Genomic DNA, 72089 nt, shown 5'->3' with positions numbered 1-72089 from the left:
CTGGCCTGGAACTTACTTTGTTAATCAGGCTGGCCTTGAACTCACAAGAGATCCGCCTGCCTCTGCCTCCCAAGTGCTGGGATTAACAACATATGCCACCACACCCAGTTTTGCTTTTTCTTAACAATATATTTACTCATTTGACATACTTGGTGGATAGAAGTTCTTTTGCCTATGAATGTACAGAAACACAATAATATAGTTTTGGTGGAAAATATTAGGGTCATTTGGTAGGAGGAAACCAGTAGTGAGAAATGAGGTCAGAGGTTATGATGGATATTACAGTAAGGTGAGTACAGTTTTTAGAAAGGAGTTCCTTATTTCTACCTAGGATGAGGGAGATGGAGCAGAACACACCAACAGACAACACAATGGCAAGGAAGGAAAAGATGAGCCCTGATGAACAGACTGCAAAATCCACATTAAGACCATAACACGCAGCTACTGCAATTTTTATCCAAAAACATTGCTAATAGCAGGCTGACATTCTTCTGTCTAAATGCGGTAACCTCCCATTTTCTCATCAGGTGAATAGGAATCTGGTCTAAATGCTGCCTAATCACAGGCTAATAATACCACAAACACTAGGATGTCACTATCTAGAGGTCCCCAGAATTTCCTTCTCAGTTATGCTTGTTACAGGTCTCCAGGTTGACATCAATCCCTATGTTGCAGTAATTGTGTCTTTTGGGGTGAGTTCCTCCTCCAGTGTCTGCATTCCCAGCAGTCCCTCCTTTCCCATATCAAGCAACTGGAACAAATCTGCAAAAGAACTTCCCTCCCACCTTTCCTTCCTCCCTCTCTTTCCTCTTCTCCTCTCCCTCTCCCTCCATCTTTCTCTTCCCTCTTCCTCCCTCTCATTGTCTTAACAATAATTGCTACACCCTGAGCCTAAAGCCTTTGGAAATGAGGTTAGTATCGCTACAATGGTTCATTTTAATAGTAAATTAGATACTGTTTTAAACAATATGAAGGTTGTTCCACTGAGCTCATATTCTAGGGAATTCTCTTTCTAGAGAAATACTTTCAAGTCATTTCTACAAACAGATGAAAAATACTTTGTTTTTCAAGACAGATGCCAGTGACAGATACCGGTGGGAACTCTCCCAGCACATCCCCTAAGTCTCAGCACACTCCCCTCTGCAAAGCCACTCTTTCCTGGGTCCTATTCCACATTCTGAGATGTGAATAGTCTCAGATATGATCCATCAGTATAGCAAAACAGATGGCAGGTAACAGAAAATTTTAATGTTAGATCACTTTTTTAACCTCTACCAAGTACTTTAGGTAATTCACTCTTGTTCTCTATTTAAATCTACTAGAGGCACCTTCTGCACATCACCTTGGGAAAATCCTGCCCATAAAATATTGAGGGTATTTTGTTTTGTTTTGTTTTTTATGTGTGGTGCTGATATCGAATATTTTATGTGTAAGGTGTAATTAATTCTAGATGCTAAAGATACAGTAGGACCTTAAATGCCTTCTCTAATGAGCTTACCTTCCAGTAGTAAGATATGTATACACTATAAAAACAGACCAGCTAAATAGACAAGTTATGAAATGCTGATAACTGTTACAGAGGGAAAATGAGCCAGGAAACAGGGGCGGGGTATAATTCTACCCAGGCACAGAGTAAATAAATTGTCTCAGAAAGGCACCTCTGAACAAATACTTGAAACACTCAAATATGTAAGCTATCCCTTCAGGAGGCATTGTAACTTCATTTCCTTTCTATTAATATATTCCTTGTAGGGAGCTTGGAAATTATTATATTTTTATCTATGCATACACGGAGTGGGGGGGCCTCCTTGGGTCCCACTCCTGCCCTCTGCAAAAGCAGTAAGCACTCTTTAGCAGCTGAGGCATCTTTACATGGACCCTACATGGGAATTTGAAGGTGACACTTCAGGGCTGGGAAGATGGCTGGAGGAGGGGAGCGTAAAGATGAGTTTGGAGCCCCAGCACCATCGACAACAGAAAGCCAGGCATGAAGCTTGTAACTTTAGCCACTGAATTGGGACAGACATAGGGGTTTCTCTGGGAATTGCTGGCGCTAGCCTCATCAGAAATTGGTAGCTCCTAGTTCAGTGAAACATTTTATCTCAAAATAAGGCAGAGAGTGATAGAACAAGACATTATCCTATGAGCTCATACATGGCAGCTATAAATAAATGAATACACACACACACACACACACACACACACACACACACACACACACACACACACACACGCTTGAGCACACACACACACACACACACACACACACACACACACACACGGAGAGAAAGAGATGCATATTTCATAGATTTTTTAAATCTCTCTAATTCTGAAGAAAAATATAAGCAATATAAATAGTAAATAGATGAAATTAGGTGTAATAGCAAAAGAGTCAAGTGTGATGACACAGTAGGAAAAGACATTTGCTGCCAAGCCTGATGGCCTACATTCAATTTCCCAGGACACACATGGTGGAAGGAGAGAATGGAAGCCTGCATATTGCCCTCTGACTGCCACATGCACCCCGTGGTACATGCCCATGCACAATGTTAAAATCTGTTAAATAAACAGATATGAGGGAATTTAGGTTATTATTAAAGATGGCACTGCACAACAGTGGAGAAAAATGGATTTCAAAAACATGGTTTTGGAACACTTAGTATATCTACGAGAAGTTTATATGTCATGTCCTTCAGGCCAACACAAATTTCAGTGCATAAAAGCTTTTAAACATTAAAAGCATCAAGTACCCAATACAAAAGAAAATTTCATGAACACAGAAAGACAGGCCTTACTAAGTATGTAACACTAGAAGTGTTTAAAAAACACCAATTCAAGTATATTACATACTACAGAGAGATGAATTAAAAGGTGTTTTTTGTCAGGGAGAAAGGGGACAACCATGGTTGTCCTATTTACAGAGCATCTGCAACTCACAGAGCAACTGAGGCAACAAAGGAAAGCTGTTCATAAATGTGGACAGAATTTTTAATACAGACCTCTGCATCCTTTTCAGAACCTTGCCCTCAGCCTCTTACCCCATCCCCTACCAACGCTCTGTAGTCTCATCGCTCCAGTCCCATTTTCACTTATTCTGACTTGGGTGTTTTCTTTTCTATTTATGAAAGCATTCAGTAATTGCTTTACATTCTAGTTGGAACTTTGGTTGCTTTTTAGCACAATGAGCAACGCCAAGTATCTGCTTCATTATATTGCTAGAAATCAAACTTGCAAGTCAGTAGCTCTAATTCCTTGTTAATCTTTGCAAATGCTAGTCTTCCTCTGTGTGGCTCAGAGTAATGTATAACCTCCCTTTGTGCTGGGGGTGGGCCATGCCACTTACTTTGCCCAATAAAATGCAAAAAATGTTATATGTCATTTTTGGAACAAATATTTCAGAGCCAAAGTATAAGGCACAATAGCCTGTCTTGGGTGAGAAAGGAACCAGTGAGCAGGGGATGAGGGAGTGGTGTGGGCATAAATGAGCAATATGTCATTTTGTATGACTACATTTTGTTGTTGTTGTTGTTGTTTAATACAGAAGAATGGGTAGTGAGATGGCAGGCAAAGGCAGCTTAGTAAACTGACCTGAGTTTGATCCCAGGGCCCATGTGGCAGGAGGAAAGAACTAACTCCCACAAGGTAACCTCTGACCTCCATACACATGCTGTGGTACTCATGCGCCCTGCCCAGCTCCAAAATAAATAAGTAAATGTAATTTTCTAAATGTTAAAAAAATTACAGAAATCCCAAGAAAACCAAGTTAGTGACAAAAATCAACATGATGGCTCTTCTTGGCAATGCATGGTTCCCAGGAAGATCTACTTAGGCACCTTTATGATACTAAAAGTATTATGCTGAGTGAGTGTGTGTGTGTGTGTGTGTGTGTGTGTGTAAAACCTGTTTTAGAGTTTGTTTTCTTTTTTCTGAGACAGGGTTTCACTATGTGGTCCAAGATAACATAAAACTGTAGATCCCTGTGCCTCTGTTTCCAAGTGCTATGATTATGGGCATGCACCACCAATCTCAGCTTAAATTGACAATCTTTCTATAAATTATACCTCAACTTCTAAGAAGCTAGCCTAGGATTTCCTTTAATTCAACCACAACCTACTTGGGCCTACATTATCCACATTCTTCTCTCTTTCTCCCCCACAAACTCACAGAATTCCAATGCCAGACAACACAAATGCAAAGTCACAAGGAAAGCAGAAACACAAATATTTTTAACTGGTGGGAAGATCAAAGAAAAGTCAATAATGAACTGTGGCTTCATCAAACATTTACAGAACACGAAGACTGAGCAAAATAACTGATGACCAAAATGTATGTTAGGATTATATTTGCTTTAGAGCAATTTATTCTTAAATTTTCAATGGGCTCTTAAGCCATTTAAGTCTAAAGTTATGCTAAGAAATTATAATAAAATTTTGGTTAATTGTGGTTTTAGGAAACTGAAATCTGCTGTGAACATATTTTTGAAATTAGAAAAATATGTTCTTTTCTTTTTGTGAGTTGCCTTTTTATTGTCCTGTACACCAGTGATCTTTATGTATTAAAGCAGCTATCAAATATGCTGACGACACTCAGGAAATACATTCATGTTCCTTTTCACACCAAACCTTCTTTTCTCTGCATACATAAGGAATTTCTGTTTTCAAGGGGTCACAGAAAATTTCCTCCTTTAGCTCTAGGGTCTGCTTGTTTTAGTCAAAACCAGACACTGCTCATGGGCCTCACAAGCCAGATCCCTCACCTCTCCACAGACGTGAACAGTAGTGGGAGGGTAAAGAACAAAGGGAAGTCATTTACCAACAGCAGCCTCGGTCCATGCCCTCTGGGGAAAACCTACCCAGCTCCTCCTGCCAGCTGCAGTCCAAGGAGTGTGGGGAAAGCCAGCTCACTACTAAACAAACGGCTTCAGGGAGGGGACCAGTGGCAGCACAGAAGGAGCCTCATCAAATCCACACAATAGTACTTCATCCCACAAGCAGCAGCCTACTGACTGAGTTCAGACAGATATGAAACTACACAATAAACAGACATCAGAGCAGAAAAAATGAAGAACATGATAGTATTAATAGTAATTATTCCCAAGTTTGTTATAAACTTACTTGGAGGAAAAAATGACAAAGAAAACATAGAAATTATTCCAGCCCTGCTGAAACATATTTATCTGGAGTAATTAAAGACTCTTGGGTATTTTAAAACTTTCATCTGTTGTAAAGTGTGAGTCCTCTACAATGAGATAGCTGTGCGATTACAGCACATACTTGCATCTAGGATATCTAATTTTAAAACAATGCCTTTCACGCATTGGATATAAATCAAAGGATGACACCCAGCTTAGAAGTCTATCGTAAAGAATAAAGATGTTTTTCAGCCTGTAGCAACTGAAGATACAAGTTTGAGAGAGGCAGTGTTTCCATGTGGGAAGACAAAGGCTTTCCATCCTGAGATCCCGGTTCAAACAAGTCAAAGCAGTATTGCTCTTACCAAGTTAAGTCCTTTGAACCTCAGCTGCCCCATCCAGATTGTCACAGGGATTAAATATTAACATCTACAAGGGCCCAGTCACTTAACAGACACACAGTAAACGGCAATTATTTTCAGAGTTTTTTTACTTTCTTATAATTCATTTTTCAGCCATGTATTTAACAAACCCTTATTACCAGGCACTGACTTATAGTAAAAACAAAAAGGTGGGTAAATCATATACAACTCCTGTTATCATGGAGTTTCCATCTAGTAGGGAACACACACAAACAAACTATAAAAACACAATAAGCCATTACAGCATGATTTTCTAATGTATGGCACGAAGGAAGTATTTGGCGCTGTGGTAACTCAGTGGATGGACTTCTCATCCAGCCTTAGCTGGTACCACAGGAGTTTCTTGGAGACAGAACACAAGTCAACAAAGAAGTACAGGAGGCCAGGGAATTTTTTCAAAGGCTCAGAACTGAGGAAGATTATGTTTGCCAAAGATTATTTCAAAATATCCACCAAGACGAGTCCTTCTGGGAATACAGCATCAATCCTATAGATCTTTCTGGTGTCTCCCTTGACCATAAGTATAATATCGCACAACCTTTCAACTGACAATAGCAACTGAAAAAACCACCTTCACAGCCAAAATTCTATCATAATCAATTATAAATAGCCTTCATCAGTCACCGGTCTCAAACCCAAAACCCTGGTTATGTGTCCAATAATTCAGAGTATGTACTCTTATTCCCATCCAGTGATCCTCTGAGGACAGCAAAGGACAGGATGATGACAAACACACCCCACACCTCCCATGATCTTACAACCCAACTAAACAGTGTGTCCTTAAATGTCACTGGAATGACAAATGAAATTGCCTTTAATCCCAGCACTCAGGAGGGGGAGGCAGGTGGATATCTGTGAGTTTGAGGCCTGCCTGGTCTACAGAGTTAATTCCAGGACAGCTAAGGCTGTTACGCAGAGAAACCCTGTCTTGAAAAACACAACAACAAAAGGAAATGTAATTGAAGAACAAACTAGGACAGACGATGATAAAAGCAAATATAAAAATGCTACTATGGCTTGAGACTATTACCTTCATGTTAGGCAGCAAGGCATCTGTATTTAGTATAATTACATTAATAAATTCATTTTCTGTCAAACCAATATTTGAAGATCCATTATTATATATTTTACATCAGATATATATGCAGACAAAATAGATCATATATTTTTATTAGCTGAGAAAGAAGTATTTAAGGATTAAATGATAAAATATATAAAGGTGTTTTAAATAAGAAAACACTTCATAAACCATCCCTGTATTTTCTTTACAAGTGAGTTACACCTGAAAATTTATCTTTGTTTTGACATCATCCTAAGTTGTTATTCCTTTATATATTAGTGAATTCATAATAACAAATTTAAATAAAGTAATAATATTTACACCTAATGATTTTACTACACTTAAGACTAAACCTATAAAGTGAGCCTTTCTCAAGCCCTTGAGGAGGAAGAAGAAAATTACCAATTTGGAGAAAGCTATGAAAAAGTCAATTTCTTCTTAAATATACAATTATTAAAGTAATTATACAGATTAAAGGAGGGCTAGCTTTAAATGAACAAACTTGTATACATATTTAAATACCAGATATTGTCAACTATAATAAAAATATTAAGCATTGAGCATTTATTAATTTATGTAATAAAATTCTTCAGTTATAGGAAATGACCATTTATTAACACTGAAAAATTAGTGATAATTTTTCACAGTGAAACAAAATAACATAGGCAAATAGCACCACTGATGGTGCATAAAGTCTGACAATTGAGATTTTGATTTATAACAAATGTTTCAAAGCATTTTTATAAACTAAAAGTAAAAGTGATCAATGGTATAATAGTGCCCTTTATCCAAGAAGATGGGACATTAGATGTCCCTATTTACTTTCTATTTCTTTAGCTTTGTACTAACTTAGTACACTAATCCTAAAATTGGTTCCTCTCTAGGAATTCTTCCCATGGCATTTATGTTGTTTCCCTTTCTATGTATTTGATCATAAAGGACCATAAAAATGCACAAACATTTGAATCTGTAGATGTAAAGTATCTGCACCTTTCTCTAAATTCATTTCTCTTGATAATAGATAAAAATCAAGTTAAGACAAAAGGTTCATGCTGCGAATGTCCACTGCAGTAATTAAAACACCCATGGTTTTACTTACAGTCTATATCTTTCCAATGGTCTGTAGTGGTGCTTTTTCAGCAATAATGCCTGGAAAAGTCAAAGAAATCCACCTTCCCACCTTGTAAGCTCCTGATACCTTCTGAAAGATGCAGGCTCAAGAGTTGCCAAATGAGATGGGCAAAGGCAGCCAAACAGGGACTCCTAGCCAATCTGAAAACAGCAGGTCATGGCCAACAAACATACCATCCCCTCACTTTCTTTCCCCCTTCTTTTTTTAAGAGTTAGGTACCATTCTTGTTCAAAATTAATATAACACAAAGATATTTACATTTCTTCCATATGAAGTGGTCAGTTGGGAAAATTCATAGTTAAGAAAATGCAAAAGTCATGGCAGTTCTTATTTCTACACTTATTTATTTAGACAATTTCAGGAGAGAGAAAGTGTGTGTGTGTGTGTGTGTGTGTGTGTGTGTGTGTGTGTGTGTGTGTGTAGCATGTGGAGGTCATAGGACAATTTTAGGAGTCAGTTCCCCCATTCTGCCTTTACGTGGGTTCTGGGAATTAACTTGGATTGCATCCATACTCCAGGATAACTGGTGCATGGGCTTCCAGGCAATTCTCCTGCCTGCCTGCGTGCCTCCCTCCTCACTGTAGGAATACCAGCATGGCACAATTGGCTTTTTACACAAATTCCGACACTGAACTTGGTCTGTCAGGCTGTGCTTCCACGGTGTTTACGGCTGCGCTATCTCCCAGCCCCACTGTCATTTCTATCTGTTCTGAAGGGAGAACAGACCAATCACAAGTTGGGAATCACAAACCATCTTTACATTTTATTCCTTTTTCCTGGAGTTTCCTGAGTAATAACCATTATCATTTGTATTTATCATAATAAAGAAAGGCCTTTCACAGCTTTTAAGCTATTGGCACTTAAAAACAAGCCTGTGTCTTGGAAAGGTTATAATGCCACAATTTGCACATTAAGGAAAGGCTCACAGAGGCCAAAGCTTGCCCAAGGCATACGCAAGTAAGGAAACTTGTCTTCAGATTCTACATTTGTTATGTGCACACACGTGTGCAACACACACACACACACACACACACACACACACACACACCACCCTAAAGATGTCAAAATAAAATGGTATTTAAAATTTAACATTTTAAAGATTTAATAATTGAAAGGCAATTCCTAAGGTCCTTAATTAGCAATGAATTATGATTTCACTGGAGTACAATTTTTATTCCTGGATTTATGGGAAGAGAGCACAAGTTAGTTTATCAATTGTACTTAAAACTGTCTGTGCATTAATACAGTGTTACCTGCTAGTCATATGAGGCAGGTTTAAGAAATAATGAAGCTGGGTGTGAGGGCACATGCCTGTAACACCCAAGAGCACTCAGGAGCCTAAGGCAGTCTCTTAGTAACTGTTCTATTGCTGTGATGAGACACTATGACTTAGGCAACTTATAAAAGAATGCATTTGGGATGCTCTCTTGGCCGGACACATGGGGGAGGGCCCAGGCCCAGCCCAGAATAATGTGGTGGACTTTGGGGAGCCTCCATGGAGGGCCTTTCCCTCCCTGTATAACAGAAGGGGGATGGGGTGAGGGGGCTGGTGAGGGGGTTTGGGGGAGGGGAGGGAGAGGAAGAAGGGATTGACATATGAAGCAAGTTTGTTCCTAATTTGAACTAATAAAAAAATCCCCATAAAAAAGAAAGCATTTAATTTGAGTTTTGTTTACAGTTTCAGATGATGAGCCCATGACCAGCATATCAGGGAGCATGGCAGCAGGAAGGCAGCCAAAAGGCTGGAGGAGTAGCTGAGAACTTACATCTTATACTCAAGTTAGAGACAGAGAAAGAGAGAGACTGAGCCTGATAGGGAAAAACTCAAAGCCCACCCCTGCAGTGACACACCTCCTAATCTTCCCCGAAACAAATTCCACCAACTAGGGACCAAGCATTCAAATATGTGAGCCTATGGGGGCCATTCTCCTTCAGACCACCACCGGCAGGATTGGGAGTTTGAGGCCAGCCTGGGCTACATACATAGTGAGGCCCTGTATCAATACATTAAAGGTTGGGGTATTTTCTATGGTGGGCCAGCATTTGCCAAGCATGTATAAGTTGGATATAAGCATGAGTTGGATACTGAGCATGGAAGGGAGTGGGGGCAGCTGGACTGAGGGAAGACTGAGGGAAGAGATCCCTTAAATATCCATAATTCAGAAGTGAAAACCTTTAACTTCTCACTGCTGATCAACAAAATGTAAGAAAAATGATAGAAAATAAACATTAGGTTAAATAAAAAATGAAAGGTCAAACTCATGAATGGCTAAGCCACAAATACATCAAGACCGTATGCTGCTGCTCTGATACAAGCAAGCATGCAGAAATGTATCTTATGGAGGAAATGCTACTAAAATTTTTCCTCCACTGGAGACCTTTGCAAATGCATAAACTCTACAAAGTTAAGCATGGCACACACCTGTTGTCCCAACTACTCAAGTACTTGGGCTCACACACGGAGGTTACCTCAGTCCAGGAGTTTAAAACCATCATAAGCAACACAAGGAATTGGGCTCTAAGAAAAAAAAATAAGTTAAAGGTGGGTTAAAGGAAGTCCACAAGCACCAGAATAAAGAATTATCAGATATTTATTTGGGGAGCACTCACACAATGATGGTAAATAACCTCCATGGTCTTCTGCCCCTGGAGGCACAGCATCTTCCCTATAGGATGCTCTGACCACAACCCAAGAGAGCTTGAAAAAGCCCTCCTCTTCCTTATAAGGGGTCACATCTATACACCAAAGCCACACTCTAAGGCCATTACTTCAAGTCTATTGGTGGAAACAAGATGACCCTACATAAGTTCTAGAACTAGGCATGGTGGCTTATGCCTACATCCCTAGGACAGGATAGGGAGAAGTTAATTGAGAGTTAGATGGCACCCTGGGCTATGAAGTTGACAGCCCTTCTCAAAATAAATAATAAATAGAGCACAGTAGTCTCTATAAAATAATCTTAAATTGGTAAAATAGAACAATGTTTCTTTTTTCTTTAATTTTTTACATTTCAAATCCTAGTTCCTCCTCTCTTCTCTCCTCCCACCCCTCCTATCTCCCCCACCTCCCATCTGCTCATCTGAAAGGGTAAAGCCTCCCCTGGAAAGTCTATTAAGTCTGTCCCATCATCTCCTTGAGGCAAAACCAAGGCACCTCTCCACTCCCAACACCTTTGTGTCTAGGCTGAGCAAGGTATCTCTCCATATAGAATGGGCTTCACTAAGTCAGTTTGTTCATTAGAGTTAGATCTTTGAACCACTGCCAGTGGCCTCATATATTGTCCCAGCCACACCATTGTCATTGTCACCTATATTAAGGGAGTCTAGTTCAGTCTTATTCAGGTTCTCCATTTGTCAGACCTGAGTCATCGATCTCTCACTAGCTCGGGTCAGCCAATTCTGTGGATTTCCCCATCATGGTCTTGACTCCTTTGTTCATATTATCGCTCCTCCCTCATTCAGTTGTACTCCAGGAGCTTGGCCCAATGGTTAGTTGTGGATTTCTGCATCTGCTTCCATCTGTTTCTGGAAAAGGGTTCTTGCTTCTCTGGGGTTGTGGATTGTAGACTGGGTATCTTATGCTATATGTCTGGTATCTACTTATGAGTGAATACATATTATGTTTGTCTTTCTGTGTCTGGGTTACCTCACTCAAGATGTTTTTTTTTTTCCAATTCTGTCCATTTGCCTGTGAATTTTAGGATGTCATTGTTTCTTACTGCTGAGTAGTACTCCACTGTATAAATATACCACATTTTCTTTATCCATTTTTCAGTTGAGGGGCATGTAGGTTGTTTCCAAGATCTGGCTATTGTGAATAATGTTACTATGAACATAATTGAGCAAATGTCCTTGTGATGTGAATGTGCCTCCTTTGGGTATATGCCCAAAAATGTTTTTCCTGGGCCTTGAGGTAAGTTGACCCCTAATTTTCTGAGAAATCACCATACTGATTTTCACAGTAGCTATACGAATTTGCACTCCCACAAGCAATGGAGGAGTGTTCCCTTCTCCACATCCCCTCCAACATAAGCTGTCATTGGTGTTTTTTTATCTTATCCATTCTGATTGGTGTAAGATGGAATCTCAGAGTTGTTTTCATTTTCATTTCCCTGATGACTAAGGATGTTGAACATTTCCTTAAGAGTCTTTCCACCATTTAAGATTGCTCTGTTGAAAATTCTCTGTTTAGATCTGTACCCCATTTCTTAATTGAATTATTTGGTATTTTGGTGGCTAGTTTCTTGAGTTCTTTGTATATTTTTTGAGATCAAACCTCTGTCAGATGTGGGGTTGGTGGAGATCTTTTCCCATTCTGTAGGATGCTGTTTTGACTTGTTGACTATGTTCTTTAAAGAAGCTTCTCAATTTCAGGAGGTCCCATTTATTAATTGCTGCTCTCAGTGTCTGTGCTACTGGTGTTCTCTTTAGGAAGTGGTCACCTGTGCCTATGTGTTCAAGTGTATTTCTCACTTTCTCTTCTTTGAGGTTCAGTGTGGATGGATTTATATTGATGTCTTTGATCAATTTTGACTTGAGTTTTGTGCATGGAGATAGATATAAATCTATTTGCATGTTGACAGGCAGCTGCTATACCAGTACAATTTGTTGAATATTTTTCCTTTTTTCCACTTTATAGTTTTAGCTTCTTTGTCAAAAATTAGATGTTCATAGGTATGTGGGTTGATATTAGGGTCTTTGGCTTGATTCCATTGCTCTACCTGTCTGTTTTTATGCCAATACCAAGTTGTTCTCATTACTATAGCTCTATAGTAGAGCTTGAAGTCAGGAATGGTGATGCCCCCAGATATACAAGATTGTTTATTTATTGTACAAGATTTTTTGGCTATCCGGGGTTTTTTGCTTTTTCCATATGAATTTGGTATTGTTCTTTCAAGGTCTGTGAAAAATTGTGCTGGGATTTGTTAAGGATTGTATTGAATCTGTAGATTACTTTCGCTAGTATTGCCATTTTTACTATGTTGGTCCTACATATCCAAGAGCATGGGAGATCTTTCCATTTCCTGATATCTTCTTTAATTTTATTCTTTAAAGACTTGAAGTTCTTGTCATACAGGTCTTTTAGTTGTTTGGTTAGAGTTACTCCCAAGATATTTTATGTTGTTTGTGGCTATTGTAAAGGGTGATGTTTCTCTGATTTCTTTCTCAGTCTGTTTATCATCTGTATATAGGAGGGCTACTGATTTTTTTTTTAGTTAATCTTGTATTCTGCCACTTTGCTGAAGGTGTTTATCAGTTGTAAGAATTCTCTGATAGAATTTTTGGGATCACTTATATATACTATCATATCATCAGCAAATAGTGACAGTTTGACTTCTTTTCCAATTTGTATCCCCTTGGTTTCCTTTTGTTGCCTTATTTCTCTAGCTATAACTTCGAGTACTATGTTGAATAGATATGGAGAGAGTGGACAGCCTTGTCTTGTTCCTGATGTCAGTGGGATTGCTTTGAGTTTCTCTCCATTTAGTTTGATGTTGGCTATTGGGTTACTGTATATTGCCTTTATTATGTTTAGGTATGCTCCTTGTATCCCTATTCTCTCCAAGACCTTTATCATGAAGGGGTATTGAATTTTGTCAAAGGCTTTTTCAGCATCTAGTGAGATAATCATGTGGTTTTTTATGTGGTGGATTACGTTGATGGATTTTTGGATGTTGAACCATCCCTGCATCTCTAGGATGAATCCTACTTGGTCACTGCGGATGATTTTTCTGATGTGTTCTTGAATTCGATTTGCCAGTGTTTTATTGAGTATTTTTGTATCTAAGTTCATGAGGGAAATTGGTCTGTAATTCTTTCTTAGTTGTATCTTTGTGTGGTTTGAGTATCAGGGTAACTATCCTAGTAGAAAGAGTCTGGCACTGTTCCTTCTGTTTCTATTGTATGGAATAATTTGAGGAGTATTGGTATTAGTTCTTCTACATCTGGTAGAATTCTGCATGGAAACCATCTGGGCCTGGGCTTTTTTGGTTGGGAGACTATTGATAACTGTTTCTGTTTCCTTAGGGGTTATAGGTGTCTTTAAGTTGTTTATCTGTTCTCAAATTTATTTTGGTATATGGCACTTATCTAGAAAATTGTTCATCTCCTTAAATTGTTCTAATTTTGTGGAGTACAAGTTTTTGAAGTATGACCTGATGATTCTCTGGATTTCCTTAGTGTCTGTTGTTATGTCCCCCTTTTTTGTTTCTGATTTTGTTAATTTGGATATTCTCTTTCTGTCTTGTGGTTAGTTTGGATAAAGATTTGTCTATTTTGTTGAATTTATCAAAGAAACAACTCTGTCTCATTGATTCTTTGCATTGTTTTCTTTGTTTCTATTTTATTGATTTCAGCCTTCAATTTGACTGTTTCTTGCCATCTCCTCCTTCTGTGTGAGTTTGCTTCTTTTTGTTCTAGCACTTTCAGTTGTTCTGTAATTCACTAGTGTAGGATTTTTTTTCCAGCCTCTTTATGTAGACATTTAATGCTATGAACTTTCCTCTCAGCACTGCTTTCATTGTATCCCATAAGTTTGGGTATGTTGTGTGGTCATTTTCATTAAATTTTAGGAAGTCTTTAATTTCTTTATTTTTTTTCTTGACACAGTGGTGGTTCAGTTGATCATTGTTCAATTTCCATGTGTTTGTGGGCTTTCCGAAATTAATGTTGCTGTTGAATTCTAACTTTAAGCTGTGGTAATCCAATAGGATACAGGGGGTTATTCCATTTTATTTTTTCCGTATCTGTTGAAGTTTGCTTTGTTACCAAGTATGTGTTCTATTTTTGAGAAGGTTCCATGAGGTGCTGAAAAGAAAGTATATTCTTTTGTGTTTGGGTGGAATGTTCTATAGATGTCTGTTAAGTCCATTTGAGTCATAACATCTGTTAGTTCCCTTATTTCTCTATTAAGCTTCTGTCTGGCAGATCTGTCCAGTGGTGAGAGTATGGTGTGTGGGGCTTGATGTATGATTTAAGCTTTAGTAATGTTTCTTTTACAAATGCCAGAGCCCTTGTGTTTGGGACATAGTTATTCAGAATTGAGATTTCCTCTTCATAGATTTTTCCTGTGATGAATATGAAATGCCCTTCTTTGATTGATTTTAGTTTGAAGTCTAATTTGTTAGATATTAGGATTGCTATACCAGCTTGTTTCTTAGGTCCATCTGAATGGGAAATTTTTTCCCAACCCTTTACTCTGAGGTAATGTCAGTCTGTGAGGTTGAGGTATGTTTCTTGTATGCAGCAGAAGGATGGATTCTGTTTCATATCCAATCTGTTGGGCCTCTGTCTTTTTATAAGTGAATTGAGACCATTTATATTAATGAATATTAATGACAGTAATTGCTAGTTCCTGATATTTTTTGTTTTTGTTAATGGTGATAGCATTGTGTGTTTAATTCCCTTCTTTGTGGTTTGCTGCTCATCTATTGCCTATGTAGGTGACTTCCTTGGGTTGGCATTTTCCTTCTAGTTCTTTCTGTAGGGCTAGGTTTGTGGATAGGTATTGTTTAAATTTGGTTTTTATCATGGAATATCTTGTTTTCTCCATCTATGGTTATTGAAAGTTTTGCTGGGTAAAGGAGTCTGGGCTGGTATGCATGGTCCCTTAGTGTCTGCATTATATCTGACCAGGACCTTCTGACTTTCATGTTTCCATTAAGAAGCTAGGTGTAATGGTGCTCAGATAGAATTCCAGATATCATTTCAATTGTTCTACATATGTTGAGACTTATTTTGTGTCCTAATATATGGTTGATTTTTGGAGAATGTTGCATGGGCTGTTGAGAAAAATATATGCTCCTTAGTGTTTGGATAGAACGTTCTGTAGATACATGTTAGATCAATTTGATTTATCATGTCATTTAATTCTAGAGTTTCTCTGCTTAATAATTTTTTTCTATATGACCTGTGTATTTGTAAGAGTAGGGAACGGAAGTCTCCCACTCCTACTTATCTCCTTATCTTCTTTGGATTGTTTGGCCATAATTACACTCATTCTAGTGAATTCTTTGTAAGTTCATTCCTGTCCTTTTCATTAGGGGCCATTACTATAGGATTTGTATTTTGGAGAGAATAAATATTATTTTGGCTTAAAAAAATGAAGTTAGAGCCGGGTGTTGGTGGCACACGCCTTTAATCCTAGTACGTGGGAGGCAGAGGCAGGCAGATCTCTGTGAGTTCAAGGCCAGCCTGGTCTCCAGAGCGAGTGCCAGGATAGGCTCCAAAGCTACACAGAGAAACCCTGTCTCGGGAAAAAAAAAAAAAATGAAGTTAGGTGTAATTCTGATAGGTCTGCCTTTATATGTTACCTGGCCTTTCTCCTTTGCAGCTCTCAATATTCTTTCTTTATTCTGTATGTTTATTGTTTTGATTATTATGTGGTGAGGGGACTTTTTTTTTTGGTCCAGTCTATTGGGAGTTCTGTAAGCCTCCTGTATTTTCATAGACATGTCCTTCTTTAGGTTGGGAACGTTTTCTTCTATGATTTATTTTGTTGAATATATTTTCTGTGCCTTTGAATTGGTTTTCTCCTTTTTCTATCCCTATTATTCTTAGGTTCAGTCTTTTCATGGTGTCCCAGATTTCCTGCATGTTTTGTGCTAAGGAATTGTTGGATTTAAAATTTTCTTGGACTGATGAATCTATTTCCTCTATCGTATCTTCACCACCTGAAATTCTCTCCTCCATCTCTTGTATTCTGTTGTTTATGCTTGCATTTGTGGTTCCTGATCATTTACCCAGATTTTCCATTTCCAGAATTCCCTCAGTTTGTGTTTTCTTTATTGTCTCTATTTCAGTTTTCAAGTCTTAAATCATTTCCTTCACCTGTTTGATTGCTTTTTCTTGGTTTTCTTTAAGGGATTTGTCGATATCTTACAATTTTTTTTGTTTGCCTTTTCCTCCATTTCTTTAAGGGAATTTTTCATTTCCTCTTTAAGAGCCTCAATCATCCTCATAAAGTTATTTTTCAGAACGTTTTCTTCTACTTCATCTGCATTGGGATGTTCAGGTCTTGCTGTTGTAGCACCACTAGTTTCTAGCGGTGCTGTATTGCTCTTTATATTGTTGAGTGTGTTCTTACCTTGTTGTCTACGCATCTCTTTCTCTTTCTCTAATCCGTGTAAGTGGAGCTTGTGCTTCAGGGGTTCTCTCTTTCTCAAATTGGTATAGTTGGGGGCTATGTCTGCATTGACTGCTCCTTCAAGCAGACAGAGCCTCTGGTTAATGTTCCTCCTGGCTTAAGTGGGCCCAAGGCTCAGGTGGTTGCTCCTTGAAGTGCAAATGCGGCTACAGCCCCGGTGGACGCTCCTCCCATTGGAGGTAGGGCCCGGCTCTGGTGATTGCTCCACTACGTGTAGGTGGGGCTGTGGTCGATGTCGCAGCCGGTATCTCCAACTGAGAAATGGCACTGGATGCTGGCTGGAATACAGGTGCTCTTTCCTGGAGGAACTTCTTGTGATAGTTTCTGAAAGCTACTGCTGGAAACCGCTGCTGTCGTCTCACCCAGTGGTTGCTTCTCGCTCCTGGCTCTAGGCTCAGGCCTCCCTCTGACACTGCTGTCAGGTCTGAGGCTCCTGGCTCCCTCTGAGGCTCTGGTCTCCCTCTAATGCTACTTGCAGGCTGGTGGTTTGACCCTACCTCTCATGCTGGTTCCGGACCTGAGACTCAGGCCTCTGCTTCTACTGCTTCCAGGCTGGGCTTCAGGCCTCCCACTTAAGCTGCTCCAGGTCTGAAGCTCAGGCTTCCTTCTGACGATGCTCCCAACCTGAATCTTGGGCCTCTCTAGGAAAGTGTTTCTTAGTAGATACAAGAACATAAAGCTAGGAGAAATAGCTCATCATTATAGTATTATCTCTGTATTTTGTGAGCGGGATGTTATTTTCTTATTATATTTCTTCAATCACTGAATTATTTTAAAGGAACTATATTTTTTGTTTTGTGTGTATGTGTGTGCTGTTTGTGTATGTATGTGCACAGCCAGATGACGACGTTAGGTACCTCTTCTTTTCTTTTTTGAGACAGGGTTGAACTCTTTTTGAATCTGAGCTCACTGACTGGCTAACCTGACTGGCCAGCAAACTGGAGAACCCAAGCACTGGGGTTGAAGACCCTCACACACACAACCAGCTGTGGGTCATAACTCAGGTGCTCAGGTTTGCACAGCAGGTACTGTACCAACTGAGCCCTCTCCCCAGCCCATAGATGTGTTTGCCTGTGTTGTCATTGTCAAGTAAAGAGTAAGTGCTATTTTTTAATCTGAAATTATAAACCAACAGGGAAATACGAAGACACTCAATTTTAACTTACTAAACTTTGAGTTTAAATTAGGCACAAGTATCTTCCATTTAACATAAAATATAAGCTTCAATATTTCTGATAACTAAATTTCAATATAAAAAAACGTTATTGCCTTTCCAATATAGAAATCAGGATTTTAGTTTCTGAATCTAAACCAGATTACCAAAAGATAACAAACACATACAAATGTATACTGTATGTATACACACCAGAATATTTAACACTTAAATACAATGATATAATTGGGTTTATGATAGATTCTACTGTTCTATTTATAATTTTCTAGACTCTGTAACTTTCTTTGTTAAATATTATCTAGGGATCATCAAATTAGGACTGTCTCCCTTCTCTTCTTTATCATAATTATTTTGTTTAGTTTGTTTTCCTTTGCTGTAATAAACACCATGACCAAAATTAACTTGAGGAGGAGAGGGTTTATTTGACTTATGTTTCCAGGTTACGATCCATCACTGAGGCAGGAACTTTGTGGTGCTGCTTCTGGGCTTGCTTACACTTTGGCTCAGGCTTCCTACCAAGGAGTGGTACCACCCATATCAATGGTAATCTAGCAAATGACCCACAGCCATGTCCACAGGCCAATCTGATTAAGGCAAAACCCAACTGAGACTTCCTCAGACGATCCTGGCTGTGTCAAGTTCACAGCTGAAGCTAACTAGGAGAACAATGAAATAAAAGCTACTAGGTATCAAGGACAAAAGGCATATTATCAAAAGGTTTACTTGTCTTTTAGTCCCCATTTCATGAAGTATTACCCAGGTTTCTCTTGCATTGTCCCTTTGATCACTCCAGGAATAGTAGATTCGTTACACTAACAATAATATTCTTTTGCCCAAATAAGAGTAATAGTTTTTCTTTAACAAAAACCAGGCTATTTTTTAAGTATATAAATGTGCAGACATGGGAGTTATTATAATTTAAATTTATCTTCTAAAAAGGGTTATAAAAATCTTTATCCTCCTAGCTTAAAAACAGCAGCACTGTTGGGCACAACAGTGCATGCCTACAATCCTATCAACACTCAGGAGCCAATTCGGAATTGTTTAAGGCCAGCATGAGCTGGCCTGAGCCATTTGTGTTAGTCAGACCTTGATCTTCATACCAAACTACTTGAGAAAAACAACTTGAGATTTTCTTTTGGCCTGTATTTCTAGTCCATTCGCTGGGAGGGAAGGAGGGAGGGAGGGAGGGAAGGAGGGTGGGTGGGCTTGGTAAACACAAGAACTTCATCATGGGAGCCAGGAGCTGAGAGAATTCTGCCTGCATTAGTAGGCTTCCTTCTTCCTTCTTCATTTTCATTCAAGACCCTCAGAAATTAGATGGTACGACCCATTGCCTTTCCAATATAGAAATCAGGATTTTAGTTTCTGAATCTAAACCAGATTACCAAAAGATAACAAACACATACAAATGTGTTTGAGAGAATTCTGAGAGCTGAGAGAATTCTGCCTGCATTAGTAGGCTTCCTTCTTCCTTCTTCATTCAAGACCCTCAGAAATTAGATGGTACGACCCACATGCAAGATGGATCTTTCTCCACTGAAACAACTCTCTCTGGAGGGGCTGGAGAAAAGGTTCATCAGTTAATAACCCTTACTGCTCACACAGAGCACAAGAACACTGGCAAGCCGGTGACTCACATTTACCTGTAACTCCAGCTCCAGTAATCTGATGCCCTCTTCTGGCCTCACCAGGCAACTGCACTCTGGTACACAAAAATACATGCATACACATTTATTTTTAAATAAATCTTTTAATAAAAGAAAATGTTTAATTGGGCTTTCCATTCCAGAGGCTTCGAATCTATGAAGGCAAAGCATGTCATCAGGAATAGCTGAGAGCTCACGTTTCAAACCACAGGCAGAGGGCAGAGAGTGGCTCCACTCTTTGGATACTTGAAGCCTGCCCACAGTGACATATATACTCTAACAAGGTTACGCCTCCTAATCCTTCCCAGACAGTTAATATATGAGGCTATGGAGGCCATTCGCATTCAAAGTACCACAGGCTATTTCATTTTGTAGCTGACAGGACACAGTGAAAACCATCTAATTTGCTGGGCAGACCCTAAGATGTAATCCGGGTGTCAATTCCTTTTTCGACTTTCGAAGTCTTATGTAGGAATGTCCCCTGTGCCAAAATGTTTTGCTTGTGTCTTATTTTGTTTCCAGCATGGTTTTGCTCGTTTCCTTAGCTACTTGGTCTTCTGTGCTCTCATAAATTTGGGGGTGTTTTACCCAGTTATATTAAGTTGTTCTTGGTATTAAAAGTCACCCGCTGTTACCCTGGGGCCTAAATAACCTTTTTATGTCTAGTGGAGGTTTGTTTTTTGTAAAATTAGGTGCTGTTCCAACACTTGGCATATAAATTTACATCTCAGTCTGGTTTTCTTCAAGTAGCTTATTTCTTCCTATGTATCTTGTCAAATTTGATGGTTTACTGTATTTGTGATATTTATTGGCTTTTTTGTTTTGATTTGTTTTTTTACTGAAAATATTTTTTCATACAATATTTTCTGATCATAGGTTTCCCCTTCATCTCCTCCCAGATCCTTTCCACATTCCCACCCATTCAACTCTACTCCTTCTTTCTCTTTCTTTTTAGAAAACAATAGGCAACTAAAAAAAAAATTAAGATAGAATAAAACAGTCAGAGGGGAGTAAAAAAACAAGTAAAAAGCACAAGAAGCACATACACACATAGAGACACATGCACACACAGAAAGCCCATAAAACACAAAACCAGAAACCATAATATATAAGCCAGGTATTTCTTTTTTACCCCTCATTGCATATCTCCTTTTCTAGTGAGATCTATTCACATTCTTAATGGTGGCATTTACTAAATACCCACACTCAAAAATGCATATGCATATATAGTTTAAAGTAAATCTTTAAAAAGTACAATCCTCTCCATAAATATCATCAGAGGCATAGCCAGAAGTGTTCCTTACCATCTCCTATGCATGTCTCAACCCATGCTGACAATAAAGATGAACCATCAAGTTAAGGTCATGGCTCAGTCAGGAAAATGCTTCCCAGCATGTCAGAGGACTTTACTTTGACCCCAAGAACAGGGTTGGGATGGGGGGTGGTCCGACATGACATGTAGTGGCAGCACTGGCAAAGTGAAGACAGGAGTATTCTGGAATATTCCTTTACACTGTGTGAAGATGTTTCATGATTGGTTTAAAAAAAAAAAAAGCCAAATGGCCAATAGCTGGCAGGGGGTATAGGCAGGACTTCTATTGGCCAAGCTTTCATAATTAGTAATAAGTTTGTGTCATTATTGGGGAGCCATCTTTCCAGCCACGATTTACGTATCTCTTGAGAAATTTCTGTTCAATGCATTTATCCATTTAATGATTAAAATATTTGTTCTTTTAGCATTTAATTTTGAAGTCTTTATATATTCTGAATTTTCCTGTCAGATGAATAGCTGGAGAACTATCTCCCATGCGGCAGGCCACATCTTCACTTTGGTGTTGTCTCCTTTCCTGTGCAGCAGCTTTTTAATTTGATTTAACCACTTTTGTCAATCTTGCTATTATGTTCTGGAGCACTGTCCTATTCAGGTCACATAGCCTTCTATGCACAGTGACACTGGCCTCCTGTAATCTAGTTTGACAGTTGGTAAGCTAAAGCAAGAAGATTGTGAGCACCTGGGCTACATAGCAGAATATTGTCTCAAAACACCTTAGTCTGTGTCTGTGCCTTGAGACATTTTGGGTTTCAAGACTTTGTGTAGGGGAGACAGGAATGCATACTTTCTACATGTGAATATCCGCTTTTTCACACATCCTTTACTGAAGAGACTGGCTTCAAAATGTTCTCAGCACTCTGTGGAAAGTCACATGATTGTGGCTTCCATGGTTTATTTCTGGGTCTTCTCTATTCCATTAGTCTATGTGTCTGTTTCTATGCCAATACCACAGTCCCTGCTACTACAGCTATTTATATTCACCAAGAAAACTAGTCAACAGCAATGACTTCCTCATCCTGCCTACTCTGTGTCCTTACCTGGTTTTGGTATCAGGCTTGTACCAGTTTCAATGAGTGAGTTTCATTGTGTTTTATAAAAGTTTTCAGAGTATTAGCATTTGTTAGTTCTTTATCTGTTTGGTAGAATTCACAAGTGAATCCATCTGGCCCTGGGCTTGGCTTTGTTGTCTAATTCTTACTGTTTCATTCTTGTTGCTAGTTTTTGCTTGGGCTTCCCATATTACTTAGCCATAAGCCTTCAGGTTCTAAGGGTGCTATATTTTGGATCTGAAATATTCCCCCCACAAGTTCATGCTTGATCCTAGCAAGGCTTGATAGAACACACCATTAATCCCAGCACTCACCATGTTCCAGGGACAGACAGTGAGATCTTATCTCACTATTTGGTGAAATCCTGTAAACTTTAGAATGTGGGATCTGGCCAAAGGAAGACCTAGGGGAGTGAGCCCTTCAATACTATCTGTAGCCTATAGTAACACCCTCAGGTTCCTGGTTAGCTATGAGTAGCTCTGCTCTGCCACACATCTCTTTCCATGATGCTCTGCCCAGGAACCAAATGATCATGGCCTAGACCCTCTGACACTGAGAAACCAACATTTGGTGAGTTACACCAAAAAAACTAGGACAGCCTGAGTGTGAGTTTACATTACCATCAGTCTCCTGGGTTCACACTGGTTGTTGGGGTGGCCACTCAAAGAAAGCACAAAAAGACAAACGGGAGACTCACACTAGTCCACTCTGAATTACTATACAACTACAATAAACAATCAAAACTGTTGACAACAAAATAGAAAAATACAACAACCTAACAGAATAAAGAAACCAGGAAAAGGCCTGCATAAAGATAGTCAGCTGACCTTTATAGAAAACAGAGCAAAACCAATACAAACAAAGGTGGTGCTGAAGCAGGCATACACATACACACATACGTGCACATACAAGGCATACATATGCACACACATCCACATCCACGGTATACAAAATTCTTAGATGGCCAGATGATTTCTCGTTCAGAAAATTTAAACTCTCCCACTGTAGTTTAAAATTTTTTAATTTATTTATTGACAAACATTTAAGTTGGCAAATTTATTTATATCAAACAAAACTAAAAAGAGGTTCGACATATCATAAGACAATCTATTTTTGGTTATTACAGATTTGAAATTGAGTCCCCCTTTCAAAGATCAGTACCAGTTAACCCACTAAATTATCATCTTTGAAAAGAAACCAAACATAAAAGGTAACATTAGAAAGGAAAATTATAGCTTCAAAATAAATGTGATTCTTCATTTCAAGAAACTATGTTTTTCCTAATGTGAAGTAGAAAGGCTAATTACCTAGTAAAAATGCACATCTTGACTTAAAAAAACTGCACTGGGGAAAAAAAACAATAAAAAATACTTCTTTAATTATATACAGGCCTCAGCTGAATACAAGCAGACTTTTATAGCTAAACATGAAAGTGGTTTAGAGATACATGCATTATTAATGGGAGTTTTAAGCCTCCTGGAATTTGTTAAAGTTATTTCCTAGTTCAACAAAAACTATAACATTTCCATGATACACTATATATAAAACAAAATCGTTTATCAATAATTTTTTTATGAGTACAAGAAATTTAAGGAAAATCCTACAAAGCAAACTGTGAAGCAAAGTGTGATCACAACATTCTCACAGCAGAAATGTGTGACTTAAATCTTAAGCTAACAGACTACCTAAGAACTTCAGACAGAAAAGGAAAATCCTGCAACAGGTGTTGAGAGGTGGCATGAGCAGACTGACTAGCTGAAACATCCCACCTTGGCTCAGTCTAACTCAATGTCTCACCATGTATAAAGGTAGAGAGAGACTACTTATCAACACAGGGCCAATGGAAAACTGGTCATTATGTTCTATCAACATTTTATATAAAAATTAAAAGAAACTGAGGAAAACTATACTTGTATCTCAAATGATTTCAAAAAATTAGAGCCTGGCATGGTGTTGCAAGTCTTTAATCCCAGCCCTGAGAACAGGGAGCAGAGGTGGGTGGATCTCTGTGAGTTCAAGCCCAGTCTGGTCTCTATAGTGAATTCCAGGACAGCCAGAACTGTAGAGAGACCCTGACTCAAAAAAAAAAAAAAAAAGTAACTTAAATTGTAGTAGTCCAAGAAAAGCTAATTCAATAAAGCTTTATACCCATGTAATAAAAGTCTTAGCTACCTTTTAAATACAGAAAGATTTCTTCCATTCTCCAAAATTTATGTTTAAAAAGAAAAGAAAAAGAGTACTCATCACAGATGAAGAAACAGGTAAAGATTAAATGATTTACAAAGTAATTACACCATTACGATGCTGGGAACAGAGCTGAACCTCTTCCTCTGCAAATGCACCACAGACACATTAGTAAACATCAATGAGGTGATGATAACATGGTCTTATCATCGACATTAAGTGGGTGGAAGTCGAGGCACTTGATTAAAAACAACACTTGGTGGGGGGTGGGGGGGACAGTTCGCTGTAGAACACTTCCCAAGCATGAATGAGACCCTGGGTTCAATGTCCAGCACCACCAAAGGGAACAAGAAAAACAAAACAAACACTTCCAACAAATCCTATTCTAGGGATTCCCCAACTTCACTTTTCAGTTTGTAATAGGTACACTAACTTACATAAGACATACATCCGTTATATGAAACATTAAAGTGGCCAGTTAAACCGGTCACCAGTAAATCTCGGTAACAATGAAAATATGTCACCATGCTCAGGATAAACCAAGAAAGCAGACAGCTGAGCCTTTTGTAACAGTTATCCACTCACTTTACTGGTTCTGGGAACATCTACCTCCAGACTTCCTGGTATGAGATAAACACCTTTGATCTAAAACTGTCAAAGTGGGGGATGTAAAGGAGTAAAAAGAGGGACACAAGGCTTTTGATTATTAAATAAAAAAATATATACATAAGGAAATTTTTCCTAAAAAAAAAAAAAAGAAAGAAAGAAAGAAATAAAATAAAAAGGATGGTTTTAAAAACTTGAATCCTGTAAAGACCTTTGTATGAGCATCAAACTACAATGATGTCTGGAGACATTCTGTCACCTGTAGTCTTCCCGTACAATCACAAAGTACTCAAAAATTCTTTGACCTGAAGAAAGGAAAAAAAATTAATACAATTCCTTCGATTAATTTGATATCTAATATTCATCTTTATTTAAGAATACAGAAGAGGCCGGGCGTTGGTGGTGAACACCTTTAATCCCAGCACTCGGGAGGCAAAGGCAGGCGGATTCTGTGAGTTTGAGACCAGCCTGGTCTACAGAGCGAGTTCCAGGACAGTCAGGGTTGTTACACAGAGAAACCCAGTCTTGAACAAACAAGTATAGAAGAGCTGAACACACCAATCACAATGCTACAGCGTTTATTTTCAAAACAAATACTAATTTTCAGCAGTAGGGTGAATATTCTAAAATCATTAATTAATTTATACTTAAGACTTATACAATTAAAAAAAGATTGATACATCCTAAAAGACATGTAACACTAATTTTATGTTCTCTCTCTCTCTCTCTCTCTCTCTCTCTCGCTATATATATATATATATATATATATATATATATATATATATTGCTTGTTTGGGTTTTGTTTTTCAAGATGGGGTTTCTCTGTGCAGTCCTGGGTGTCCTGGCACTCGCTCTGTAAGACCAGGCTGACCTCGAACTCACAGAGATCTTCCTGCCTCTGCCTCCAGAGTGATGGGATTAAAGGCATGTGCCACCACCTCCAGGCTATGGTCTCTATTTTTAAATACACACACACACACACACACACACACACACACACACACACACACACAATAGATCAATGATATGCATAGCTTTAATACTGATAATTATAAGAGATTAATCACCTTTGCAATTCAAACTTACAAATCTGTAATATTAAGGCATAAATTTATCTCAATTTTTATTCTGTGTGAATATTTTGCCTGCATGTATGTCTAGTACCCAGAGAGAACTTTAAAGTAACAAATAAAATTAAAATGGTTTTATAGGTTCAGTTAAATTTGTGCTTGGTGTTATTACAACTGCTGCTAATTTTATTTTAATAGTATCATATGTTAATTCTACCTTATGTTTTAATATCATAAATAATAAGTTATTTAAATTTTCTATATATATATTACTTATGATAGGGCAACCAACCATATATAGCAAAGTGTTTCAAATGTTGAAGGTTTCAATTTTTTGAGATATAGTCAGGTTTTATAGTAAACAGCCAGATATTTCATGAGGAAAAAAACAAACACCAAAAATAGCTCCTAAGTTTCTCTCAAAACTAAACAAATATGTATTTCTCCTTAGACATGAGATCACTAATTAAAGTAGATAAGGATTTATTATACATTCTTCCTATTATTACCTTACCCTCAGTAAGTCTCTCCCGTATATGTATAAATTACACTACTCACTTAAGTAATGATCAATTCTCAATTTTCTAAAAGTTAAATTAACCTTTGTTAATATAATGACTCAATGATTTGGATAAGGCCAATTCATCCTGACATGGTCTCCAACAAAGATCTAACCTAACAATGCTTTATCTCCAAATGTCAGCCAAAAAAACGAATGAGACTATATCCTACAACTTTAAATACTCCCGTACTGAACTCCTTGAAAAAGATAAACTAATTTTATAAGCAGTTCATATTAGAACATGTACATATCGGTGATGTGTGAAGGAAAAAGTGGGACAAGACAGGAGAAAAAGATGAGAAAAAGCATAGTGCTTCAAAGATACACCCCAGCCCTCTTAATGTACTTTTACAGACGCTTTTCTGGAAGCAGCTCTTTTCACAAATTAAAATAATCATCGTAGACAAGACAAACACTAGTCTTTTCCTCAACTGACCTTTTCAACCAGACTTTCATGCTTGTCTTTAAAGTCTTCATTGACATCCAGTGTGAGGATAGGCACCTCTTGAAGATAATCAAAGTTGGTTCTGTTTAAAAGGAAAAATGAACAAAATCAGAAAAGCACTAAATCCAGGAAAAACACTGAAAAACAATTCATATAATTCAAAAGTCAAAATATTGTCAATCTTTCTAGACTAAAGTTTTCCTGTAGTGAAGCGCTGGTGGTCTCTTTACATTCAGACTTACTGCTCTGTATACAATTGTTCCAGTTACAGAATGTATAAAGCTAGGCATTATGATATGTCATTCCTCAAAAGCAAAAGACATGAGAAAGGTTTTATATTTTAGTGATAAGGGTGCTCCTGGTGTTGTATGGTTGTAGGGGGCTTGCCTAACATGTCCAAGGCAGTGGGCTCCATTCCCAACACTGCCAAGAAACAGAGGAAAACTAAGCTCATTCAGAGCCTCAGGTGCTGTGCAGTTACATACTGCCTAAGTGCCGACTGACACAAAGTTTATGCCATTAACCGCTGGGGCCCATAAAAATGTCTCTGCTTCCTCTTGACTTAAGATCAGAAAGTTGAAAACTATCCTTACTCTTCCTAGGTTAATGTTAATAAGACCTAAAGGTCTAAGGCAAAGCGACTGTAGGATGTGGATGTGGATGTGTTACCTAAATAACAAGAGATTTAGTCTAAGGCATGGTTATTAAATGTTTGGAGAATTAAGGAAGAAAGTCTGTTTCTTCCTTGTATCTTGATAAAGAAGTCTTTTGCCATTTTCCCCCTTTTGGCTGGGGTATATAGGAATGTTGAATAAACTTGGCGCGTTCAGTATTCACTGGGTTGCCCTCCTGACTCTATTCTGTGTGCCTATCTTTTCCTTATTATCTTTACCTGCCGTTTTCTCAATCCACACTCCCCCTTCTCAGGTACAAACGGGGCAAGTCAGCTGGACCTGACTGAAGCCCCCCAAGGACGGGTTTCTAAAATTAACTAGGCTACTATCTCCCAAGCCATGACTGAAGACACAAATTTAAACTATAACCCAGTAACTTCTCTTGGCCATTTGGGATACAGTCCAGGATTCCCACTAAGATTGAGATCACAGGTAACATCCACTCCACTCTGTAATGCACTGTTTTTCTTACACATAACATACATATAAAACTGTAATGCTTTCTACCTTAAAACTGCCATTTCCTGTCCCTAAGTTGAGAACTTTCCCTTTTCCATTTAAAGGGCATCATAGCTCTATTCTCTGGCATAAGTTTGCGAGTGTCCCTCACTACTCTAGCACTTCTGAACTATTCATGAGTAAGACAAGGGACACTTGGTTACAGCACTATCACATGTGACGCTCAATCTCAGAACAGTTACTAAATGACTATCAAGCACATCCTGCATATGCCTAGACAGGCTGGACAAAGTGACAACTCATATCCTGGGCACTTCTGGGTGGAACAGGATAGAACTGGACAGCAGTGTTTCAACACTACTCAGAATGGACATTGATGTTGTCTGGTGTGGCCTCAAGCTCCTGGGCTCAGGTAATAGTACAGTCCCAGCCTCCCAGGAGACAGGACTACAGACAGGCACAGCCAACATAGCAAGCAACTTTAAATTCATGAATTCTTTCTGAAATTTCACATTTAATATTTTTGGAGTAAGGCTAGTAATGTGTAACTGAAAATATAAAAATTAAAGCAGAATATAACATCAGACTATAGCTCCTTAAAGCTATTTCTGAGTCTATCTTAATAATATACATAGACATAGCCTTACTTTATCACCTCAAATAAAAATATGATTAGAAGATACTAGTTTCAAAATCTTCAAACAAGTGACTTGAAAATATGAATAAATACATGAATAAAAATAAACATTTGGCCAGACGGTGGTAACACACACCTTTAATCCCAGCACTTAGGAGGCAGAGGCAGGCGGATCTGAGTTCAAGGCCAGCCTGATCTATAGGGTGAGTTCCAGGACAGTTAGATCTACACAGAGAAACCCTGTCTGTCTTGAAAAAAAAAACAAAGAATAAAAAATATATTTGTACATTGTTACTCATATCATCCAGCTTCTAGATTAAAATGTGATAAGGGAACCACAGTGAGCAGCAAACAGTAAGAAAGTCTTACTTCAGTGTCCGATGAAGGAGCCAGCTCTCGTGTTTATAGTGCAGTTTCTCTAAATATTCAAGAGGAATGCCTTGTTCTTCATCTCTTCCCCGTAAATATATTCTATTTAGGCATTTCTAAAAGCAAGCAATAAGAAAAATTCAAGTAACTATAAAGGGTGTATTTCTTGGGGAGCTCTCTTAGCTGAAAACAACAAGATCTCTATGTCTCCTTGCAAGTGTGCCACTATTTATTTGTAACAAGTCACAAGTAACCATAAAACGCTTCTTAAAGTGACCCTCCAACAGTTGTGGTAGTCATATAGCAAGCATCAGTTAAGTTTCCACTATGTCCCAGACCTTCTACTGGGACCTAAAAATCCAATAGTAGCTACAATATTTATCCAAAGGTCCTCATCAGTAAACCTGTATTTTAGAAGTTGCTTTGGCAAGTCTCTTATTCTAACTCTGAGGGGATGAGAAGCTGAGCAAGTTAAGAATTAGGACCAAAAAAGATAGGACTGGTGAAGAACAAAGAAGACCAAACTCACTGCATCTAGATTCCTAGTTTGCTAAGAAAGTCTGCACTGCTCTGAGTTTCTAGGAGATAAACTAGGAGTTGATTTTATTTATTTATTTTTAATTTTATGTTTGTGAGTGTTGGCTGCAATATGTCTGGCCACCTCATGTGTATAGTGCCCAGAGGGGGCCAGAAGAGGACGTCAGTTTCCCAGGAACTGGAGTTACAGATGCTTGTGAGCCACCACGTGGATGTTGAGAATTGGACATGGGCCCTCAGGAAGGTTAGTTCTTTTAACCACTAAGACATCTCTCCAGCTTGGAAGATGGTTTTAAATTGTCACTCTTATATCCATCTTGTAACTTGACATTACTTTAAAATCTCAATGGCACAAGCAATTGTTTATAGGTCTCACCTCTGGAGTAGCTCGAAGATAAATTATTCCATCCAGTTCCAGGCTTTGGCCAAACTGGCTATTCATCCAGTCATGCCAGTCCTGATATATTGTCCACTCTGTTTCATTCATGCAGTCAGATTCATACAAATTAGATGCAAAAATATATCTGAAAGAGAATCTTCATCAGCATATATGCCCTTTCAAACAGATACACAACTCATAAAAGAAGAAACGGGCATAAAACACACTCCTCAATCCTGTAGCAACAAGGGCCTTGGAAAGCATACTCAAAATGTCTTTCCAAGTATAGGAAATGGCTTCTTTGTCAATAGATCTCAAAACACTGGCTAAGGATCCCTGGAGATCCCCAAGCTCCTTCCAGTTACCTCAGACACTACTATACTTCAACCAAAACACACATTCACATATATAAATATTCAAACACGGATAAAAAGTTTTATTAATTCAGACATTAAAGAGCTACACAAATGTAAAGCTATGCTACTCTTATCACTATACTTGTTTTAAAACCTTTTATCAGAAATTTCTACATTAATAGAGTATGTTTCTGACTGATTCATTTTATATTTGTATATTGACTGTATAGACTCTCAACTTTAATTTCTAATAATATAGATATCAAATGACAAAATTTTTTAGACTACTTAACAGTGAAAGGAAAGGAATCCTGAGACCAAAAACTAAGATAACTAAGGAAGTAAAAAGGCAGGGTAATTCTAAATCACCTGTAGAAATTTTTAATTTTTATCTCCTTCTTCTAGTTGAGAATCTAAGGATATAAATCCAGATATAATCAGAACAGATGAGAATTCTAAAGGGTTGGGAGGAAAAAGGGACTCTGTCCTAAAGTCATTAGAGCCTGAATGCTAAAGGTATTTTTTCAGTGTCATTTTCTATCTAAAATCTCCAGGTCAGCCTCTAATTTGACTACCAGGAAATGAGAAAAAAAAATTGTCTAGTTTAAACTCCAAACAGCCAAATATAAGCCATTTGCATACCTGTCACTGTACACAGATCGTTCAAAAAATAATACGGGTTTCTCTGCATCTTTGAGCTTGCCGTTGAGAGAGGCAAGCTGAGCTCGGATCCGGCTGAGGCAGGCATATGATTGGAAGGTAAAAGACCATCGCTCGGGTTTCTGGTACATCATTTGAAGAACATTCCCACCACTTTTCTGAGATGTTGTCAATTCCTATTTTAAATTGGCAAAAGAAACAACAACAACAACAACAAAAAATGATTGCCTATAGAGTTACTTTAACTTTTTTGTGTTTTTTGAGACAAGGTCTCACTATGTAGCTTTGGCTGTCCTGAAACTCAGGATAGAGACCAAGCTGTCCTGGAACTCAGAGACCTCCACCTGCCTCCCCCTCCCAAGTGTTGAAATTAAAGGTGTGTGCCACTATGCCACAGTTATTTTTAAGAGGTTCAAAAGGAGAAATTGGGTAGAAGGGTCCTGGAGAGAAGGCTCTGTGGTTAAGAACACTTGCTCCTCTTAGAGAAGACACAGATTTGGCTCCCAGCATCCACGTAGTGGCTAAAACTGTAATTCCAATTCCAGAAGATCTGACACCATCTTCTGGTCTCATGGCCACTGCACCCATGTGATGCAGACATATATATAGGCAAAACACCATATGAAATAAGTAATTCTTTTTTCTTAAAGAAAGAAAAATTCATAAATACATTATTAGCAAGACAATTAAATTCCTTCTCCTTACTCTTTTCTAGTGTATGTCTTTCATTACTTGAGGTCTAAAATAACCCTTAGCTCTTTCTCACAATTACTAACCTACAGAAAAAAAAAAATACTTAAAAGCTAAACAAAAATATTTGATTCACACATTCTCTTTTAAAAAGGAAAAGATAAACAGTGCTGTTGTACTCATACTGCCTTCTCAGAATAATCAGAATAATCATCTCTGGCAAGATTAAAGGAAGTGCTGGACACCCCAGCCTGATGACACCAGATCCTTGGAACCTATACAAAGGTGGAAGAACACCAGCTCCAAATAGTTGTCATCTGATTTCCACACTACTGTGTCAAATGCATGCCCCCACACCACCACATATACATACAAATTTTAAAGAATCAGCTACATGGAGGCTGGAGCAATGGCTCACTGGTAAAGAGCACTGACTCCTCTTGTAGAAGACTCGGGTTCAGTTCCCCGCACCGAAATGGCATCTCACTATAACTCTTTCTGGGAATCTGACCTCTGCAGGCACCAAGTACATATATGATACACATACATACACATAAAATAAAATAAAAAAATCTATAAAAACTCAGCTACAGCTAAGTCACACATGCGGTCTCTCAGGTAACACACATACACACTCAGTTCAATAGCTCCCAACATTCCCAAATTTTCTGATTTTCTAACAAATCAGACTTAAGGGTGCTCTTCCACTTACAATGGGGTTTTGTCCTTATAAAACATCCTAAACTGAAATTACCAAAGGGTGAAAAATACTTCAAAGCTTAAACAGATATACACTATGTAAACTTCTCATTGCCTGGAGTCACTCTGACTTCACTGCTGGTTTCTAGTAGAAGAGAGTGTCATATCACATTCCTCCAGTCTAGGAAAATTCCAAATACAAAAACCAAAGTACACTGACTATTGTATGTGCATATTTCACAACATCATCAAGTTAAAAAACTATTATAAGCTGGACCATTGTAAATAGAGCTAAATAGAAGACTGGATGTATTCATTTACTGCCTGGGCCTTTTAGGTATGAGTTTGTAACTAACTCCAATCTTATAATATGACAGAACAGAACAGAGCTCCAAACTTGCAATTAAATAGCCATGTTGTTAGTACCATTTTTTCAGCATTGAGAAAAAAACATAAGCATAAAAAATTAGTTTAAAATTATTTCATCTTAAATAGGAATTGCAAATGGCATCTAGAATTAATGTTTTGGCAGCTCAGTCTGCCAAAAAGCTTATGAACAACAACAATCCTGTAGAACAATCAGAAATGCCATCTAGACTATGACGTTTTAATATTTTTCCCGATGAAAGGTGTTCTGTATCAGATTCCAAGTCTGGAAGCTGGACTTCATACACCTTGTTCCAGTAAACAAAGAAACCATCAGAGATCTCCTGGTACTGCACAAAGCAAAAAGCCAACACAAAAAGGGGCTTCTATTTGTTAAAAAAAAATCTGGACATCCAAAAACATGGAAGTTAATAATCTGTGAGTTCACAGTACTTAAAAAAAGAAAAGCCAAAAAACTTGTCATTTTTGGAGATAGTTAAAGCATCCATTATCTATTCTGGAAATCTGTAAGTAAAATGAAAACAAAAAAAAAAAAAAATCAGCCAGGCAGTGGTGGCACATGCCTTTAATCCCAGCACTCAGGAAGCAGAGGTAGGCAGGTCTCTGTGAATGTGAGGCCAGCCTGGTCTACAAAGTGAGTTGCAGGATAGTCAGAGATACACACAGAAACCCTGTCTGGAAAACATATAACCAACAAACAAAAAGGAAGCAATTAAATCAAAGCTTTGGGACTACACCATATAAATCACCGAAGAGAGTAAATTACTGTTGTAAATGAGTCTGTAAAACAGAGACTAATAATAATCATCTGCTGTTCTTCAAACTCATTTTTGCTGTGATTCTGGGGATGAAAAGGAATCCAGGTAATCTGTACTTTACCGTGTCTTATTCTGACAAGACTTCTGGTAGCCCATTAGTACCACAGTAACATTTCAGCCACTAGATGGCAGGTTAAAAAAAAACACTAAATAAACAGCTACAACCAAATAAGCTAAGAATGTGAATAGACAAGTAGTTACTGAGGGAAAAGAGGAAAAGCACTAATGCCAAGTTATTCCTGTTCTACAACCTCCAAGAAAAATAAGCAAAATAAGATCTAAAGGAGGACTGGCCAGTTAGGACAATCCACTCCTCAGTGCTGACAGCATTATGACACAGCTAAGCTGGGCAGTGGTGGTGCATGGCAGAAGCAAGCGGATCTGTAGTTTGAGGCCAGCCTCCTGCTCTACAAAGCAACAGAGAGAAACCCTATCTCAGACCACCCCCTACCCTCCCCTGCCAAAAAAAAACCAAAACAAACAGACACAGCTAAGATTTAGACACTGGGTAATTCAGACTATAACTACAAAGAGCAGATCAAGAATGAGTTGAAAAGGGGCTCCATGAAGAATAAAACCCATTTCATTTGTGTTGCTAAGGGTTAAACCCAGGACCTTGAGCACGCTAGTCAAGCAATCTACCATTGGGCTACATTCTAGCCCTTAAAACCTCATTTTCTGGAATCTAGTAAAACTCTGGGGGTGGAGAGTAGAGACACTATTCAAAAATGCAGAGAAGCCATCTACCTACTTCATGTTTCATGTTTCACATTATCCACAAAATACTGTTTCCCACATTTTCTGAGCCCTACTTAAAGTGCAGAAGACCATAGCCTCCAACTCATACATAAATATTAAGAAAATGAATTCCATATGGGGAGGAAGTCCCTTTAAAGTTTAGTACTTGATATTTAAAGGACTGGGATATATTTAGTTGTGCCCCAGCCTAAAATTAACTATGCTTTGCAAATAAAAGTGTAAGAAATATTTTTAGTTATCAAAACCTTATATCCAAAAGAACACTCCCCCCCCCCCCCGCAAAAAAAAAAGGAAAAAATTCACAAATATCCTATGAGGGCTACTTTTATGTCAATTTGACACAAATTATAGTCATCTGAGAGGAGGGAACCTCAATTTAGAAAATGCCTCCATTAGATCTGGCTGTAGGCAAACCTGTAGGGTATCTTCTTAATTAGTAATTGATGAGGGAAGAGCCCAGTTCATTGTGGATGGGGCCATCCCTGGGCTGGTGGTCATGGGTTCTATAAGAAAGCAGGCTGAGCAAGCCATGGGGAGCAAGCCAGTAAGCAACACTCCTCCATGCCCTCTGCATCAGCTCCCTCTTTCAAGTTCCTGCCCTGCCTTCCTTAGATGATGAATTGTGATGTGAAAGTGTAAGCCAAATAAACCTTTACCTCCCAAAGTTGTCTTGGTCATGGTATTTCATGACAGCAATAGTCACCCTCGCTAAGACAATCTACAAAGGCTATAGGTTCCTGTTATTGATTGTCCTTATATATATATGACTTACATTTTAAATACCCAATAATTCCCAGAAACCCTCACATCAATAACTCTTTTTTTTTTTTTTCAGACTGAACAATTTTCTGGCAGACCTTTCCAATTTCTCTACTTTCAATTTCACTTCTCCAGAAATGAAAACTCTTAGCAATCATTATCACAGACAACTGTAGGGAGACACTGTAGCCCTGCCTCCTAGTAACCCGTACAGGTAAAGCCTGTCCCTCACACCCATGAGGGTGTGGTGAGGGGAAGTCTAAGGTGACGCAGGACGGTTCTTAAGGGACCGAGCACATGTGGAGACTCTCTCTTCTCCCTGCTCCCTTCTCCTTGCTCTGGCCTGGCTGCCTTTGGCTTGCGCTTGGCTGGTATATCTGAATAAAGAAAACCTTGGCCTTGCTGACTGCGGATCGATCGCTCCACAGACAACCATAACTTCCACTATGAAAAAATGAAATTTCCCCTATTCTCTGATTTGCAATGCTGTATTGAAAGGGGCTAGTAAAATGAAACATGTCCAGAATGAAAGTTTGTGAAGAATGATGGTACAATTCAAAGAAATAAGAATATAAATGGATTTTCACATGACAAAGGGCTGAAAAATTCAGACAGGGTTTCTCTGCGCAACAGCTCTGGCTGTTCTGGAACTTGCTTTGTAGACCAGGTTGGCCTCAAACTCACAGAGATCCACCTGCCTGTCTCCCAAGTGCTGGCTGGCTGCCTGGCTGCTGTAAGTTTTTAAACTTTTAAAACCTTTTAAACTTTGCTATAATAGTGCATAAATCTTACATTGAAAGGTGTGGGGGGGTGACTAAGAGACAAAATACACAGCTTCTCTAACCTAAGGTTTTTTTTATTTTATTTAAATGAAAATGGATGTTCAGACAGCCCCTGAATGTATGTCTGTGCACCAAGTTATGTTCTTGGTGCCCATGGAGACCAGAAGAGGGCATCAGAACCCCTGGAACAGGAGTTACAGACAATTCTGAGCTACCACACATGGGTGGTGAGAATCTGTAGAACAGGACCTTCTGAGCCATCCCCAGCCTTAAAGATTTTGTTATTGTACTGACTTAAATTTTACTTGCACACCTCAAATTCATCTTGAGTATTTTGAACATTGCACCACCTGGCAACAGGTTCAGGAACCACTTCCCAATCCTCACAGACTTGTTTCAGGATATTCACAAATGTTGACTTCCCAGCAGCTGTCATAAAAAAAAGAAAAGATAAAATTAAGAAAACCTGTTTAAAATGAAAAACATAACCAATGGTCATCAGCTTTTACAAGATTCACAGTGAATGATGCATACACAGAAACAGTAAGACCTTTTTCTTCATCTTTTTTACAAATTAAAATTTAGAGATGGTCCCTAGCCAACTGTGCTAGACAAATTTGTTATTTTTAGTTTACCAATGGCAAGAAACAGAAGACTTAAAACCCTGGTTAAGCTTAAGAAAGATGTTATGACAGGAAAAAAAAATCTTCCTTTTATCCTAGCTTTCCTTAGCCAAGCACTTAGAAAAAGAATTTTCTGGAGAGTGGTAAAGCCTGTCCTTCCAACCAGGTGTGTGAAGTTGACTAAGTCCTGACCATGGTTCCTCGTAACCCAGGAAGACAAGATTGTGATGATCAGTAAAGTGACAGTCGTTCCTAGTCTTTTGTATTTTCAAAACCTTCCTTTCTACCAACTACTTTCTCAGCCTAAAGAACTCACTGAGTGGCCTGCAAGTCTAACTTCCAATTCAGCAGGCTGAAATAAATGGATTCTGAATTCCACGCCAGCCTGGACTACATAATGAGACAAGTCTTTAAAGAAAAAAAAAAAAAAACTACAGCAGGTGTAACAACACATACACCTATTACTGCAGCACTTGGTAGGCTTAGGCAGGAGGATTGCTCTGAGTTCAAATTCAAACTGGGCTACACAGTGAGTGCTAAGCCAGCCTGCGCTACAGAGTAAGACCATGCCTGCCACCCCAAAAGAGAAAAAAAAAAAAAAAAAAAAAAAAAAAAAAAATTTTTTAAAGGGGAAAAAAAAAAGACTAGAGACCCCAATACAACCAAAATAATTTACCAATAATAAACCAATTAAGAAATAACCACCATAAAAATCATTGTGAAGAGGCATCCAGTGTGTGACTATTATCTGATCTGATCCTAATAAAGCCTATAGCTAACAGAAATTATTTTAAGTCTTGCAATGCATTTCCTATGAGTGACAGCTATAGAAATCTGCCTAAATGTTATGGTTCTGTGTCCTGTCCTCTACTAAAACCTTGAGAGGAAAAAAAAAAAATGATAGCTTTGCTTTTCCCAAAAGTTCACTAGTCTCTGAGAATATCTAGGTTAGAAAAAGACAAAAATAGCTTATTTGTAATCAGGACATATTACAGTCACCATTTTAGTATCAGCGAGTCTGGACCTTATGACTAAAAGGGCGTAGCATTACTTCTAATGACCACCACACCCTTCCTATCGTAAGTCACCAAATGTGTTTATAAATGAGGCATCACTGGCCAGAATTATTCTTTCTCCCTCTTCCTTTTACTACACACGAGCACACACCCCAATATAGCTTCAATATCTTTGCAAGTGTCCTCTTCCTTATAAAACTGACTCAGGATTGAACCTCTGACTCGCAAAAGTATACTCAAACCTCCAACATTATACAAGACAAGAAGGAATCAGCAAGGACATTAGAAACACAGGCATAGATCAAGGAAATGGGGATGAATAAGGTGACAGAGCAGGTGAAGAACAACACATCAAAGTAATAAATCCAAAAAAGAGAAGAAATAAATGCAAAGGTAATCTGGGTGTCTATTTAGTTGTGGGGAGATGGAAAGGATAAGCTTACAGATAGTAATGCATTGAGAGGAATGACTTAAATAGTCATCGTTCATTGCACTAGGCAGAAAAGAGAACACAATATTCAGGGTAGACAGGAAACACACACTGAAGTATCTCAAACTAGTCCAGAATTTAAAAACACTGAAGGCTATCACATTAAGCCTTCTGACATGGATTTCAACCACAAAAAGCACATGGAGTCATACTTTAAAACTGCTAATGTTAAGTTTTACTTCAAGCTGAGTAATCACAGTCAGTTGCAGTTCCTAAATAATCACTAGCTAGTTCCTTCCTTAACTTTCTGGAGGGAGATCAGAAATGGAAAAAAGCTAATAAACTAATATCCTATGAAGGTGAATGGCCACAATGAGCAAGAACACCTATTAATAGTTTTACAAGTCATGGGAAGAGAGGTGGTGGCACAGGACTTGGATGCCAAAAAGCAGGTAGCACGCTCTGAGTCTGAGGCCAGCCAGGTCTACACAGTGAGCTCCAGGGCAGTTAGGGCGGTATAGTGAAACCATTCAAACAAAACACAACAACCAGTCGTGGCAACAAACAATTCCTAACCCAAGCAATCATCACCATACTAAAAGTCATTCTGAACACAGTGAAATGCACCAATAAAGCCTCCATAAATCTAATCTACGGGAATAGCTCAGTAACACATAACAAGGAAAAAGAGGTTACATGACTATGCAACTAAAAATGACCAAGCGGTCTTCAAGTTTAGGAAGAACAGGAGAATTACAAACCAGTCTTCACGGATTGCACAATTTTTACATCAACAGGTTGTTTGAACCTGACAAATACGATGAGGGGGATGTAAACAACCGTACAAGAGCAATAGGCAACCGATGAAGCCTCCTACTGTAGGAAAGGTAAACAAGTGGTGAGAAACATGTTTAATCTAAATGACAGTTCCTCAGCACAGTTGTAGGGCCAGTTGCCAGTTACCATCAGATTTTTTTTTGCTGGTCAAAGATCTAGATGCTCAAAGGAAATGTCAATACTGGTAACTAATTTTTATCCACTAAGAGGCTATGTATGAGGAGTCTTGCTGGTAAGCTTGACATCTCAGAGAACTTTGAAGAAATAAGGATCTCTTCTGATGGCCTGTGTCTTCAGTGTGGAGGAAGTAAAATGAACACTTGTTTGTGTTTCGGCTCTACTCTCTTGAATGTATCTACATCTGCTTGCCTTCCTAAAGAGTCAGTGCTCTGAATGTAGTACAAATAAAAACATCTGCTGCATTCATGAACAATCAGTACTCAACCTGCAGCTCAAAAAATAACAGTTGTATCAAAACAGGAAACACCAGTAGGCTTCCTGTGGTAGGAAATGTAAAAGAACGGGTGATTGATGTTCACCTTGCAAAATGGCATGCACTGTGTAGTTTACCCCCATGAGGGCAGAAACTCTACTGGTCTTTGAGCCGTACTCCAGTGTTTACCTGTTATGTGGGAAAGGGAGTAAAAAATATTCCAAACTGTCAAAATCATTATTGCTACAAACACCAATACAAAATGTTGACAACCGCGGAATAGATGTAGTATATATCATTCAGTGGGATGTTATTTAAAAGTGGGCCAGGTGTGGTGGTGCACTCCTTTAATCCCATCACTTGGGAGGCAGAAGTAGGCAGATCTCTGAGAGTTGAAGGCCAGCCTGGTCTACAAGGTGAGTTCCAAGACAGCCAACATTACATAGAGACCCAGTCTCAAATAAAACAAAAAGAAAAAAAAAAAGCACTACAGAAATAAACAGCATGAGTGAATCTTAAGCATTCTGGTAAACCAAACAAGACACAGAAAACCTGACACTCTGGTTCTGCTTAGGACATTGTGAAAAACAAAACTTGCATGGATTAAAAAAAAAAAAAAAAGCATGTCAGGGCTTGTAAAGGGATGGATGAGAAGGGAGAAAGAGCTGACTACAAAGAAGCACAAAGGGAACTGGAGAGTGCGGTGACGAAAACAGTCTCAATTCTGAGGTTAAATGGCAAGTCTGGGAAACCTACCGGAAGAGCACACTTAATCGGGTGTCGCTTACCCAAGTTACATCTCAAGAAAAGCAGCCCCCAACCCTCGCGTTGGAAGTTCCCAACAAAGAGGATGCAGTGGCCCAGAGCGCGCCTCACAAAGCCCCGGGCTGACTGGCGCAGAGCCAGACGAGCCAGCGCGCCGGCGCGAGCGAGGCGACGCGGAGGGAACGCCGAGGTACCGGCACCGCAGAGAGGTCGCCTTACCAATGTTCCCCTCAATGGAGATCTTCTTGATGCGTGTCCCCTCAGAGCTGGTGGAGGGAGAAGGACAGAACCTCTTGGGTGGGGTGGCCATGCCTGCTGGCGGAGGCTCGGGCGCGGGAGCTGCAGGAGAACGGCGACGGCACCTGGAGCTCCGGGATGTAGCGTCACGCTCGCGCCGGCGGGACCCGCACTTTGACTTTGGCGCGCGGAGGCGCCGACGGCTGGGCGGGCCTGTGGAGCGGCCACGCCCTGGCGTCCCGGACTCCCACCCTCCACGCCTCTCACTCTCCAACCAGCGATGCCTGGTGCGTGGTTCCTCCCGGCGAGCTGGGGACGCGGGACGCGGAGGGCAGGGGGCGGGGCTTGTGCTATGAGCTTCTCGGAGGGCAGAGGGCGGGGATTGCTCGGTGAGCCAAGGGAGGGCAGGGGCGGGGCTTGTGCAATGAGCTGGAGGTCAGGGGGCGGGGCTTTTTCGGTGAGCCGTGGGAGGGCAGGGGCGGGCTTGCTCTCTGCTTTAAGTTTCAAGCTCCCTTGTGCTGTTTATAAAGTTACCTAGCATTAGGTATGTTTCTCGGCAGCATGGCTGTGAATTAACATTGCATGTCCATCGCCTAACACGTGATAATTATCTTTTTTGTTTTTATGAGATGGAACCCATGCCTGACACTGCTAAGGTGGTCTGATACTAGGTAGGCCAGGGACCTAGAGGAAGTCCAAATACTGTTCTGCCAAAGGAACATATAGCAATAAAGCAATGACATTCTGCTGTACCCCTAGGTCAGTGCCTCGGTCGGCCAGCATCAGAGAAGCTTCCCCCTACAGCAGATGGGAACAAATGCAGAGAACCAAAAAGGAACAAAGTGCAGAGTAAGAGACAGAATACTCAGTCCTAAATGGACCATCTCCATCAAAACCCTTCCCTTAGGGAACCTTATGGAAGAGGAGGCAGAAAGTGTAGGAATCGGAGATGATGGAGGACACCAAAGAAACGAGGCCCAGGACCAACACACATGAACTCAGATACTGTGACAGCATGCACATTCCCTGGATGGGTCTAAGCCAGTTGGTGTCCTAGAGCTGAAAGAAGCTAACATATGCCCTGCCCCCACCATCCCTAGACCAGCAGTTATCTCTGATTGATAATCGTTTTCAAAAGAAAAATTCGTTTTCTCCAATGGAACATCACTGGAGATACAAACTACTCTTAAGGACAGACTCCATGCCCAGCAATAAATGTCCAACACAAAACAAACTCAATGACATTTTTGGAGCTTCCTTGACTCATAATGCTTTGTCTGGGCATTAGCTTCATTAGCTTTATTTTGTTTTTTCTCCTTATAGGTCTTTTGAGTATATTTTATGGTTTCCAGTGTTATGTTTTTATATTTCTGTGTGTGTGTCTGAGTCTATATGAGCTTCTTGTACCTTTGGTTTCCTCCTGGTAGTTTGTTTGCTTCATCCTATGCTGACTTTTCTTTATCATATTTTATTACTATTTTTAGATGCCTGCTTATATTCTGATGAGAGAAAAAAAGTGGGTGGGGAGATTTGAGTGGGTGGGGAAACAAAGAGGATCTTGGAGGAGTTGAGGGAAGGGAGACCATAATCAGAATATATTTTATGAAAAGAAAATGTTTTCAATTAAGAGACTGGAGTTAAGTGTACTGGTTGCCCTTGTAAAGGGCCCAGGTTATATTCCCAGCTCCCATATGTCAGCTCAAAACCATCTATAACTCCAGTTCCAAAGAATCCAATGCCTCTCCTGACCTCCACAGGCTCCTGAATGCATATTGGTGCATATATGTACACTCAGGCACACATATACAAATATAAAATTATGTGTATGTGTGTATTGTTCCTTAGCAGCTTTCCACCACATATATATGTGGAATGATTTATAATACTTTTTTTAAGGTATGTTTTTTTTGTTTTGTTTTTGTTTTTTTGAGACAGGGTTTCTCTGTAGCTTTGGAGACCGTCCTGAATTCTCTCTGTAGACAAGGCTGGCCTCCAACTCAGAGAGATCCATCTGTCTCTGCTTCCCGAGTGCTGGGATTAAAGACCTGTGCCACCACCACCCAACAAAATAGATCATTTCTTAATTCAGTAGAAAGGTCCACAAATATTTCATTATGTCGGAGGTTGTTTATTACTCTTTTTGCCTTTTTGGGGGGCCTGCCACGCAGCTCCCAAGCAAATCACACATGGAGGCTTATTCTTAGTTATAAGTGCCCAACCTTAGCTAGGCTTGTTGCTAGCCAGCTTTTCTCAACTTGAATTAACCCATCTACCTTTTCCCTCTGGGCTTCTATCTATCTTACTTCTGTATATCTTACTTTCATTCTTACTCTGTGGCTGACAGGGTGACTGGCCCCTGCTGTCCTCCTTTCTTCCTCCTTCTGTTTATACTGTCTGCCTGCCAGCCCCGTCTATCCTTGCTCCTGCTAGCTACTGGCCAATCAGCTCTTCATTAGGATCACCAGGAGTTTTAGACAGGCACAGTAACAAAGAATTAAAGAGATGCAACATAAAAGTCACACAGCTGAAAATAATATTCTATCACAGTTTTGCTTTGTTTTCACTGAGATAGTAAGTACTAAAGAAAACATTAGTTTTAAATTCAGGCATATATAAGAGCCTTTAAGCCCTAGACCCAATAACATGTACAATTTCTGAACTTTAGTTTTCTGCAATGCAAGGTATATAGATGGTAACTTCCAGTGTTGTGAGAAAGTACTGCCTAACAAATTTTGAAACATTCATAATGTTGTATATACCTTTGCTTTGCTTTGAAATGTGTTCAGGGTAAAAATATCTAGAGTAAAAATAAACAGTAATGTGAAGTCAGGATTCATGGCCAAACATAACTATTTATTAAGGTTTTTTTTCTTATAGACATTTTCTTCCTTTAAAAAAAAGAACCTAGAATTTAAATACCTCCCATTCCACCACATAGAAGACTGTGTACATTATTTACATCTCTCAAATAAAACATATTACAGGTTTTCTATCATTCAGTATTTCCTTTAAAATAACAATAATGAAGCAATTAAACTTTGATCAATAACTACAATTTGCATAATCTTAGTACAATTTACAATATGGCGTCCACTTTGCAGTTCATATTTTAGACCATTTTTTTCCCATCTAACTACCTTACTAGAGAACCTGTTCCGCATGAGAACAGACGCTCATCTCGGTGCGTATCTTAAGCAAGTGCACAATTCGAATGCTGCCCTTCCGCCTCCATCAATTGTTACTGACAGTATTTCTGATTTTTGTCGTCAGAAATAATTTCTATTCTGATTTTAAATGTTCCCCATATTTTCTATTTTCATGACACTATTTCTACCAATTTTAAATAATACCTTAAGTGTATAGGAAAAAGGTCAAATAGAACAAAGGTTTTCCCTAAAATATTAGTGATTTCACCACCCTGGATATGCATATACAAAAATAACAAAATTTAGTAGCTGTAAAACTATTTTCCCTAAAAATAGTTATTTCTGCAAAACAATTTAAGGGGAAAAGGTGTTCTGAAATGACAATGCACTAATGTAATTGACAACCTATCCAACTATTTCCAAAAACAAAAATGCAAATTTGTGCAAAACAAGAAATATCCACCTATAAGAATAATTATGGAGCCGGGCATTGGTGGCACATGCCTTTAACCCCAGCACTCGGGAGGCAGAGGCGGGCAGTTCAAGGCCAGCCTGGTCTCCAGAGTGAGTGCCAGGATAGGCTCCAAAGCCACACAGAGAAACTCTGTCTCGAAAAACAAAACAAAACAAAAGAATAATTATGAAAGAAATTAGAAAATTGCCACTTTATATCACCAATAACTGCAGCTTTGATGACATAAAAAAAAAAAACCTGCCAAGCAAACAAAAGAAAACCTATATGTCGCCAACACTTCAGAATTACTAACAATGATGAACTGTAACATCAGCCTTGAGTGCATGTGAGCAGGTGTACGTGGCAGATGGGAGTGGGAAAACACAGATCTGTAAAGGCCAGTGTTTTCACTTCATGTTTGAGACTGTGTAGCACTATATGCAAGAGAGAGGAAAGGAGGGAGGGGACCTGCACAAGGAACTTTCGCCACACACTTATAAAACTGAGGGCCCAATATTTTATTTTGAAGTTTCGTCTCTTTTGTCAGAATACAAATCAGTGGTAGACAGAGAGGATGGCAGTCTCATACCTTCAAAATGAATTCTCATAGATGAACTTCTGAGGAAAGCCTTAAAAATTCAAACCATTTGAATTCAGAATCCTGTTGCATGTCTGTTGTTTGTTAAACTTTCCTATTAAATCTTGAAACAGACCTCTATTTATTACTCACATATAATCATGCTGGTAACAGAGGCTCCTATGGTAAATATCTGTTATGGCAAAACCCTAATGCTTAAAGTCCATTAGGGGCAAGACTGGGCTGAGTTTATAAGTGGTGTATTCTTTAATATGTCACGTAAGTTTTCAAAATAAGATGTTTTCCTACTATGCAATCACATTCCAAATTACACATAAACTTTCAATTTAGTATATTTTCAAAAAACAATCAGAATTTAATGTTATGAACGATATGTGCTGAATACTTATATCTTTTTAAATGTATTCATGATAGGTAGGTTAAAACTTTGCATAATAATAAAATTTTATCACATTTTTCCTGTACATCAACCTCTACTCTTTAATTAAAGTCAGATTAAAAGAAAAACCTATTTAAAATAAAACAGAATACAACAGAGGTAAAGAGTTTGTTTCTTTGAACTGCTATTTTAAATACTGCATCTACTTTTTCATAGTATTCTCTCAATCAAAACTATCCTACACAATTCAAAAGTTTTAAGGAAAAGAGAGGGGGAAAAAAACAGAGCAAGTTCTAGAGAAAGACCTTAAGTTTAAAATTCAGTTTAAATACAAAGTAATTAAACTGAATTTTAAAAAATGTTTTAAAAATGTTTTCACATGTAAATGATGGTTCCTATTTCCAATTGTGACATCGGTAAAGTATTCTATTCTGTGACGCAGTCAATGTCTATAGCAGTCTTCTTCAAAGATTTAGAGCCTAAAAGATACTCGTGATTACCACACAGGCTTGGTTCTCAGGGAAAAGCCAAGTTAGTGAACTTGATTTAGTAATTAATGTGGGTTCTATTAAGCTCTGAATATTGTTTTTGTGCAACTGAAAAGATAAAACTGCTTTTTCTTACATAGTCATAAGCCAATTCTTAAAGCACCTATGATACATTACAAAGTTCTAGAAACATACTTTGCAACATAATTGAAATAAACAGTGGCCCAAAGAGAACTGCTTTGAAAGTCAACCTCATTTGGACATTAAGGTACAACATATTCATTTTAAAAGAAAATCCCACAAGTTAGTATTTGTATCTTATATAATCTGCCATTTCAGTGGTTATCAAAACCTCTCTCAGAGAGGGTGTAGACAAAGCTATAAAAGAAATCTGTTGTTTTGCTATTTTTCCCATAGCAAGGAAAATGCTCAATACATAAAATGGAACCTAGTGAGTATATATACAAAATATAAATACCATATTTCTATTTTCTGGGAAGAGATTGTAGTGCTTCATCGATCCTGATAATCCAGGTAGTAGCTCAGTCAGAAATACACATTAAATATTCTTTGCTACCTAATACATTTTATGTTGACCATTTAGAATTCACAATGATTAAGAGAGTTAAAAGTGGCAACAACCTAAAACTCTTTCATTTTCAGGTACACAGAGCTCCAAAGCCACCCACCAACACACACCCATGCACACGCACAGGCACGCTCACTGTCTGGGGGGCAGGCAATCTAAGGCATGGCTTTTGTGGGAAGTGGAAGAACCAAGTCAGCAAGTGAACAACGCCAGCAGCACCACCTACTGTTAACAACAAACATTTCCCTCAGTCAGTTTCTCTTCATCCCCACTATTCTGGTAACTAAATCTTTCCTAAAACTTGCATCATCGTATCCACATGTAACCAAAGCACTGTAATAACATAATGATAATTTACTACATTCAATTGTATGGGATGAGCTTATGAAAAAACCAACTTGAACTTGTATAACTGTATAAAAGATGGGGTAGCCAGGTGTGGTGGTGCACACCTTTAATCTCAGCATATAGGGTACATAGGCAAGAGATCTCTGAGAGTTTGAGACCAACCTGGTCTACATAGTGAACTCCAGGCTAGCCACGGCTACATAGAGAGACCCAGTCTCAAAAAAAGAAAAGAAAGAAAAAGGGAGATAATCAGTGATTTATAAATTAACAGATCTGAAAAGAATCTCAGAAACATTTATAAGCAAGCTCTCCTGCAAAATAAACTTTCTTATTTTATAAAAGGGCATTGTACTCTCAAAGCAAGTTTTTATTAAACTTTCTCTTGGGTTCTAGTATTTCCTTACTTATAGCCATGTACCACCATGTACACTTGCCAGGCCTTTCCCCAAGAGTACTATTCTTTCTCAACACACACACACACACACACACACACACACACACACACACACACACACACAAATTTCCTTATTTGCCATGGCACCTGAGATTTGCACAGTGAAAATAACTCCTACCTAATGTAGTGGGAAAGTAAGTCCTACTACCAAGCACTCATTTCTAGGACTAATTTTCCATTTTTACAGCGTACTGTATGTAAGGCTTAAGGACCAGAAACAACCTCTCACTCTTCCTTCTACATGGTGCTGCTATGGAAGTCCCTGTTACTAGGGCAATAGGAAGTATATATACTATGGAAGACTGTTTCCGTGAGTAATTATGGGCTTCATTTCCTGTACAGAGAGGACTCACATCAGAATTCTGAAGCAACTCATAATGCCTGATACTATCTATTTAGATACTAAAAAATTATTTTGAGAAAATAGCTACCTGTCTGTTCATAAATAAGCACTACTAATAAATGCCCAGTATTATCTACCTCTTCCAAGTTCTTTTGTTCCTTATTATTGGTACATGGTGAGCAATCACCATTAGAGAAATGAAATGGAGAAAAAGGCAGTTCCAAGTGATAATAGTTGCAAGGGCATTCAATTCTATTACTGTCCATTTGTTAATAGCAAAACCAAATTTACTTAATTTTAGTTTCCTCCACAATGTATTTGCATACAAATTCAGAGCAAGCATTTCTACTTTACTAGGGGAAAGGCATGTGTCTCTAACTACAGAGAGAAAAGAAGAGACAGACAGAAAATTGAGGAAAACAGATTTATAAAAATTGACAAAAATTAAAACTCAATGTCTGCTCAAAAACAAACAAAAAAGCAAACAAACAAACAAAAAACCTCAGAGTTTGAAAAGAGTATTTTTCAAGAACAAAACTGAAGTGGGGGGAGAGTTCAACATTTATTCTAAAAACCAAATTCCTGAATTTGTAATTAATAATGACAATTCAACAGAATGTCATGTCAACTAAAATTTAGAAGTTATTAACTACTGAGCTAGCATTTTCATTACTTGATATCACCACAAAGAAAAGAGATTTCACAGTGGAAAAATAAGAAGTCAGGATGCTTCATACTGCACCAATAATCAAGGTAGTGTATCATTTAAAATGACAGGCAAATACCAGCTCCATTCACTGAATGGAAATGCTAAAAAGTGATTGATTTCCCCCAAATAGTCATTAAATTCCATGTTTAATGTCTGTACCTAAAACTAAGTATTTATTTTTTTAACTTCTCATGGAAGCGGATTTCTAAAAGGAAGTCTTCAAGACTCTGTAAGTAATAAACACTATTCTATCCCAGGGTTTTAAAACAGGACTTTCTAGAATTTGACTCCCCATACTTAATCTTTCTCTTTTGATTTCCCAAACTAATGCCTGCCACCAACCATTCTTATTTTTCCTCCCTCTTTGAAGTACAAGGAGATTCTGCACTTATGGCTCATTTGGCAATTGCTAGGAAACCTCACAGTTCAGCATTCTTTCTGAAGATGGCAAGTCTATATATAACCTGAAGTTTTACACTTACAGTGCACTTAACATGTAAAAAGAAGTTGAAATGCAATAGTTATTACATTTCAACATCCTCAAATTTCAATATCACAGATATTAAGAGATGGAAAAAGACCTGCTTGTAGAACTTTAAATGTCTGTTGAACAGAATATATATCAGTCAATATCAAAAATAATTAAGAATTTTGTTGTTTTACACTTATGTTCTACATGCACACCTTTACAAATTATGTCAAAAATAATTAAGAAATAATTTTTGTTGTTTTACATTTATGTTCTACATGCACAACTTTACAAATTATGTTTTTTCAATGTAGTAAAAGCTGGACATCATCAACTTGAGTAAACTATGGCTTTTATAACAGATTACTTTACAACATGCACAAGTAAGTGCCCTAGATAGAAATTCTAATATTGTTTCAATCTCTGCTCAGTCTATACCTGTGCTTTGCACCTCAGAAGTGAGCCTATCAAGGCACTTAAGAACACATTAGTCTTTTTTAGGGACTTCAAAGTGGGCCACAATTTACACAACACAGAATGCAAACCATCTGCATTTCAGTCAGTTAGTTGTTTCCAGCATACAATATCATAAAAAGTCCTCAAGTAACCAAAACCAGGTTAATAAAAAAAAATATATTAAAAAGAAAAGAAAATACTATATACCACTAAGACAAAATTTGCCCTTTTCAAATGTAGAGAATGGTTCTTGGCTTTCTCTAGCAACAAAATATGATTTTATATATTCAAAAGAGAAAAGGGAACCCAAGCAAGCCCCCAAACCAAAGACAAATAATCCAGATAAAAACAAAATATAACAAAAGCCCAAATACACCCACACAGCTCCAGTGGAGGAAGAATTTGCAGCTTTTTATCCTTTTATCTGTCCTTTGAGGTGAGTTTCTCAATTAGTTCTTGGAGTGGTGCAAGTTCTCTTCTGTCAATAAGGTTGAACTCCTACAAACAGAAAAACATTATTCGCTTCTAATTCCAAAGCAGATTACTACGAATACAAGCTTCTGAATTAACTAAAAGTAAACTTCATTTTTAAAATTGTTCACTACCTTAAAGAAATCACTTGACATTCTTGATGCTGTTTTTACATCTATAATATAAAAATAAATCCCCAACTCATAAAATTATTGTGGAGACTAAATATGGTAACCACTGTTAACTACTTCATGTAGTACCTGGGACACACTACCAATCACTAAGTGGAAACTATGCCAATAGCCAAGGTACTGTATCTGTTTAAGATTTGTTTATTTTGTGTGCAGCTTTCTGCCTGCATGTATTCGTGCACACCAGAAGAGGGCACCAAATCTCATCATAGATGGTTGTGAGCCCACCCACTCAGATCTATGGTGTCTGGGACCAAGAACATATGGAAATACATACCATGTGACTATGTTGTTAGCCCTGTAGTGTCTAGACTGTATGGGGTCAGAGCAAGATTCTCTAAGTTCCAAGGCCCAAGCAAGTAAGCTTCTTAATCAAAGGATGTTGCTAGGAGGGCAAGGTGTGTAAATACTCTCTAAATTGACCCCCACTACTTGCTAGCACATAGCAAACACTATACTTCATGGCTACAAAGTAAAGTAAAACTAACACTCTCAAAGGAAGAATATTTTCTCCCAAACCAACAAAACCTAAATTCTGGCTATCATTTTCTGCTAACGAAAATATTAATGCAAATATTAAGTGTTTTCTGTTGCTATGGGTCTGTAGATGAGACTGTCAACTCCTCAAGAAAGTTTTGGAAAGTTACAATCTCTTAAAGTGTGTTTTTACAGATAATTTAAAAGAAGTGTGCCTTTAGTGTAAGGAATATGTATTAATGAACATGGACACCTTTCATTAGTAAAAAGTAAAAATGACATTTATAGCCATATGTTCACCTACAAAAACAACATAAATAAAACTTGCTTTCTCCCAGGGGGAGGGAGCTAGGAGAATGAGAAGGGAGAAGAGGAGGGATGTGGAGGACATGAGGGAGCAGAAAGGTTGAGTCGGGGGAAGAATAGAAGATAACAAGAATAGAGATACCATAATGTGATATTCAAAATATGTGTGCATGTCTGTGTGTATGTGTATAAGAGAATCTACTAGTAGAAATCCTAAATTTTTCTTTTAAAGTAGAAGTTTAAGAGAAGGGGTGCTAGAACACTTGAGACCAAGTTCACTACAGGTATGCCCAATTAGTTCACATTAGATTTACAGAGAAATCAGGCACTAGGGAAATGTCTGGAGATCTACAAAGATAACACCAGCTAACAATCTAAGCAACAGAGGAGAGGCTACCTTAAATGCCCTACCCTGATAATGAGATTGATGACTGACTTATATGTCATCGGATAGTCCCTCATCCAGCAGCTGATGGAAGTAGAAGCAGACACCCACAGCTAATCACCAAACTGAATTGGAATCCAAACCTCAGAAATCTATGGGACCTCCTGTAGTAGCTTAGTACTTATCCTTATCATGGGTGTGTACTCTGGGAGCCCATTCTACATAGAGGAATACTCCTTGAGCCAAGACACACGGGGATGGGCCTAGGCCCTATCCCAAAGGATATGATAGACTCTGATGACACCCTATGGAAAGCCTCACCATCCAGGGGGAGCAGAAAGGATATGTGATAGGTAGGGTTTTAGTTGAGGGGGAGTGGTAGGGAAGGAGGGAAAGGAGAGAGAACTGGGATTGTCATGTAAAACAATCTTGTTTCTAATTGAAATAAAAAAATCTGCAAAAAAAAAAAATTACTTTCTCCCAACCACCATCTCCTTCTAATCTCTACAGAAAGAGGAAACAAATGAACTAGTTGGCCCATCTATTCCCAACTTTTACTTTTCCTTATTATTTCTCTAATTAGAGAATTAAATAAAAGTATACTCATGTATAGTTTTTTCTTTCCTCATTTATTTGAGACAAGGTACTGACAGGTAGGTAACCCAAGCTGGCCTTCAACTCCTGATTCTCCTGCTTCAGCCTCCAGAGTACTGGGATTGTATGTAGAGGCCACCATGCCTGGCTTCTTAAGTCTACATTGAAAAGGCCAGCTCTCTGAGGTTTAAACACAGGGGAAATAAACCAGCAAGTCAATTCAAACTGTAAGGGACCTCTAAAACACATATGACCCTTTCTCTCCTCACATATAATGGATAGTCATTAACTTCAAAATCACTTAGAATGTGGTTTTAAAAAAGTAGGGGAGCAGAGCTATGATGGCAAAAGCCTTTAATCCCAGCACTCGGGAGGCAGAGCAAGCAGATCTCTGCAAGTTTGAGGCCAGCCTGATCTACAAAGTGAGTTCCGGGACAGCCAGGGCTACACAGAGAAACCCTGTCTCAAAAAACCAAAAAGCAAGTGGGGGGGGGGGATTATGTGATATTCAAAATATGTGTGCATGTCTGTGTGTGTGTCTATAAGAGAATCTACTAGTAGAAATCCTAAATTTTTCTTTTAAAGTAGAAGTTTAAGAGAAGGGGTGCTAGAACACTTGAGACCAAGTTCACTACAGGTATGCCCAATTAGTTCACATTCTGATTCCATTTTTTCCTCTACTTTGGTTTTGCTTGTTTCTGTTGGTTTAGGTTGTTGTCTACCCATTTTCTTGTTGAAACAGAATCCAATGGCCCAGGACAGCCTGAAACTTGCTAAGTAGCAGGCTGGCCTTGAACTCAATCCTTACACTTCAGCCTCTCAGAGTACCAACATTATAGACAAGTAACATTGTATTTGACTCACTATTCAGATTTCTTATTTAGCCCATTCATATGGCCTGGAAATTGACACTGTCCAAGCAAGACAAGGCATCCTTGTCTTTTAGAGCTACCCACCATGAACTGGTAGACTAAGGAAATTAAGAAGCAAAAGGCCTGTCATTATATCATGGAAAGTGTAAAACAGGATGTAGATTAGACAGAGACAGCAAGTTCTGTTCTTCTGACAGTGTACATGTATCACAGAATTCTAAAAATAAACATGAAGCAAAAAAGGCCTTATGAGTCAACTTACCTGAACAAAAAAAATAAAGTGCTTGAAAGATGTATTGAGATGTGCTTCCTCCTGAAGCTGGATCACAGGATCAAAATGTTGGTGATAAATGTGAGCATAAACTCTAAAGAGCCGTTTGAGAATTGTTTTTGCCACAGACATGAAATTCTTTGGGAATGGAACACCTAGTAGAGAGATAAGGTCCCTCTATTAATAAGAAAAGAGAACAAAGAGGCATGATTTGCCATCAAGTAGTAATAGGGCTCAAAGATTTATATATATATATATATATCCCTATTTTCATGCTCATAAAAATCTTTGAGAAGGTCTTAGCACATCATGAATGAAAGTAAACTTCAGAGCTTTTTAAAACTAATAATGACTCTTCCTTATGCCATATTGTACTTATAACATACTGCCACTTTACAAAAAGTACCTACAAGGCAGCAGATTGTTAGATTTGTCAACATTAAGCTCCACACAAATATGTGCTAACATGAATAATGTCTTTTTTTTTTTTTTTTTTTGGTTTTTCAAGACAGGGTTTCTCTGTAGCTACGGGACCTGTACTAGAACTCTCTCTGTAGATCCGACTGTCTCTGCCTCTGCCTCCCAAGTGCTAGGATTAAAGGAGTGTGCCACCAGCACCCGGCATGAATAATATATTAACCAGTTTAGTTATGTTTAATGCTGTTAATATATCAGCCACACAGATACATACAACTTAGCCATAAGGAGATCCTGATCCAGGCATAGTGACACATGTCTGTAATCTAAGCACATGGGAGGCTAAGGCAGGATGATAATGAGTTCAAGTACAACCTGAGATACATAGCAAGATCCTATCTCAAAAAATAAATAAATAAGATTTGAAATTGGGAGGATATTATCCTAAGTGTACACTAGACCCCAAAAGACTATTTCTCAATCTTACATTTTGAGTGAAAAAAAATTATATAAAGAGAGAATAAAACCATGGTTACTGGGTTAAATAAAGAGATAGGATATGAAAGAATGTAGGTCAGAGATATACAGAAAATGTCTGTAGCAAAGACAGAGGATAATCAAGTCTATAGATGTAATATAAAATATAAGAATAAAATTAATAAAAATATACTTTACTGAGATTTAATTAGTTGGGTAATTATAGATGCTTCATAACAGAATAAAATGGATTAACTGTAATACAATGCATGTTAATTTGTTCCATTATAAAAACTATTTTATGCCGGGCATTGGTGGCACACACCTTTAATCCCAGCCCTTGGGATGCAGAGGCAGGCAGATCTTTGTGAGTTTGAGGCTAGCCTGGTCTACAGAGTGCCAGGACAGCCAGGGCTACACAGAGAAACCCTGTCTCAAAAAACCATTAGAAAAAAAAAAAAAAAAAAAAAAAAAAAAGACGTATTTTGATTGATGTGGTAACCTGCTATAGTTCCTGGAACAGTAATATGCTTCCATCTGGAATTTGCTACTGAAAAGGAAAACCACTAGTATTTATAATTCTTTAAAAAAAAAAAAAGAAGAAGAGAAAAAGAAAAAGAAAGGAAAAAAGAAGCCTTGCATGTTGAATACACACATGCCTTCAATCCAAGCACTCAGGAAGCAGGGACAGGCAGATCTCTAAGTTCAAGGACAGCAGAGCTACACAGACACACCCGGTCTTGGAAGAAAAAAAAAGAACTTAAATTTTAGCAAATAATAAATTAAGTCAAGAAAGAAATAGATCACTTATTTTCTTTGAAGTGTAGACTTCCAAATAATACGTATTTAAAACATCAGGTGAAAGAGTGAAAAAAATCAATTTATATGAGACAGTCACTTATGTCATGACTCAGCAAGCTCTGGTACCTCTTCTTAGACACTGCATAATAAACACACTCATCAACATAGTCCCAAGGAATCATTCAAATGGGTAGGGCAGGAAGAGAGAGACAGCAATTACAGAAACATAAAATTAAATACATCACGATTTATCCCAACTACATAAAATAATTTTACCAATTTTTGATGGGAATAATGTTTCATCATCCAGCTGGTCTTGAACCCAGGTCATCAGGTAATCAATATACTTTGGTGCAGAGCACTTGATAGGCTTTTTTATGTTTGTTCCATCTGCCCAGTGATACTCATATCTGCAATGGAAAGACGGAAAGTGCACAGAACATCAGAGAGGTATGGATGTGCACAGTTAAGTGTATGTATTATGAATGTGTACAGAGACGTGTTAAACAATCTGTTCTTTCAAGTAAACACACAAATTTTTAATCAACAGCAGCCTGTTTTGCTTTTACCACAATCCAACCTAAGTAGATCCCATCAAACTCATCCTCTATTTGATGTTCTCCTTACTTGTCCCATTATCTGTCTTTTCCTTTCTTTCTCTTTCTTTTTCTTTCTTGGGAGAAAAAAGAGCACCAGGCGTTGGTGGCACACGTTTTTAATCCCAGCACTGGGGAGGCAGAGGCAGGCGGATCTCTGTGAGTTCGAGGCCAGCCTGGTCTCCAGATAGAGTGCCAGGATAGGCTCCAAAGCTACACAGAGAAACCCTGTCTCGAAGAAAAAAAAAAAAAGAAAGAAAAGATTCCTTTGCAGGTGTGCCCTACATTTGGGGCTGGAGAGATGGCTTAGTGGTTAAGAGCAGTGGCTGCTCTTCCAGAGGACCCGGGTTCTATTCCCAGCACCCACATGGCAGCTCACACCTATCTGTAACTCCAGTACCAGGGGATCTTGTATCCTTACACGAATGTACATAAAATAAAGTTAAATAAATATTTAAAAAAAAAATGTGGGGCTGGAGAGATGGCTCAGAGGTTAAGAGCACTGACTGCTCTTCCAGAGGTCCTGAGTTCAATTCCCAGAAACCACATGGTGGCTCACAACCATCCGTTATGAGATCTGGTGCCTCTTCTGGTGTGCAGATATACATAGAAGCAGAATGTTGTATACATAATAAATGAATAAAATCTTTAAAAAATATATGTAAGTAAAAATATGTATGAACTGCCTGTCTAAAATTAACAATTTACCCTTGAAAGATCTACCTATAAATGCAAAAACTTGATCTATATTCAGGCTAAACCCTCAAGTTATTTTCTTAAAAACAGCCTTTTCAATCTCTCCCTCTCCCTCCCCCCCTCTTCCTCCCCCCCCCCCTCTCCTGCTCTCTCTCTCACACACACACACACACACACACACACACACACACACACACACACACAAAACCTCCCTGTGTGTATTGTAAAAGAGTATAAACTCTACAGTATCCACACATGTCAACATAGCCTTAAGAAACTAAGCACATAACTGAAACTCCAAAACACAAAAATGTATAAACTGAATTGTCATGGAGATTTTTAGTTTCCAACATTTCTTCTGCTACTTCACATTTTGGGGGTTTTGTTTGTTTGTTTTCCCAACTTAGGGTTTCTCTGTATAGCCCTGGGTGTCCTGGAACTCACTCTGTATACCATGCTAGCCTTGGACCCAGAGATCTGCTTCTCCCCCACAAGTGATGTGATTAAAGGTGAGGGGCACTACCACCTAGCACTACTTTTCCTTTTTTTTTTTTTTTTTTTTTTTTCAAGACATGGTTTCTCTGTGTAATCCTGGCTGTCCTGGAACTCTTTGTAATCCAGGCTGGCCTTGAACTCATAGAGATCTATCTGCCTGCCTCTGCTTCCCAAATGGTGGGGTTAATTTAAAGGCTAGTGCTACCCAACTACTACTTCACCTTTTTAAATCAACTGTTTTCTAACTTTTTCCCCAGAGTTTGACTGAAGAATAGACCAGTGAGCCTAACAAAATAGCAATGTAACAGAGAATTACTACATGGTATTTAAACTGGTAAAAATTATCTTCAAAGTATGAATGACTATCCTTTCTATTTATCAAATCTACACCTTAATAGTAATCCAAAACTTCTAAGCATCAATACACCTTAATAAACCTTCTCAGAATAGCCTTTATTATCACTGCCAAGCACAAGGAATAACCATCAAATGCACTGTGAAGTCTCAAAAGGGAAATTCTCCCAACACCTACGGGTACCCAGGTGTGATGGGTAATCACTTTCACAGTCAGAATTTCCTCTGTTATAAAATTTAAATAGTGCAACTTTAGGCCTCTTTTTCTATGATTCCCACTATGAATAAGATTTAACTATCATTACTTTTTACTAAAGAAACATGAACTTAGGGCTGGAGAGATGACTTAACAGTTAAGTATGTTTACTGCGCTTGCAGAGGACTTGGGTTCAATTTCCAGCACTCAAATGGTAGTTTGCAGCTACACTGGTAACTCCAGTTCTAGGGGATCTGATACTCTCTTCTAGCCCCTGCAGGCTCCTGAATACACATGGTGCACACTGGTACATATAAAATAATAAACAAATAAATGAATCCTTAAGAAACAAGAAGGTAGGCTGAAGAGATGGATCATCAGTTAAGAGAACTGGCTGCTCTTCCAGAGTACCTGGGTTCAACTGTCAGCTTCACATGGCAGCTCACAACTGTCTATAACTCTAGTTCCAGGGCATCCAACACCCTCACCCAGACATACATGTAGACAAAACACCAATGCACATAAAACAATTTTTTTTAAACAAACAAAAGGGCATCTATATTTTCTCTCTAAGTTAAGAAACTTTAAAGTCTTTATCCTTTCTTCACAATCATGTCTGTTAGCTTATTTGTTGTGGAGCAATCTTTGTACACTGTAAATATGTATTACTCTCACTGGTTAATAAAGAACTGACTGGCCTACAGCTGTGCAGGAAGAGATTGGGTGGGAGAGCAGGAGCACTGGTCTAGGAGGATGCAGGGAAAGAAGGGCAGAGTATGATGAGTCTCAAGGAGATGCCATGAGCTGCAGAAAGAACAGGATGGGAAATAATAAGGTAAACGAGACTCAGGGCAGCACATAGATTAACAGAAATGGGTTAATTTAAGTTATAAGAGCTAATTAAAAACAAATCTATCAGCCAAGTATTTATAATCAATATTAAGTCTCTGTGTGGTTATTTGGGAACTGGCTATCGGGACAGAAAGATTCATTTTCAATATCCTGAAGTCTTACAAATAATCTCAACTTTCAACATCCTAAGACTTTTTGAGAAATTAAACAACTATATGTTGCTTATACCTCTAGCACTTAAACCTGTGATTCCTTCCCTCGTCTTTTCTTTTGTTATGTTTATAATCAAGATTTTATTATGGTTTGAGTTTGAAATGTGTCCACAGGCTCAGGTGTTGCCTTATTGTGGAACCTTTACAAATGTTGCTCGTATATCACTGGGGATAGGCTTGAAGGTTTCAACTGGAGCTGCCTCTCCTTCTGATCCTCCAATATCCTTCCTGATCCTCTCTGTTCCATGACAACCCATCAGCCATTCCTTCCCCACTGTGGCAGACTGAAATGCCCTGAATCTATGAGCCAAAATTGAGCCTTGCTTCAAGTCTCTTCTGTCAGGTATTTTTTTCACTACAATAAAAGTCACTAATGCAAATGACTTCAAATGGTGTACACCTCTGATCCTAGCACTTGGAAGCCAGAGGCAGAAGCAAGCTGAGTTTGAAGCTAGCCTGGCAAGTTCTAGGACAGCTTGGGCTACGCAGAGAAAGCCTGTCTTGGGAGGGAAAACTCTCAAAAAAGGAAGGAAGGAAAAGGAAAAAAGAGCTGGGCATGGTGGGCACAGCTATAATCCCAACACAACTGAGAATGATTCTAGTCTAATGCCTACCTGAGCCACAAAGTAACATGTGAGGAGCAGGCGGGCAGGCAATTTGCTACAGAGGAATCTCCTTTTTATTTCCAAAGGTAGAGCTACTTTGTTCTTCAATACATACTAACTGTGTAATAGCAAAATTAAAACCATCTACTTTCACATGGAACTTAAAAAATCTGAACAGAGGCCAGGTGGTGGTGGCCCACGCCTTTAATCCCAGCACTTGGGAGGCAGAGGCAGGCGGGTCTCTGTGAGTTCAAGGCCAGCCTGGTCTACAGAGCGAGTTCAAGGACAGGCTCCAAAGCCACAAAGAAACCCTGTCTCGAAAAACCAAAAATAATAATAATAATAATAATAATCTGAACTGAACACCAATAGTACCAATAGGAATTAAGTTATCAAAGGGAATTTTTCCTCCAATGCCTTTTTTCTTATGAAATCTTAAAATAACAAGGGACAGAAATATGATGAAACTAAGACATTTTCATCTGTCTAAACCATAATATTTAGCCAAAGGGATATCAAATTCATTTAAAATCAAATTGAAAAGTAAAGGCATTTCTGATTAAAGATCTACAGAAGGTCAGGTGTGGTTGTACATACCAATCATCTCAGGATTCAGAAAACAGAGGCATGCAGATCTCTGTGAGTCTGAGGTTAGCCTGATCTACATAGAGTTCCAGGACAGACTGAGCTACACAGAGACTGTCTCAAAAATGCAGCAACAAAAGTTCGATAAAGAACAGTTCTCATGCCAGGCATTGGTGGCACAAGCCTTTAATCCCAGCCCTCGGGAGACAGAAGCAGGCGGATCTCTGTGAGTTCGAAGCCAGCCTGGTCCACAGAGCCAGTTCCAGGACAGCCTCAAAAAAAATAGAGAAACCTTGTCTCAAAAAAACAAAAAAAAAGAAAAAATAGTTCTCCAAAATAAATAGTTCCTCAAGAGGTGAAAACCACCAGTTACAATTCTAATAGAAGAAAGCTAAAGGAAGTAGGGAACTGAGATGTGGGGAAACTCTCCTCTGTGGGCAAAAAAGTAGTGCAGGGCAAAAAGAACAGCCAGTATGTGTTGACCTCCTATGATAGCAACACACCTTTCCTGAGCTCCCATATCTCTGTTGCAAGTTCTATCACCAGCTGACTAAATTCTATATGTTCGTCATGATGTATGGATCAGTAATTTTCTGGTAAATGTTGGAATATGAAGTAAAATATATATTTACATATCATTAAATAAATAGCAGTGGCCTTTATTAGTAGTAATAGTAAAAACCAGTTTCAAAAGGGCAGAGCCAACCAATATTGATTGCTGAGGAGGTGGTAAGTGCTATCTTTGCACCAAGACAGATTTAAAAGAACAAGTAAAGAATTTGAGTAGCCCACCTGACACCCTTGATTTGATCCTGAGCTCACACAATATTGAGGTGAATGGTTTTTTGTTTTTTGTTTTTTGTTTTTTGGTTTTTTTTGGTTTTTGGAGACAGGGTTTCTCTGTGGCTTTGGAAGCTGTACTGGAACTAGCTCTTGTAGACCAGGCTGGTCTCAAACTCACTGAGATCTGCCTGCCTCTGCCTCCTGAGTGCTGGGATTAAAGGCGTGCGCCACCACCGCCCAGCCTGTGGTGATATTATTTATGATTTAATAAAGCTTGCCTGAGGGTTCAGAATGCAAAGCTAACCACAAGCCATACAGACCTGGCAGTGGTGGTACATACCTTTAATTCCAGGACTCAGAAGACAAAGGTAAATGGACTCTGTGTTCAAAGTCACCCAGGGCTACAAAAGAGTGAATCAGTCTAAAAGGAGAAATGGCTCACACAAAGGAGATCTCAGCACTTGGGATCACACACCTTTAATCCCAGCACTAGGGAGGTGGAGACCAGAGTAATATGGCGGGGCAGAGAAAAGAATATAAGTTGGGGGGAGACAAGAACTCTGAGCATTTGCCTCTGAGGATTCATGGAGAGTATTGTCTCTAAGGATTTGTGGAGACATGACTGCCATTTCAGCTTGGTAGGGGTAAGGGCTACTGGTCTGGCTGTTTTGCTTTTCTGATCTTCAGCTTGAACCCTAATATCTGTCTCTGGGTTTATATTAAATGTGTTATACAATATAATAAAAAAAAATGTATCATTGTAAGAGCAAAACCACTAGGGCTCAGAAAGATGCCTCAGCTGTTTAGAGCCTGAAAAGCTCTTTCAGAGGATCTGAAATAGGCTCCAGCGTACGGCAGCTCCAGGAGATCAGAAGTTTCTGGGCACTTACACACACACACACACACACACACACACACACACACACACACACACACACAAATTAAAAACAATCTTTTAAAATGAAAAAGTTGGGCAGAAAGGGCACATCCACACTGAAGAATCTTAAGTGACTCCATAGGGAACGAAATGTTCAGCATGGGCCTGGAACAAGGGTGAGACATTTAAAACATTAACATAAGATAAAAAGAAGAAACAAAAGAGAAGAAAAATGTCCAAGAAGAGTAGAATAAGCAACTTTTCAGAAGAAATAGAGTAACTGGCAAGGAATTTCCAGGAAGCTAGTTCAGAGGTGGATGGGAAAAGATACCATGTACAGAGAAGAAAGGCAGGAAGCAGCACAAGGCAAGCACAGGGAAGCCACTGAGGGAACTGCTAGAACCCAGAAAGTGCATGGCTACACACTTCCTTCTCATCTAAGAGCCCAACAAAAATGACAAGGAAAACTGATAATTAACCGTATCTTACTTTGGTCCAGCTGACATCACCGGACAACTCTCCTCTGTACAGAAGTCTGTGATGGTTCCATAAAGCATATTGATTTGATTGAAAAAATCCACAGCTGAAAAGCAAATGTCCATTGTAAGTAAAATAAGACAGTAAAAAAGTAACTTTACTCTATTTAAGAAGAACTCCGGGTTCTTTTTCCCTACAAAAGCAGGTGGAAACCTCACACCAAAGCCCCAACTGCTAACTATACTAAAATAGAGAGCAAGAAAACAAAGAGTGTGAAAAATTACTGGCAACCCACATAAAAAATAAATGTATATATATAAAATATACAGAGAACTATGTGTGAGAAAGAAAAGTCAACACACCGGGAAAGTAACAATTTAAAATGCCCCTTCACAAAAAAAAAAATCTAGATAATCATAAAATCCTATGAAAAATGTTGATAGAATGAAATCAAAAAGTTAAATGATAATGGGTTGCCATTCTAAAGCCATCCCCTGCAAAAAACTTACTTCAAAATGGAAAAAGCCAACACACTGTGAATTGTGTGTGCAGAGGCTAGAGGAAGACATTGATGGCTATTCCAGTACCACAGACACTCAGTTCTAGCAACTCAGAAAGAAAAAATACAGAAAGTAATTATTTGCTTCTATACTTAATATCTTGTGTTCTGCAATACAGAGTTTTACACAGCCATTCTTAATCTTTCTTAATTAGCATATGCAAACACCTGAGTTCAATCCCCAGGACCCACACATATTAACATATACATGCAAACACACAAATGTGAAAAATCCAAATAAATAAATAAGTAAATAAATAAATGGGGTCTCAAAAGTGCAAAAGCACAAACAAGTGTCAAGGGAGAGAGAAGAGAGGAGGGGACAGGAGGGGTAGCACACACCTTTAGTCCCAGCAACAGGGAGGGCGGTAGATCTGTCTAAATTGAAGACCTGCCTAATCTACACAGTGAGTCCTAGAACAGCCAGGGCTACACAGTGAGACCTTGTAATAATGTGTAATAATGTACAGTACATGTACATTAGAAATTTACTCTGAAGGGAAATTGTACATTATATTCTGGTTGTTCCTTGGGTTTTAAACTTGGAACCAAGAAGTTTTTGTTTTAAGAAGTACAGTGCCTTATTTATCCTTTGGTTTAAAATTTGACAAAAGCTAAGAAGAAACTGATTTATGTGACTAACGGCTTGTATTTTATACTTGACGCACAAGCACTTGCTCTGTCACTGAGGAGGCCATCGCCACGCATTCGTGAGTGAGCGAGGAGCCAGCAGCAGCTGCCTGTGCACCCCTGGACAGGTGCACCTTGCAGATCGCAGCATAACTCCCCTCTCTGTCTTATTTGGTTTTCATTTGAGTGATATTTGAAAGCTGAACCAAATCATTTCTATGGTTATGTGGAGAATGCAGGGGATTTATAATTATTATAAAAGATTGATGTTTCTGTTTCCTTCTGGAAAAAAAAAAGAAATTTATTCTGATTATCTTTGAGATGTCACAAAAATCATCTTATAGGTAAGATGGTGCTCACCAATAATGTGAAAAAACAAACCATTTTATTATTTCTAACAACAAAACTCTCAGTCCAGAAATCATATTATTTATAATTACATTATAATTAATCACATAATTAAAAAAATAATGTGACAGTAAAGTTCTTCTGACACGTCATAAAATTTCATACTCAGATAAAATTAACATGAAGACTTAACATTGGATTAAGACATCACTATTTTGTGACTATTAGGAGAATAGATAGTACCTCAACATTCACCTGAAATGAGGTCACTGACCCAATTCAGAATCTGCTGAGAAACAGAAAGACTACTTACTGTTAACTGCAACCCACTCATTTAGATCCTCTCCCTCAGGAAGCATGACGGCCATCCGAAGGTTGCCACTGCCAAGTGTGGCTTCTGCATGTTTTAAGAGTTCATACTGGTGAGAACCCTCTGGGATGTTCTTCTTTGGCTTAAAAGTTTTAGAAGATCGACTACCACTATGAATAGAAAAAAAGGGAGGGGTATACTTCATTATTTAAATAAATACTATCAATAGAATCTACAATTTTAGTCAGTAACAAAGCAAACCTTAACAGATACAAAAAAAAATTTTGGAATAATCCCCTGTATCATGTCGGATCACCATGGCTTAAAGTCAGAATTCAACAACAACACTAATTGCAGAAACCCTATAAACTCATGGAAATTAAAAATGCTCAACTGAATCATCTCTGGGTCAAGGAAGAAATAAGAAAGAAATTAAAGATGTCCTAGAATTCAATGAAAATGAAAGAATCTCAACTTATTACTGGGTAAAATAATCTTAAATATCCAAAAAATTAGTAGGAATTACACTTTCAGCCACCAAACTTAAACTGTACTAGCTATATTAATCCTAGCAATAATGTAGTTACTGTAATGACTGTGATATCTACCCAAAATACATACAAACATTCTCTATAGCCTCTAGTTAAACTCAGGAGGAGAAAAAGAACTTTCAGCTGTAACTAATCCAGTTCCCCCAGTAAACTAACCACTCTGGATTACAGACTACAAAACCCTTCCATAATAAGTATTAGCAATTTTATTTCTTATTCAATCCTGTTTGTCATGTTAATACACAGAAGTGTTTTCTCCAACAGCAAGGGGGAAAGAAGCTAAATGTTCCTCTACCCAACTATAGGAAGCATTTGCAATCAATCTTAATGCAGAATTTTGGTTAAATGGGTAGTTAATATGACTGATGGTTCAAATTTCAGAATGTATACATGTAGTGCAGTATATGTAACATACAAATATATACAGTCAGCCCTCCATATGAGCCTGCATATTGACTCAATCAAACAAGAACTAAAAATACTTGGGGAAATTATATATACTGTTTCTGTGTCATTCTCTAAAGACAGTACAATGTACTTGGACTGTGTAAGTAAACTAAGATATGAGCTTAAAAGTACGTTAAGAGGAGCTGGGCGTTGGTGGTTGCTTTTATCCCAGCAATGGGGGCGGCGGAGGGTGGGGGCCTGCAGAGGCAGGTGAATCTTTTTTAGTTTAAGGCCAGCTGATCTACAAAGTAAGTTCCAAAACAGCCAGGGCCGCAGAGAAACCCTATTGGGGGGAGGGGGGGAGAGGCGGAGAGACGGACAGACACACAGTACATAAGAGGATGGATGTAACTATATATAAATCACACCATTCTATAAAAGACAATTAAGCACATACATAACAGTCTTAATAACCTTTGCAGGTTCCCGGACCCAGTTTCTTCACCACCCCCTCACCCCAATATAGAGGATATAGACTTGAACCACCATGCCTAGTAAAAAATAAAATGTTAAGCCAATTCAGCAAATGAAATGATTTTGCAGCTATGATTTGTAATTATTGTTATAATGTTTAATTCTTGATTCTTAAGAGTTCTAATTAAAACTTCTCTATAATTTTTGCATGTTACTATTGAGTTGAAGGTATTATAAAAAGTCTTATGTTCATTAATCCTATAGTTTGGAAATGGACAGTATCCCTGAAAGATTAGTATGTTAAAGGGCTGCTTCCCAGGACGATGGTATTGCATGGCAGTTTAACCCTTAAGAGACTCAGCCTCGTAAAAAGTCCTTGTCAATCTCTGGACATCAGGCTTTGCAAGCAGGTGCTTTGGTCAGCTGAGTCACTTTATTTGCCCAAACACCATCTATGCACCATCACAAAGAAAATGACACATGAATAACCTGGTCTATGTATGTATGCTTATCTGTGATAAATGTGACAAAAAATATTTGCAGTGTTATACTCAAAAATATAAACTATAGTTATCTGTGAAGTTCTAGTTGTAAATTATATTCTTTGATGAAGGGCCTCACAATGCACTACAGGCTGGTCTCAAACTGGCAGTCCTCCTGCTTCCCAGAGATTACAGACATGTACCAGCATGCCCACCAGGAATTATTTTCTTTCTTAATTGCATTTTGTAATATCTCCAGTAAACTTATTTTAATACTAATAGGAATAAGTTATAATATTATTAGGTTTAAAAGTTTCCCCTTTTGCCAGACATTAGTGGAGCACGCCTTTAATTCCAGCACTCGGGAGGCAGAGGCAGGTGGATCTCTGTGAGTTCGAGGCCAGCCTGGTCTCCAGAGTGAGTGCCAGGATAGGCTCCAAAGCTACACAGAGAAACCCTGTCTCGAAAAACAAAAAAAACAAAAACAAAAACAAACAAACAAAAAAGTTTCCCTTTGTCTTCCTCTGTTGTATTAGTGACAAAAAACCTTAGGAAAAAAAAAAAATCCTATCAGTATAAGCATGGTACTTGCTAACACAGACTGTTCTGAAAAACAGACCCAACTTGAAAAATACATGTATATATGGGCTGAGGATTTAGGTCACTGATGGAACACCTTCCTAGCCAGCACCAGCATCGAGGAGCATATGAAAAATATAAGCATGAGGTTGTATCAATTATAGACAAGACAACATAAGATCATATGCCTAGATCTAGACTTCCAGGACTCAAATTAGCTATACCATTTATTGGCTACATGACTTTCCTGTGCCAGTTTCCCTATCTAAGAAGTGGAGTTCCTGCTAGTTATTTAACTAAGGTCTTTAAAGCACTGAGTATCCAGGCTGGAGAACCGGCTCAGCAGCTAAGTGCACTTACAGCTCTCCCAGAGAACTCAGGATCAGGGCACAGTAACCACATGACACTCCAGTTTCCTCAGATCCAATGCCCTCTTCTGGCCTCCACAGGCACTGCATGCACATGGTTCACATACATAAATGCAAGCAAAACACTCATATCTTAAAATAAAATAAACCTTCCAAGTACTCAGTGCCTGGCTCACAGTAAACATTCACCAAGTTACAATTTGAGATTTATTAACTTCTGTTATAGATGAAAACTGTAAAGCACTAAAATCAATTAAATCATTTATTTAAAAACAAGAAATAAAGATGGAGGGACACAGAAAAAAAGTACAAGAGGAAAGGAGAAAGACACATGAACTCAGATAAAATGCTGGTCTTTTTTCCTACAATTTTTACTGCTGCAAAAGAAAAACGGGGGCTGGAGAGATGGCTCAGAGGTTAAGAGCACTGGCTGCTCTTCCAGAGGTCCTGAGTTCAATTCCCAGCAACCACATGGTGGCTCACAACCATCCATTATGAGATCTGGTGCCCTCTTCTGGTGTGCAGATATACATGGAAGCAGAATGTTGTATAAATATAATAAATACACAAAATCTTAAAAAAAGAAAAAGAAAAGAAAAATGGAAGGTGTCCAGCATAGTAACTAATATGTATTTTCTTTCTTTCATTTCCAAATCATTTTTGTTTCTCCTAATATAAATAGACCTGATTTATATTCATTCACATCCCTCAAGCACTTTTTGCTACAGTTAACTGCATGTTTTAACTCCATCAAAAAGCCTTACATTAGAAAATTATACTCTCAGCTGGGTGTTGGTGATGCATGCCTTTAATCCCAGCACTGGGGAGGCAGGGGCAGGTGGATCTCTGTGAGCTTGAGACCAGCCTGGTCTACAGAAAGACTTCCAGGACAGGCTCCAAAGCTACACAGAGAAACCCTGTCTTGTAAAAACCAGAAAGAATTTGAACCTACAAAACTAGCTTAGTTTCTGTCAAGTTTCTATATTCACCATCTAGGGGTTCAGTTTAATCTGCAGACATGCAGAGGCCAATGTGCAGTATAACCACAGCTTTAGGCCAGCCTCTTCACATAATGCAAGGAAAATTTTCCCTGAGCATTTGTACAAAAGTTATACCATCACTCTGGAAGACCACTTGTGCACCATCAGGATCACCCTGCCTTTCTGTGTTCCACAGTAATCTACTGACATGCAATGCTTGTGGTCACTGACTGAAACATACACTCCACTAAACAGGAAGTTTGTCTATCTTACATAAATGATACTGCTGGATCACAATGAAAAGTTGTGAGGCTTCTAATCAATAGAGATTTCCTTCTCAGACACGACTCATCACATTCTAACCTATCTCTCACTGTCCTATTTCCTCTGCTTTTTCTACTTATAGTAGCCTTCCCAACAAGGTTCCAAGAACCAGACGACATCCGTACATAACTTCATTTTTTTCTTTTTCTGCATCCTAAGAGCTGGGAATAAATGTGTGCACCACCATGCCTGGTTCCCTCCAGGTTGACTTTTCTGGATTGTTAAACCCATGGGCAAAACCTGTTGAGAGTACATTAACATCTATTTGTGACCTTGCTAGAAAACCATTCCCCAATTAATTAGTATACACTCTCTAGATGACCACATGAGTAAGAGCATTATCATCTTTTATAGCTAATATTCATGTGGGGGGGATGAACTAACCCACCATGTATATGCACCTCATACGAGCCACATAAAAACAGGACACTTATTTGTTTCACAAAACAGCACGAGAACCTTTTCCATCACCAAGTTCCAGCCAAATATGGCCCTCCTATACTTCAACCACTTTAGCTTATGAGTTCCAAAAGACACAAGCCTGTCAGCAGCAACCATCCCATTTAAATTCTTGAGAACAGAATATAAGCAATGCAAAACTACACTCAGCATGAGAATTGCTTGGGTGTTACTGATTAAAGGCAAAATATGAAACGACTTATTGTATAAGCCACCCAGTTTCTCTCATCTACTGACAAACTCAGAATCAGCCCTAGAATAAATTTACAAGTTCAAACGTGTCAGGCAGGTTGACACAAGCCAGACACTGTGCCCAGGAGGAAAATCTGCCCAGGGTGAGCCTTCCATGATAGTTCAGCTTTGCCTGAATACCCTAAAAAGAAATGATAACCAGTATTTGAGCATGCAAAAATAAAAGTGAATACCCAAGATTCAGATACCAATGTAATGACTAAAACCATGAGAGTGGGGAAAGAGAAATCTGAACGGAAAAGAATTGCTAAATGTTGTTTGCTCCACAACAATAAAGGGCAAGGGGAGTATGAGGTGGATTACACCCTTGAAGGGCTTGTTTTTATTGTTGTTATAAACAGAAAGCTTTCAAAAGGGCTATTCTTCGGGTGAAACCCCAGGGACCTGAAGTTTGTTGCTTCCAAACCCTAGTCTTGCTGTCCCATTTTTCTGCCCCAACCCCCACCTTCACCTCAAACTTGTTTCAAAGAAGTGATTTAGTAAAATAATGACCAGCACTAAATGTAACACTGAAGTTGGTGTTAAAAATGAATGGCAAACCTACAGCCCAGTGCACCTAAATTAACCCAGCTCACATTACCCAGATCCTACCTAGAGGATACCAAAAAAAAAAAAAAAAAGCATAACCCCTATACATCAAGCACTACAAGAAGAGGAGAAGAGGGCGGGGGTCCCCAGGCTGTCACCTCACCAGGGAATCCAGGCCCTCAAACAGCCCTGTTTTGAAGTTATCTCCATGGAACTTGTCTCTCAATTTCTCAACTGTAAGACCTAAGATGTTAAAGGTATGGGGATAGTCGGAGAAGAATAAGCCATCTTCTATGCTTGGGACTCGGAAAACAGCAAAGGGCAGCTGACACAGTTACCGGAGCCCTGGCAATCTCTGGAAGCCAGACGGGAGAGTGGGAGGTAAGTGTGCAAATACACACAGGCACACACGAGTGGGAGGTTAGTCTGGAAGCACATAAACACACGTATACACATCACTCTCTATACATGTATATACATATGCATATACATATATATATGGGGGGGCTGGGAGGCAGGGACCGGGAGGACCGGGAGGGAGGGTCTGACAGCACTGGATGACTGAGAGGCAGGGCCCGGCAGTACACGGAGGAGACGACGAGGCAGGGCCGGGCACCAAAGGGAGGACAGAGCCTCGGGAGCCCGCGGCCCAGGGGGCGGCGGAACAAAGCCGGCGCGGCCAGTCTACTTACAACAAGAAGCTCATGTCGGCCGCGGCGTGGGCTGCGGGCTCGGCAGAGCAAAGCCTGGGGCGGCGCGGCCGGCTTGACTCAGAGGGATGGCGAAGAAGGGAGGAGGACGTGCCGCTGCGGGACGGCCGCCGACTTCTCAGGCTCCGGTACTTCCAGCGGCCGGTGGAGGGGCGGAAGTGGAAGACCTGGGCTCGGCTGGCTCCGCCGAGTGCAAGCGGAGCAGCCAAGGAAGCACCGCCCGCCCGTCCTCCTCGCCAGCTCCGCGCCCCCTCAGAGAGATCTCGCGAGAGCCCAGGCGCCCGCCCACCCCGGGATCACCTTCAGGTCACCTCGGCCGCCCACGCTGACCAGCGGGGCAGGAGAGCTTGCCGGAGCACGTGGTCCCGGGTCGCAGCCCGAGGGCGTCCAGAGCTGTCCCGAGCTGCTCAGCAGCACTGGGAGCACAGGAGGGAGGTGGACTGCCTGTCCGGCCCTGGGTTTTGTAGAGAGGGAGGGAGTCGCCATCAAAGAGTGCCCAGTAAGGACAGTGGAAGGCCTCGGGCTCGCTTTCTGTGCTGGGTTTAGGCAAGCACTCCACCAACTTGAGCTACAGCCCCAATCCTTCTATGCTCGCCTTTAAAAAATCTGTTTGGAATGACTCGGAGATGAGATTTTAGGGAAAGTGATTAAGTGAGTTTTCGAAGTTTTTCCTCTAATGGGCACATGCTAAAACACTGGACTCGGAGGAGGTAAGATCAGTTATTGAACAAGCAAACTAGGCTGTCTGCAGTCGATTAGGGAAACTGAGGGAGCCAAGGAGAGCTGAGGTCAGTACATCATAAATCCCAGAATGGCAGGAAGCTGGTTTTCCGTGGCCAGTTGTGGGATGCACAAAACACTTGATAAAGTAAGAGTTATTCAGCCTTGCACTTGGAGAAACTTTAATTCTCACATGCTTAAGGTGTTAGACCCCCGAAAACTCAAGTATTCGGGGTCCCAGGCCACGTTCGCGGTCACCCCAATCACCAGGCGGATTCGAGAGCTTGCTGCAAACTGCACAAGGTTTTATTGTAATTTAACGAGCTAACCCCATGTTAGCTCGGGTCTTTCACCCACCCACCATGGCAGACAGCTAGAAAAGACGGCTTGAAGCCGCTGCACATAGATCTTTATAGGGCAGCGTAAGGGGAGTGTCTAGGGGTACGCACAGGCTCACGATTGGTGTGCCTCCAGGCTTGGAGGGCTTGCCCTGTGTTGATTGGTCAACTGGTTGTTATGGCTCATAGGCCCTCCCAGGGTGGTTGCTATGCTCTCTACATCATTGCTGTGTGCTTGTCTGTAAAGCACACCCAGGGTCGTAAAGCATAGTGCCACCAGCTAACTTCTGATTGGTTCCTTGTCACGAGACAGGCATCTGACTTTCTAGTGACTAGGTCAAGGTCATAGAAGCACATGTTCGACCATTATGGCTGCCAAAAGGGAAGCCGGTTCCTTCAGGCCTAGATGTCTCAGCCAATAAACTCACTTGTCCCCAAACCTGATAACCTGGAACCCGTAAAGAGAACCAGTTCCCACAAGTTGTCCTCTCCCTCACATGAGCACAAATAAGCAATAAGTAAGTATGCAAATAAATAAGAAAAAATTAAAGGATGGTCCGTGTTGTGCATGGTTGTGCTTGCCCCTACACCTCAGGTTCAGGCAAAAGGATCACATGGTTGAAAGCTGAAGTAAGCCAGGACAGCACAGGAAGCTAAGGGGTTGGGGGTGGGGGGAAAGCGCTTGACTTTTTACAACACTGACAGCGTCCATTATGGACTTAGGTGGGAAAATAAGGATCGCTTTTTTTTTTTTTTTAAGTTCTTTACTCACATCGGCAGCTCTACAAGTTTTCAAGGAATCTAAATGAAACACTGTGTAGATATTAACCCAACTTGATCTTACCACTCCAAAAGGCAAAAAACACTTGAAGGTGATACGAATATTAAATTTATCCTATTTGATTTATGTACCAATAATTTGCTGTGTCGGTTGAGGGGTTTAAAGAAAAAAAACTAAATGCAAGAAAACTGAACCTTGTGTTTTCTCAGGAATAGCAAACAATAATTTGAAAAGACAGCCTCAAGATAAGAGGCTAAGATGTGGTGGCACATGCCTGCCTTTAATCCCAGAACAGGGAGGCAGAAGCAGGAAGATCTGTGTGAGTTCAAAGCTAGCCTGTAGCCTGGTCTATATATTAAATTCCAGATCAACCAGAGACAAAGTCTTAAAAAAAAAAAAAAAAAAGATTTACTATATGAAAATAGATTGGTGATATAAAATGAGATTTGTCTCACCAGGTTAGGAAACATTTGAGAAAGAATAGTTGAGACAACACATCAGAGCCTCAGTCTCATCCATCTTTAACTGTGGTCCTGGCAACCAGACATGGCTGTGATGGCTGCGCTTAGGAAAGAAGGCTGCAGAGGCAGGAAGGCAGGAAATAATGCATGTGAGGCCAGCCTGGGACTGTATAGCCAGACACAGAGTCCAATAAAGTTTTGGATTGTTGCATGATCTTTTGTTTGTTTTGTTTTTGTTTGAGACAGGGTTTCTCTGTGTAGCCCTGGCTGTCCTGAAACTTACTATGTAGACCAGGCTGGCCTTGAACTCAGAGAACTCTGCCTCCCATGCTGGGATTAAAAGTGTGTGCAGCCATGGCCTGGCTATTACATAATCTTTGAGATACTTTCCAGTTATGAAGTTCTATCCTGCCAGAGGCATCCTTCTAAAGACTGGCACATAGCTCCTCCCTGCTCTCCGACTTGGCTTAAGTGGTCCTGCCTTTGGTTTGATATCACTTCTATGCACCCTATCACACTGAATCAGGAAAAGGACCTGACAGAGGAAAGACTGCACACAAAATTGCTGAGGCCTGCTCTACTCCATTGTTAGAAATGCTTCCTTGAGTTGACATCTGAAAAAAACAGACATGTTGGTCCTGAAAATGGGAGAAAATATTGTGGTGATATAATGTTTATGATCTAGTAAAGTTTGCCTGGAGATCAGAATGCAAAGCTAGCCACACTAGTTAGCCATAGAAAGTGGGTGGTGGTGACCCAGGCCTTTAATCCCAGCACAAGAGAGAAATATAAGACAGGAGAGAGTCTCAGAGCTAGCATTCAGTCTTGGGCAATTAGTCTTTAATCATGTTGAGGATAGGATCTCCCCAGCCTTGGTAGAGGTGAGAGCTCTCTGGTAACTTGGCTGCTTTGCTTCTCTGATCTTCAGCTTAAACCCTAATATCTATCTCTGGGTTTTTATTGTTCGTACTACAAAATACCATTTTAACAGAATATAATTCTGCAAAGTTAAGGTTCTAAAACAAGCAAATGATTTACATAAAAGTGCTCAGTAACTGAGATTTTATTTTATTTAAGATGGTATTGTTCATAGAAATAAGGAAATAAAGATGAAGTAAAACTAATGGCACTTGGGGTTGGTGGTAAGGGTTAGTGGA

The 72089-nt window shown here is 39.1% G+C and overlaps 2 protein-coding genes across 4 annotated transcripts; both read right to left on the bottom strand.

Annotated features, from left to right (window-relative positions):
* Window positions 1–23098: 23098 nt before the first annotated feature.
* On the bottom strand, window positions 23099–40592 carry Dck (deoxycytidine kinase). Its single transcript, XM_027389239.2, has 7 exons — window positions 40251–40592; window positions 36241–36356; window positions 31016–31209; window positions 30015–30162; window positions 29102–29217; window positions 26954–27044; window positions 23099–25190 (listed from the first exon to the last, which is right to left on the bottom strand). Exons 1-7 carry the CDS (start codon window positions 40339–40341, stop codon window positions 25164–25166), a joined length of 783 nt encoding a protein of 260 aa, XP_027245040.1. The 5' UTR covers window positions 40342–40592; the 3' UTR covers window positions 23099–25163.
* A 2508-nt stretch (window positions 40593–43100) lies between these two features.
* Window positions 43101–68883, bottom strand: Mob1b (MOB kinase activator 1B). Of its 3 annotated transcripts, none has more exons than XR_003479845.2 (6): window positions 68615–68883; window positions 62542–62708; window positions 60704–60797; window positions 54240–54373; window positions 52260–52445; window positions 43101–49199 (listed from the first exon to the last, which is right to left on the bottom strand). XR_003479845.2 is itself a non-coding variant. In XM_027389240.2 (6 exons), the coding sequence occupies exons 1-6, from the start codon at window positions 68626–68628 to the stop codon at window positions 49122–49124; spliced, it is 651 nt and encodes a 216-aa protein (XP_027245041.1). In that variant the 5' UTR covers window positions 68629–68879; the 3' UTR covers window positions 43101–49121. The 3 variants fall into 3 exon arrangements, 2 of the variants coding, with proteins under 2 accessions (XP_027245041.1, XP_027245042.1); XM_027389240.2 differs by having other exon boundaries at window positions 52260–52423; window positions 68615–68879; XM_027389241.2 differs by lacking the exon at window positions 52260–52445.
* Window positions 68884–72089: the final 3206 nt, after the last annotated feature.

This window comes from Cricetulus griseus (genome assembly GCF_003668045.3).
Source record: "Cricetulus griseus strain 17A/GY chromosome 1 unlocalized genomic scaffold, alternate assembly CriGri-PICRH-1.0 chr1_1, whole genome shotgun sequence".
Classification (NCBI taxonomy): Eukaryota; Metazoa; Chordata; class Mammalia; order Rodentia; family Cricetidae; genus Cricetulus; species Cricetulus griseus.
The sequence above is the reverse complement of the archived record's forward strand: the minus strand, read 5'-3'. Positions and strand labels throughout refer to the sequence as shown.

Excerpts from the sequence above, each read along its gene's own strand:
- Mob1b (XM_027389240.2), bottom strand. Across the intron at positions 60,798-62,541 it reads TGAGTGGGTTGCAGTTAACA|CTGTGGATTTTTTCAATCAA; the intron begins GTAAGTAGTCTT and ends TTTGCTTTTCAG. Across the intron at positions 52,424-54,239 it reads ATTATTCCCATCAAAAATTG|GTGTTCCATTCCCAAAGAAT; the intron begins GTAAAATTATTT and ends TCTCTCTACTAG.
- Dck (XM_027389239.2), bottom strand. The coding sequence starts at position 40,341 with ATGGCCACCCCACCCAAGAGGTTCTGTCCTTCTCCCTCCACCAGCTCT. Across the intron at positions 31,210-36,240 it reads ATACTCAAGATGAATTTGAG|GAATTGACAACATCTCAGAA; the intron begins GTGTGCAAGTAA and ends AATTTAAAATAG. Across the intron at positions 25,191-26,953 it reads ATGAAAGTCTGGTTGAAAAG|GTCAAAGAATTTTTGAGTAC; the intron begins GTCAGTTGAGGA and ends TCCTTTCTTCAG.